Genomic DNA, 64,753 nt, shown 5'->3' on the forward strand with positions numbered 1-64,753 from the left:
CTTTCAAAGCCAGCAATTTAGCCCTGTGCTAAACAGCCCCAGATGAACAATGTTAGAAACATAGACAAAGAGAAACGAGGAACAATCAGGCGAGCGAGATTGAGTAAACGACAATGCACAGGAATCGCAGAGAATATAAAATCAAAGCACTGTGGAAAAAGAAATGAGATAAAGTGAAAAGGAACAAGCATCATGCGTTTAAAGATGAGATCAAGTCATAATTGTAAATCATCCCAAATCAATTTAAATGTTCTCTTCTTTAACACATCTCACATTTCCTTGATAGTTAGACAGTTTAATCCTCTGAAAACGTTCTCTAATAACTGGTCCCTGGATATCGCTGCAGTAAAAGAACTGTTTTCTCGTTGTTCTGCAAAATTCTTTCCGATCACCACCCCCCCCCCCCCCCCACCCCCACCCCCAGCTTGCAGTGATCCCGCGCTCCTCATTATAGCCTGTGAAATGTATTCGTTTTCTACCAACGGTGTCTAAACTAAAAATATACTCTGAACAAATAGACAATGTGCACCGGCTGTGGTCAAAGTGACGCAGAAACGGAGAGAGACGATTAAGAAAGGACTGCACATTAATTCACATAGACAGGGAAGCTCACAACAAGGCTGAATGTGAGTGAACACAACATACTTTGATTTATGAAATTAATTTTCAGCATGGATCCTAGTTAGAAGTAATTAATATAATTATTCTGTGCCTGCACAATTGTTTTTGTTTAGTGTTGTGTTTTGTTATTTTATTAATGGCTCTGAGACCCCCACAGGCTGTCGACTCGTTTCTGTCTATCAGTGCGAGCGCGCCCTCTGCTGATCAGTAACTGGAACTCTCAGTGTGGGTTTTTTGTACGAGACCCCCTCGACCTGCAGCAGTGTGGGCTCCATGGCACAGAAATACACCGCGCTGTCGGATAGACGAGCACTGGCGGTAGTTAAAGTGACCGTTTTGTTTCCGTCGTGCCAAACAGCAGAAAATCTTTCTGGTAAATCTTCAGACGTATCTCCCGTGCTATATATAATGAATAAATAACTGAGTGCTTCTGCGGGAGACTGGCTGTGCCAGAGCAGATTTCGAGAACCAGCTGCCGAGTAACTGCAGTCCAATGTGACGGTCTGTTCTTCCAGAACGGTTAATTCAGGGGGATTCTGGGACATTGCATCTCTGCCATTGGTTCCTGCAACACATTACAGAATCTGTTAAATGTCTGTAAGAAAACCCTGGCGACAGACACTGACTATTAAAATACAGACTCACTGGGTAGCAAGACCAATAGGATAAGTGAAGAACATCGGGAGAACATGGTTCGTGCTTTGGAATTTCACAGAAGTCACAGCAGTTTTAAAGTATATGAACACTTATAGTCTAACATGAGAAAAGTAAATGCAGATCATGGGCAGGCTTCATTTATTGGGAAACTGAGGGGCGGTGTCCAATGGCATGATTGGCGGACTTTGCTCAGATCCAGTACCTCAGTCACAGGTGACAATACCCGCATCAGAAGGGGGTTCAGTGCGCTTCGATTGCGAATATACAGACTCGACTATGTACCACATGCTCTGGCAGCACAGCCGCCGAAATTGATCATCATTAACATATTGGCGATGAAGAAAGAGGAGATCTCAGGGCGATATCTGGCGGCTGCCAACAAGTGTAAATAAAATGGTTATCTCAATATAAACGCGCTCAGTGTGGAGGACGGGGCAGTCTATTGCTGGACATTCAGCACAGTGTCACATAGCAGCTAAACCACGGACAAAAACCTCAGAGTTTTTAAAATTCCACTAATGTTGTGTTCCTGCCCTTGCCCGATTCTCCATGTCCTCGAACTTCTCCTGCCATTTCTCATGCAGCACCTCGTGCGCCTCCACCTTCACCGCCAGGCCCAATATCTCGTCCCCATTCTCCGAGGCCTTCTGCCGCACCTCCCGGATTGCCGCCCCTTGGGCCTTCTGGTTCTCGACCACCTTGTCGATCGAAGCCTTCATCGGTTAAAACAGCTCTGCTTCAAATTCCATTCAGCAGCGCTTGAGAAACTCCTGCTGCTCTTGCACCCACTGCGCTCACACTGCCTGGTCTCCACCCACCGCCATCTTGGCTTTCCTCCCACGCACTTTTCGCTGCACCAAAATTACTTTTTTCACCGCTCCACTCCTGGTCCAATCCATACAGTGCCGGTGAAATCGTACTGTCACCTTCCCACACTGGGAACCGTCGAACAAATGCCGCTGGGGCCCCTCAAAAGAGCCCAAAAGTCCGTTTCTGGCGGGAGCTGCCGAACGTGCGACTTAGCTCAGCATAGCCGCAACCGGAAGTCAACCCGCATATTAGTCAGGTTGATGGTGCTGTCTACCTATGTGACAGGAAGTATTCCTGTATTAGTGTGTGTGTCTGTGGTTCTGTGTATGAGAATGTGGTTGTGTGTCTGCAGAATATCTGTGCTGCTTCTAATCAGCTGCAACACAAACTTCCTCTCTCTGAGCAAATGATGCTGGTTCACTGAGAATCCCATCCAGTGATTTGAAAAGTACCACTCAGAGATTCATAAAATTGTAGGAGGCCATTCGGCCCATCACTTCACCAACAACCCTTTGAAAGATCAACTTAACTAGGCCCAATCCCCTGCCCTATTCCTGCAACCCCACCCTAAGGGGCAATTTAGCATAGCCAATCCACCTAACGTGCACATCATTGGACTATGGACAGAAACCAGAGCACTCTGTTGGAGGAAACTCACGCAGATAGGGTGGGGGGGGGGGGGGAATTCAAGGAGACTGTCACCTCCAGCCACAGAGATCACCATCCCCCTGATGTGGGTCCAGTAAACTGTTCCCACCTGATCCAGGGTCATATGCCTTTTCTGTCTATTTAGCTGATGCATTATATATAAACTGCTGCATCTTAATCAACTGCTTTATATTCACCTTTGATTTCAACCCCCTTTTTAGGATAATCTGTGACTCCCGGACACTTGTCCGTTGAAGTAGCGGATGGTCTGAGAACTGAAATAATGCAGAGTAATGATGAGGTGTGTATTTCTATCACCACTTTTCTTTGAAATCTCCCCCTAAACCAAAAAGAGTCAAAAAGGTTCTTTAAATGGTGTACAAGGAGTTTCACTCCTTAAGACAGACTTAAGTAGGTGCTATTCAGGGTCAAACTAATATTTCAAGTTATTCCTGGTATAACCTATATCTACAAAGAAGTAAAAGATCTTGCTTCTGGAGTGCCATTCGAGTTGATCAGACCTTTGTGACCCCCTTCACAATCTCTCTTCTTATCTGTGGGTGTTCTCAGTAGTTTTGATTCTCTGTTCGGCTCCTCAGTACTGCAGTCCCCATGCACCGAAGTAGCTGTAAAAGCTCATGCTGGTAATTAGCGATTCAGGGTATTTATTACCCTTCTAGCAGCCTTACCGTTTACATGATCTTCTCCTGAAGTAATATCTTCTGCTTATTGATATATATATTTTGTCCATTTCTTAACATATGTTTAATTCTGCTGAAGCGTAAGTACACCTCTTTTTAATGTGGTGTTAACATGACCTTAGCTTGTCAGACATTTACTTAAAGAGTGATACATCTGACCTTAGCTTGTCAGAACACTGGCAGGGAAGCTTCCTGCTAATGATTTTGTTGTATTTCAGTCTTTTAACCCATCATTTTTAAGCATTGCACTTTGTCATATTCCTTTCAAATGTTTCAAATGACATTCTTTCTATTTTACAATTTTACAAAAGTGTTGGTTGCTTTTTGGGAAGAAATTGTACCATAGCAAAGGCAACTGTCATATCCAGATTTCCACTTTTAACTGGTGTCATTAAGTTTCTAACTTTCACAAATAAACATTATTTCAAGTAATTCAAACTTAAGACTCTGGCAATTCCAATCAATTGCTTGCTAAAATAATTACCTTCTATCAAAGGGACTTGTTCCCTTTATGTAACTTAAAACTTAACTTTGCTAGAATGTCTCTAACTTTAAGAAAGATATTGGGTTACAGCACGAGTTGTTGCGAGGTGTTATCTCAAAGCCTGTGTGATAATAACTGTCTGCAGTCTGAAACGTTTTGCTGCTGTTAACCCTTTGAGAGACTTCTGCTTTAACTTCTCTATATTATTTTTAAGCATTGCATTTTCTCATATTCCTTCGGGTTGATCATCAGACCTTCATATTTCAAATGACATTCTTCCTATTTTAATTTACAGGTGTTAGTGTGGCTCAGTGGTTACATTCCTATCTCTAAAGTCAGCAGGTTCTGGGTTCAAATCCACCTCCAGAAACATGAGCATCAAATCCAGGTTGATGATCTGATGCAGTCCTGAGGGAGCACTGCACTGTCAAAGGTCCAGTGTTCCAGATCAAATCTTCAACTCTGGCCCCATCTGCTCTCAGTTGGGTGTAAAAGTTCCCATGATGTTATTCCAAAGAGTAGGGGAGTTCGCCCTGGTTTACTGCTTAATATTCATCCCTCAACAAACATCTGAACCAGAGGGGCACCAATATCCTGGGAGGGAGGTTTGCTAGTACTCTTCGGGAGGGTTTAAACTAATTTGGCAGGGGAATGGGAACCGGATTTGTAGTCCAGCAACTAAGGTAGCCGATATTCAGGACGCCAAAGCATGTAATGAGGCAGTGGGGAAGGGAACACTGACAAAGGAGAGTATTTACAGGCACGGAGATGGGTTGAAGTGTGTATACTTCAACGCAAGAAGCATCAGGAATAAGGTGGGTGAACTTAAGGCATGGATCGGTACTTGGGACTACGATGTGGTGGCCATCACGGAAACTTGGATAGAAGAGGGGCAGAAATGGTTGTTGGAGGTCCCTGGTTATAGATGTTTCAATAAGATTAGGGAGGGTGGTAAAAGAGGTGGGGGGTGGCATTATTAATTAGAGATAGTATAACAGCTGCAGAAAGGCAGTTCGAGGAGTATCACCCTATTGAGGTAGTATGGGTTGAAGTCAGAAATAGGAAAGGAGCAGTCACCTTGTTAGGAGTTTTCTATAGGCCCCCCAGTAGTAGCAGAGATGTGGAGGAACAGATTGGGAAACAGATTTTGGAAAGGTGCAGAAGTCATAGGGTGGTAGTCATGGGCGACTTTAACTTCCCAAATATTGAGTGGAAACTCTTTAGATCAAATAGTTTGGATGGGGTGGTGTTTGTGCAGTGTGTCCAGGAAGCTTTTCTAACACAGTATGTAGATTGTCCAACCAGAGGAGGGGCAATATTGGATTTAGTACTGGGTAATGAACCAGGGCAAGTGATAGATTTGTTAGTGGGGGAGCATTTTGGAGATAGTGACCACAATTCTGTGACTTTCACTTTAGTAATGGAGAGGGATAGGTACGTGCAACAGGGCAAGGTTTACAATTGGGGGAAGGGTAAATACGATGTTGTCAGACAAGAATTGAAGTGCATAAGTTGGGAACATAGGCTGGCAGGGAAGGACACAAGTGAAATGTGGAACTTGTTCAAGGAACAGGTGCTACGTGTCCTTGATATGTATGTCCCTGTCAGGCAGGGAAGAGATGGTCGAGTGAGGGAACCATGGTTGACAAGAGAGGTTGAATGTCTTGTTAAGAGGAAAAAGGTGACTTATGTAAGGCTGAGGAAACAAGGTTCAGACAGGGCATTGGAGGGATACAAGATAGCCAGGAGGGAACTGAAGAAAGGGATTAGGAGAGCTAAGAGAGGGCATGAACAATCTTTGGCGGGTAGGATCAAAGAAAACCCCAAGGCCTTTTACACATATGTGAGAAATATGAGAATGACTAGAGCGAGGGTAGGTCCGATCAAGGACAGTAGCGGGAGATTGTGTATTGAGTCTGAAGAGATAGGAGAGGTCTTGAACGAGTACTTTTCTTCTGTATTTACAAATGAGAGGGGCGATATTGTTGGAGAGGACAGTGTGAAACAGATTGGTAAGCTCGAGGAAATACTTGTTAGGAAGGAAGATGTGTTGGGCATTTTGAAAAACTTGAGGATAGACAAGTCCCCCGGGCCTGACGGGTTATGTCCAAGGATTCTATGGGAAGCAAGAGATGAAATTGCAGAGCCGTTGGCAATTATCTTTTCGTCCTCACTGTCAACAGGGGTGGTACCAGGGGATTGGAGAGTGGCGAATGTCGTGCCCCTGTTCAAAAAAGGAACTAGGGATAACCCTGGGAATTACAGGCCAGTTAGTCTTACTTCGGTGGTAGGCAAAGTAATGGAAAGGGTACTGAAGGATAGGATTTCTGAGCATCTGGAAAGACACTGCTTGATTAGGGATAGTCAGCACGGATTTGTGAGGGGTAGGTCTTGCCTTACAAATCTTATTGAATTCTTTGAGGAGGTGACCAAGCATGTGGATGAAGGTAAAGCAGTGGATGTAGTGTACATGGATTTTAGTAAGGCATTTGATAAAGTTCCCCATGGTAGGCTTATGAAGAAAGTAAGGAGGCATGGGATAGTGGGAAATTTGGCCAGTTGGACAACGAACTGGCTAACCGATAGAAGTCAGAGAGTGGTGGTGGATGGCAAATATTCAGCCTGGATCCCAGTTACCAGTGGCGTACCGCAGGGATCAGTTCTGGGTCCTCTGCTGTTTGTGATTTTCATTAATGACTTGGATGAGGGAGTTGAAGGGTGGGTCAGTAAATTTGCAGACGATACGAAGATTGGTGGAGTTGTGGATAGTAAGGAGGGCTGTTGTCGGCTGCAAAGAGACATAGATAGGATGCAGAGCTGGGCTGAGAAGTGGCAGATGGAGTTTAACCCTGAAAAGTGTGAGGTTGTCCATTTTGGAAGGACAAATATGAATGCGGAATACAGGGTTAACGGTAGAGTTCTTGGCATTGTGGAGGAGCAGAGAGACCTTGGGGTCTATGTTCATACATCTTTGAAAGTTGCCACTCAAGTGGATAGAGCTGTGAAGAAGGCCTATGGTGTGCTCGCGTTCATTAACAGAGGGATTGAATTTAAGAGCCGTGAGGTGATGATGCAGCTGTACAAAACTTTGGTAAGGCCACATTTGGAGTACTGTGTACAGTTCTGGTCGCCTCATTTTAGGAAGGATGTGGAAGCTCTGGAAAAGGTGCAAAGAAGATTTACCAGGATGTTGCCTGGAATGGAGAGTAGGTCTTACGAGGAAAGGTTGAGGGTGCTAGGCCTTTTCTCATTAGAGCGGAGAAGGATGAGGGGCGACTTGATAGAGGTTTATAAGATGATCAGGGGAATAGATAGAGTAGACAGTCAGAGACTTTTTCCCCAGGTGGAACACACCATTACAAGGGGACATAAATTTAAGGTGAAAGGTGGAAGATATAGGAGGGATATCAGAGGTAGGTTCTTTACCCAGAGAGTAGTGGGGGCATGGAATGCACTGCCTGTGGAAGTAGTTGAGTCAGAAACATTAGTGACCTTCAAGCAGCTGTTGGATAGGTACATGGATTACGGGAAAATTATATAGTGTAGATTTATTTGTTCTTAAGGGCAGCACGGTAGCATTGTGGATAGCACAATTGCTTCACAGATCCATGGTCCCAGGTTCGATTTCGGCTTGGGTCATTGTCTGTGTGGAGTCTGCACGTCCTCCCCGTGTCTGCGTGGGTTTCCTCCGGGTGCTCCGGTTTCCTCCCACAGTCCAAAGATGTGCGGGTTAGGTGAATTGGCCAATGATAAATTGCCCTTAATGTCCAAATTGCCCTTGGTGTTGGGTGGAGGTGTTGAGTTTGGGTAGGGTGCTCTTTCCAAGAGCTGGTGCAGACTCAGGGGGCCGAATGGCCTCCTTCTGCACTGTAGATTCAATGATAATCTATGATTAATCTAGGACAAAGGTTCGGCACAACATCGTGGGCCGAAGGGCCTGTTCTGTGCTGTATTTTCTATGTTCTATGTTCTATGTTCTATCACTGAACAGATTCTCTGGTTACCGTCACATTTCTGTTTGTGGGATCTTGGTGGATTGGCTGTGCTAAATTGCCCCTTAGTGTCCAAAGGTGAAGTGGGGTTACAGGGAAAGGGTGGGGGAAGTGCACCTGGGTGGGGTGCTCTTTTGTAGGGTTGGTGCAAACTCGATGGCCAAATAGCCTCCTTCTGCACTGTAGGGATTCTTCGATGCTGCCAGACCTGTTGAGTTAATTTAGCATTTTCTGCTTTTATTCTATATTACACACCCTTTTAATCCACTTATTATATTTATTGAACACTGTACCATCGACTACCAGGAAGTGTGTTGATGTTTCAGCTATTCTGGCCTTGGGTGACTGTGTGGAGTTTGCACATTCTCCCCGTGTCTGTGTGGGTTCCCTCCGGGTGTCCCAGTTTTCACTCTGTCCAAAGATGTGCAGGTTAGGTGGATTGGCTGTGCTAAATTGCCCCTTAGTGTCCAAAAAAAAATTAGGTGGAGTTACTGGGTTACGGGGATAGGGTGGAGGCATGGGTTTAAGTAGGGTGCTCTTTCCAAGGACCAGTGCAGGCTCGATGGGCCGAATGGCCTCCTTCTGCACTGTAAATTCTATGATTCAGTATGATTTTCTCTTTCATCTGATCCAATGGGTCTGTCTGGTAATATTTCCCTGATTGTATTACAGTGGTTAGCACTGTTGCTTCATAACGCCGGGGTCCCGAGTTCAAATCCTGCTTGGTCACTGTCTGTGCGGATTCTCCCCACGTCTGCATGAGTTTCCTCCGGGTGCTCTGGTTTCCTCCAAGTCCTCAAAGACGTATTTGTTAGGTGAATTGGACAGTCTGAATTCTCCCTGTGTACCATAACACGCACCAGAGAGTGGCGACCAGAGGCTTTTCACAGTCACTTCATTGCAAAGTTAATGTAAGCCTATTTGTGACAATAATAATAATCTTTATGTGTCAGGGTGTTTGGTATTTTAGGGAGCAGGTAGAACTTCCTTGGTTCGACCTGTTGTCCCCTCAGATATTCCATCTGTTTTTGGTTAATGTGTCTGGAGTCTTTGAGTTCTTCCAGTCTGTCTCCAATTCTCCTTCCTGTCTCGGGTATATGAGTCAAGGGATCTTGGGACTGTGATTCGTGTTGTTTAGTTGTCTGTCTGTCTCCTGCAGGTATTGTTGTCTCTCAATAATGACTATGATGCTGCCCTTGCTTCTGGTCTGATGAACATATCGGTGTTGGATCCAAGCTCCCGGATTGTCTGTCTTTCTCTCCGGGTAAGATTCTGTTTGTCTCTTGTATTTCACTGTGATAGGGCAGAGACCTGATTGAAGGGATTCAAACATGGAAGTTCTGGGAATGATGGACAAGGATTTGGAAGGTGGTAACATGTTCAAAGAGTTTGGAGAGGAGAGGGAGGTTGAAGATGGGGCAGTAATTTGTAAGGAGGGCAGGGTCAAGGGTTTGTTTTATTGAGGAGGGAGTGAGGATGGCAATTTGAAGGACAGAGTGACAGTACCTGAAGAGAGAGAAATGTTGACAATATCCATAGACACAGGGTAGTTGGCTGATCGGCAGCTCAGTGGGAATAGGGTCGATGGAGCAGCAGCTGGGTCTCATGGACAAGATGAGCACTGAGAGGGCATGAGGGAAGAAGGGGGAGAAACTAGAGAAAAATGTGGGTTCTGGGTTCGGGAAAGGATGTAATTTAGAGACAGTTTGGTCCGGTGGGCTCATGGAAGGGAGGGAAGCAGCAGAGGCAGCTGATCGGATTTACTCAATCTCAGTCACAAAGCAGCTCCACAAGCTCCTCACACATCTTGTTGGAGGTGAGGATGGAAGAGACGGGGGAGAGTGAGAGTACTTCAAAAGGAACTAACTTGTGTCAGAGATATTAAAAAGTTTCAGCACACAGCGTATTTCACACAAATTTAATTTATTTGACTTCTATTTAGAATATTAGCCCCTGTAAATGGGCTGGAGTTTGTTATCAGCAGAAAGAGACCCAAATGAACATGGTTCAGTCCTGAATGTGAGGAACAGCAAAATCCATTCACTGTGGTTACTTGTGGCCTCGTTGATGTGCCTGCAGGTTGGATGATCGAGTGAATCCCTTCCCACACTCGGAGCAGGTGAATGGCCTCTCTCCGGTGTGAACTCGCTGATGTACAGTGAGGTCAGATGATCGTCTGAACCCAGTCCTGCAGTGAGAGCACCTGAACGGTCTCTCGTCAGTGTGAACACGTTGATGGAACATCAGATTCGTAGAACTTTTAAAGCACTTCCCGCAGTCTGGACATTGGAACGGTCTCTCATCAGTGTGAACTCGCTGGTGACTCACCAGGTGGGATGACCGAGTGAATCCCTTCCCACACTCTGAGCAGGTGAATGGTCTCTCCCCAGTGTGGGTTCGCTGATGTGCAGTGAGGTCAGATGATTGCCTGAACCCAGTCCCGCAGTGAGAGCACCTGAACGGTCTCTCGTCAGTGTGAACACGTTGATGGAACATCAGATTCCCAGAATTTTTATAGCACTTCTCGCAGTCTGGACATTGAAACGGTCTCTCATCAGTGTGAACTCGCTGGTGACTCACCAGGTGGGATGACCGAGTGAATCCCTTCCCACACTTGGAGCAGGTGAATGGTCTCTCCCCAGTGTGACTGTGTCGATGAGTTTCCAGCTTTGATGGGAAAGTGAATCCTTTCCCACAGTCTGCACATTTCCACGGTTTCTCCTCAGTGTGACTGTGTTTGTGGCTTCTGAGGCCTGATGATTGACTGAATCCTCGTCCACACACACAACACGTGTACGGTTTCTCCCCACTATGAACAATGCGTTTTCCTTCCATGTTCAAAGTACGATGGTATTCAGGATAAGATAAATTGAGGACTCTGTCAGATCCTGAAGTGATGTTAGGTTAGAGTTTCTGGACTTGAAGCCTCCCTTTCGAACACCCTGTGAAACTGATTTAAAACAGAAAAGAGATAGTGAGAGAGAACCCACAAAATCACAAAGGCAGGTGGTGAAATTGCTGAATGAATCTGGTCATTTGTGGGGCCGGCACTGGGAAAAAGTGACCATGAAAACGGCTGGATTGTTATAAAACCCAACTGGCCTCCTTGGGAGGAGGGGGAAAGAGGTGAAGAGGGATTTTGTATATCTGCAAGGCATATTAAGACAGTATTTGGCAAAGCATATTCGACCTTGAGCTTCATAAATTGAAATATTGATAGTAAAATGATGCTCCTGGTGGAAAAGTGGTTAGCACTGCTGCCTCACAGCTCCAGGGTCCCGGGTTCAATTCGAGTCTTGGATGACGAGGTCTGAAGTTTGCAGTTTCTCCCCGTGTCTGCGTGGGTTTCCTCCCACAGTCCAAAGATGTGCAGGTTAGGTGGATTGGCCACAATAAATTGCCCCTTCGTGTCCGAAGGTTAGTTGGAGTCACTGGGTTCCGGGGACAGGGTGGAGGCGTGGGTGTAAGCTCAAGTAGGGTGCTCTTTCCAAAGGCCAGTGCAGACCTGATGGGCTGAAATGCCTCCTTCTGCACTGTACATTCTATGATTCTGCACTGTAGGAATTCTATGAACCTCGGGTCACCACGCTTCAGGAAAGATGTGAAGAGGGCAGCACGGTGGCGCAGAACGTTAGCCCTGCTGCCTCACGGCGCCGAGGTCCCAGGTTCAATCCCAGCTCTGGGTCACTGTCCGTTTGGAGTTTGCACATTCTCCCCGTGTTTGCGCGGGTTTCGCACCCACAACCCAAAGGTGTGCAGGCTAGGTGGATTGGCCACGCTAATTTGCATTCACATTCATTTAATTGGAAAAAATGAATTGGATACTCTGAAATTTTTTAAAAAGGAAGGATATGAAGGTTCTTGGAGAAGGTGCAGAGGAGATTTACCAGAATGGTTCCAGCAAAGGACATTGAGGGGAGATGTGATTCAGGTCCACAAGATTATGCCAGATTTCCATCAGGTGGACAAAGAAACGGTTTCCATTCACTGATCGTGCATGCAGTCGGGACACAGATTTAAAGTTTGGGGTAAAACCTGGATTGAACAATATAAGATCCTGAGGGGTCTTGACAGGGTAGATGTGGAGAGGATGTTTCCTCTTGTGGGAGAATCGAGAACGAGGGCATCGCTGTTGCAAAATAAGGAGTCACCCATTTAAGATGGAGATGAGGATTTTTCTTTCTCTTGTGGATTGTAAAACTTTGGAACTCACTTCCTTAAAAGGCAGTGGAAGCAGAGTTCTTGAATATTTTTAAGGCAGAACGGGATAGATTCTTGATGAGCAAGGAGGTGAAAGGTTATCAGGGGTAGGCAGGAATGTGGAGTTAACGTTAGAATGAGATCAGCCGCAATCTTATTGAATGCTGAGCAGGCTCGAGGGGCCGAGTGGCCTGTTCCGAGTTTGTATGTAAAAGGTACAGGAGATATGAGGTGATATGAGATATACACAGCGAGCGGCAATGACCTGAAGCTTGCTGCCTATGAGGGAGTTTGAAAATAGACACAATGAATGATTTGATTTCAAAAGGAAATTGGATAGACATCTGAGGGAAATAAACCTGCGAGGATACAGGGAGCAGGAGAATGGGACTAACTGGATTGCTCCAGAGAGCTAGCATGGACTCAATGGGCCGAATTTTCTTCTTTGTGCCATCATGGCTCTGACTCTTTTGTGTAATCTAGTTTTGTAATTTAACCCCGGGGGGTTCAAATATCACCCAGGTAAATCTGTGCTACACTCTCTCCGAGGCCATTCTATCCTTCCTCAGGTTTGTTGCCCAGAACTGAACACAGTTCTCCAGGTTTGGTCTCACCAGGGTTTGTGAATCTCGGGGCTTTTCCAGTCACACTGAGACCTGAAATCTTCACTCACAGACAGAACAGACAAACCTTTTACCTTCCACACCCAGATGCTGCTGATATTCAGGTTCTGATGAATCGAGTGACTCTGTCAGATCGCAATGTGACGTTTGGTTTGCTTTTCCCGTCTGTTAAACCTCCACTTCCAGTATCCTGTAAATTTACAGAAACCTCACTGTCAGTTTAGGATAGAAATTCACAACATTCTCTCCTCACCAACTTTGATTAAATGTATTCCTGGAGGTTTGATCACATGACCTGGCCCCCATCCACCAGCCATTAATCGGTCAACACATCCATCCCTGTGACACACTGCCTTCCTCGGCCAATTGGGAAGCAAAAGGACTCATTACCTTACAGGACAGTGTTTGACCGTCAGCCAAACAACCTTTATCCCATTTTCAATATTTTTATATCTGCTGAAGAGAAATGTTCAAAGAAAATTACAAAAAAATCTTCTTTACTGTCCCAATGATTTTCCAGACACCCAGACATGAATCTCACCAAGGCAGAAAGTAAAATTTGAATTTATTGAAAGTCTAGTGGTGGCCATGAAACCATTGTTGGTTGTTGCAAAGACCCATCTGGTTCAAGGAAATCTTCTATCCTTACATAGCCTGACCCACAAGTGACTCCAGATCCACAGTCAGCTGGTTGACTCTTAAAATGCTCTCTGAGATGCACTCAGTTCAAGGGCAATTAGTTCTGGGCAGTGAATGCTGGCCCAGCCAACGACACCCACATCCCGTGAAGGAATAGAAAAGAAAATCTGCCGTCCTTACCTGGTCTGGCCGACACGATTCCAAACCACAGTAATGTGGTTGACTCTTTAAATGCCCTCCGAGATGGCCGAGCAAACCGCTCGGTTCCAGGGAAATTAGGGATGGGCAATAAATGTTGGCCCAGCCAGTGACTCCCACAAATGATTAAAACAAAATCCTGGAGACTCCAGTCAGTCAATCCAGGAGAGTTGTCATCCGGCCCAGGCTCGCAGCGCATGCGCCCTGCGGCACCTTGTCCTCTGTAAAGATGGCGGCCGGTAACCCGGGCCTGTCACCGCTCAGCTCTCACTCTGTTCGGTGCTGTTTAAGTCGGGCCCATTAATATTTTACTCGGAGGGCAGCACGGTTGCGCAGTGGGTTAGCCCTGCTGCCTCACGGCGCCGCGGTCCCAGGTTCGATCCCGGCTCGGGGTCACTGTCCGTGTGGAGTTTGCACATTCTCCCAGTGTTTGCGTGGGTTTCACCCCCCACAACCCAAAGATATGCAGCGTAGGTGGATTGGCCACATGAAATTGCCCCTTAAATTGCAGCTTCTATCGCTCCCCGGCCACCCACCGGCTCCATTCCTGAAAGTCACTCGATTGTCTCTTTCCCTCTCGCTCCGCCAGCGACAACCTGCACTACGCATGTGCTGGGCACAGCCCCAATGGTCACAATGCCCGGGAGGTAATTGGCGGCGGCTCCGGACCAATAGGAATACAGGGGGAGGGTCTGGAGGACTGGACGTGAGCAACAGGTCCTCCAACCAATCAGAGTGAATGGGGGCGGGGCTGGACTGTGAGTGAAGCATGCGCAGTGCGGGTGATGGGCAGACGGGTCCACAATGTGTAAAGGAGGGATGGTGGGGCGGAGGTCTGGTGGGTGGATGGAGAAGCTCCGGAAACCCCGGGAACAAACTGAGTGGATCCGCCCTCCCCCCGTTTACACCGACCAGGGCCGCAGCTCCCAGATCAATGAAGAGCCGCTTTGTATCAGGTTGGCCATTGGTTCCAGAGGTTGATCCCTGGTCTCCAGCGTTGCTTTTTTTATCAGTGGAATCATTGAATGGTTACAATACAGACTGAGGCCATTCAGCCCATCCTGTCATGTGCTGGCTTTCTCTGCCAAAGCAAATCAGCTCCTCCCACCTCCCTGTCCTTTCACTAACGAGACCAGCAGCAAATATTCCCCATCCCCAATTACCTGTGCAGAAGATGATGTTTGACCTTCTTGAACCGCTGCAGTCTGTGTGGTGAAGGTGCTCCCACAATGCTGGAGTTACAGGTTATTCACCCAGTGATGATGAATGAACAGTGATACATGTCCAAATCAATAAAACTCTATTTATAAAGCACCTTTCAAGTAATGGACCATTCTGAGGTGCTCCGTAGGTGTGTTAAAAAGCAATATTTGACACACAGTCATGTAAGGAGATAAGAGGGCAGGGCAGATGGTCAGAGGTAGGATAAAGCGAGTATCTTAAAGGAGGATAGGAAGATAGAGAAGTCACGAGGTTTGCGGAGGAAATTCTAGAGTTTGTGGCCTTTGCTCGAGGCATGGATACCAAACATGGAGTGATTAAAATCAGGAATGGTCAGGAAGCCAGACTGAGAGGAGTGCAGAGACCTTGGCAGTTGGGAGGCTGGAGGAGATTGCAGAGACTGGGAGAGATCAGAGCATGGAGGAGATTACAGTGAGAAAAAATACCATGGAGGAGATTGCAGAGACATAGAGAAGGGCATGGAGATTACAGAGAGTGGAAAAAGAGCATGGAGAAATTTGAAAACAAGGATGAGAATTTTTTTTTTTTAAATTTAGAGTACCCAATTCATTTTTTCCAATTAAGGGACAATTTAGCGTGGCCAATCCACCTTCCTTGCACATCTTTGAGTTGTGGGGGCGAAACCCACACAAACACTGGGAGAATGTGCAAACTCCACACGGACAGTGACCCAGAGCCGGGATTTAACCTGGGACTTCAGCACCGTGAGACTGCAGTGCTACCACTGCGCCACCGTGCGCAGATGAGAATTTTTAAATGTATATACTTCTTCACTGGGACTTTTGTAGGTCTGTGAGCATGAATGAAACTTGGTGTGATTAAGCAATAAAGTTTATGATCTCTGGTTTGTAGTGAGATTTAATGTGGGAGATCAGCCGGGAGTGCATTAGAACAAGTAAGTCTACAGGGAACAAAGGAATGGGTGAAAGTTTAATTTGGGAATAAGGAAAACTCAAGCTAAAATACAAAAACATTTTTATTAGCCTGGACGACATAAAGATGTTGTTAAATTTTGTCAATCATGTCACATATGTGAAGCGATAGGGAAACCTCAAGCAGTGATAAAACCGCACTTAATACCCATTCTAGCATTTGAGGACTCTTTTACAAGGGTCTTAATTGATTGCGTAGGACCACTTCCGAAAACTAAAAGTGGGAATCAATATCTTTTGACTATAATGGATGTGTCTACTAGATTTCCAGAGGCCATTCCAGTACGTAATATTACAGCTAAAAAGATTGTGGAGGAGTTACTTAAATTCTTTACTAAATATGGACTACCCACAGAAATACAATCGGATCAAGGATCGAATTTTGCCTCAAGGTTATTTAAAGAAGTTATGGATAGCTTAGGAATAAAACAATTTAAATCAACTGCGTACCATCCAGAATCACAGGGAGCATTAGAAAGGTGACGTCCGACATTAAAGACAATGTTGAGGACTTATGTTCAAGATTACCCAGAGGATTTGGAGAAAGGAATTCCATTCGTACTGTTTGCAATTAGGGATGCACCTAATGAGTCAACCAAATTTAGACTTTTGAACTAACTTTAGGTCATGAGGTAAGGGGACCACTTAAATTGATTAAAGAAAAATTGGTGAGTGAGAAATCGAAAATTACATGATTGGATTACATGTCAAATTTTAGAGAACGATTAAATAGAGCATGTGAATTGGTTAGACAGCATTTAAAAGGTGCACAACATGGAATGACATGGATAGCGGACAAGAAATCCAAAGTTCCTAGTTTTGCCTGTGGAGATAAAGTTTTTGTATTGTTACCAGTGGTAGGTGAACCTTTAGAAGCAAGGTTTTGTGGACCTTATCAGATTGAAAGGATATTAAGTGAGGTGAATTATGTGGTAAGAATGCCTGATAGAAGGAAAACTTCATGTGAACATGCTTAAAAGGTACGTTGAAAGGGAAGGAGAGAAACAGGAGGAGGTTTTAATGATTCTAACTCAAAGTGACGAACCAAATCCAGATGACTATGAATTTGACATACTTCAAATTAAATTGGAAAACGAGGATGTTCTTAAAAATTGGATAAATTGTTGAGTTACCTTCCAGAGGAACAATGAACTGACCTGAAAGAGTTATTGATATCGCATGGACAAGTTTGTAGAGATAAATTGGGAAGTACTAAAATGGCTGTACTTGATGTAGATGTGGGAAATGTGGTTCCAATCAAACAACATCCATAGAGACTTAACCCTTTAAAATTGGCACAGGTTAACAAAAGGATTGAGAGTATGCTTAAAAATGGCATAATTGAAGTGGGTTGCAGCCAATGGAGCTCATCCATAGTTATGGTACCTAAACAAGACATATCCAACAGTTGTGTGTGAACTATAGAAAGGTTAATGCAGTTATAAGAACATACTCTTATTCTGTCTCACGTCTGGAGGATTGCATTGTGAAAGTGGGACAATCAGCTTTTATTTCCAAACTGGATTTACTTAAAGGTATCTTTATCCGAAAAGGCGAAGGTGATTTCAGCTTTTGTGACTCCAGATGGTATATACCAGTTCAAAGTTATGCCATTTGGCATGAAAAATGCCCCAGTCACATTTCAACGGTTAACTAACAAAGTTGTTTCAGGATTACCTAATTGTGCGGTATACATTGAAGATCTGGTCATTTTCAGCCAGACAGGGAAAGAACAGTTGAAACACCTGATGAAGTTATTCGATCGACTTCAGGAGACAGGTTTGGTGATAAACCTAACCAAAAGTGAATTTGGAAAAGCCCAAGTCACTTTCCTTGGCCATAAAATCAGACAGGGGCGAATGGTCACATGGGATGTGAACCCAACAGTTATTGAGGAGTTTCCAATACCGTCAAGACAAAGGGAAATAATGCGATTTCTTGACATGAGTGGATTTGATCGAACATTTGTGAAAAGTTTTTGCAGCGTGATTACTCCACTGATGGACTTGCTGAAGAAACGTCAAAAATTTCTATGGACAGCAGAGTTTCAACAGGCATTTGACTGCCTGAAAGTTGTGATAATCAATGCTCCTCTATTGGAGAATTACAAGGGTCAATCGAGAAGGAGTTTCAGTTGGAGGAAGAAGAACAAAAAGAAATGGACTATATTATTGCACCTGTTTGCGTGTTGTTTTTTGAAACGAAAAAGTATATTCACTGTGTGCATTTCTTTTTTAAATAATTTTTATTAAAGGTTTTCATAAAATATCAATAACAAAATGAGAAAGAAAAAAGAACTCAACAGGGTTAAGCATAAAACACAATCTAAAAAAGCAACCCCCCAAACCCCTCCCCCCCTGTACATAAATAATAAATTAACATTAACACCCCTACTTAAGACAACAGGTGTATACACCCCCTCAGACCCTCCAGTGTAAATAACATAAACAAAAATAAAGTAAACCCCCCCCAACCCCCGAGCTGCTGCCGCCAATGACCAATGCCAGAAAGTCCAAGAATGGTTGCCACCGCCTAAAGAACCCTTGAACCGACCCTCTCAAGGCGATTTCACCCTCTCCAAATGAATGAACCCTGCCATATCGCTGATCCAGGATTCCACCCTTGGGGTCTCGCATCTTTCCATTGAAGGAGAATCCTTCGCCGGGCTACCAGGAACGCAAAGGCCAGAATTCCGGCCTCTTTCGCCTACTGCACTCCCGGCTCCTCTGCCACCCCAAATACTGCGAGCCCCCAGCCTGGTTTGACCCTGGATCCTACCACCCTCGACACCGTCCTCGCTACGCCCTTCCAAAATTCATGCAGCGCTGGGCATGCGCAGAACATATGGGTGTGATATGCTGGGCTCCCTGAGCACCTAACACACCTGTCCTCACCCCCAAAGAACCGGCTCATCCTTGTCCCTGTCATGTGTGCCCTGTGCAGCACCTTAAACTGTATGAGGCTGAGCCTCACGCATGAAGCGGACGAATTCACCCTCCCTAGGGCATCTGCCCACGTCCCCTCTTCGATCTCCTCTCCCAACCCCTCCTCCCATTTACCTTTCAACTCCACCACCGAGACCTCCTCCTCCTCCTGCATCACCTGGCAAGTTTTTGAAATCTTCCCCACTCCCTCCCAACCCCCTGAGAGCACCGTGTCCTGTACTGTGTGTGGCAGTAGCCGCGGGAATTCCACCACCTGCCATCTGGCAAATGCCCTTACCTGTAAGTACCTCAAGTTGTTCCCCGGGGGGGAGCCTGTACTTCTCCTCCAGCTCACCCAAGCTCGCAAACTTCCCATCCACAAACAGGTCCCCCAACGTTCGTATCCCTGCCCTGTGCCACCCCGAAAACCCCCCACATGTTCTTCCTGGGGTGAACCGGTGGTTCCCCCATAATGGGGTTCATGCCGAGACCCCAGCTTCCCCCCTATGCCACCTCCACTGCCCCCAAATGTTGAGGGCCGCCTGTGTGCATTTCTTAAACATTAGTGGAAAGTTGAAAAATGAAACCATCTTGAAGTTGATGGTGTATTTTTTTTTCTTGGGGGGAGGTGTCATGTGGGAGTACCTTTAAGAAATGGGTGTTTAAGAAATGTATCTTTAAGAAATGGGTGCTTATCAGTGATGTCAGAGTGTGGGTGGAGCTGGGCTGTCAGTCAGCTTTTTACTTTTGGTTTACGCTATTTGCTGCAGGGTGTGTTTTAGTTTCGTTTTCAGAGCTGGATAGCTGCAGTCACAGCCAGAAGGGGGCATTAGTCTCTCACTCTGTAATCTAAAGACTGTAAATCGATCCTTTGGTGAGTTAAAACTAATAACTGCTCTCAGTAATGACTTTAACCTGATGTGCTTCTGTTTAAAGGTTCCTTTTAAGTCTTATGGATGTTAAAAGGACATCTTAAAGATTACTTAGTGTTGTATTCTTTGGGGGTTGTATTTGAATTAATGGATGCTAAGATGTTCACTGTATGTTTTAAAAAGGTTAACTTGAGTCTATAGCATAAACATTGTTTTGCTTTAAAAAATACTTTTCCATTTCTGCTGTACCACACTTGTAGGGTGGGCCGTGTGCTCCCCATATCACAATCTAGTAACAGTCTTGGGTCAGGTGAACTCCATGATACACTTTGGGGTTCTCTAAACCCTGGCCCATAACAGAAGGCTTAGTTCAGGATTCTCTAGGTTAACATGCAGATTTACTCAGCAGTTAGGAAGGCAAATGCAATTGACGAATGTGATATAAAATAGTTACTTTAGAGATACTAGTTAATGTAATGTAGAAATAAGCCACTTTGATTCTGGCAGTTAGGGACAAAGGGGTTTGAGACCGCATGGAAAAAGCAGGAAGAGGTGTGTCTATGAGAGTGATGCTGCATTGATAGGGGCCAGAGAAAGGGATTGGAAGTGAGCCAATCAGAATAGATCGAACAGGTCAGGAGGGACATAGGCTGACCTATGTCCATCGAGTATGTGAAACTTGATACCATTTGAATTGATTTGCAGAGATCCCTTTGTTTCTTTGTTCATTCGCTTTCTGGGATATAGGAAACTGGATGTCTCTTATATTTCTATGAAATGAATCAAGCTTGCAAGCTAAATAAATAACTTCTTTTTACGTGCGAATCCATCTCAACTTTTATTGAGGCCAGAGTGACAGAGAAAGAAATTTGGGGATCAACATTTGGTGCCGAAAACCGGGATTTCTCAGGGCGATCCTGATCCAACTGCGAAATCAGAATTAGACTGATTATGAACAGGAGGATGGGGAACAAAGGGCTCTCAATGTAGAACTGGAAAACGACCGCGCATTGATTGTTCCCCTCTTCTTATCGTCTGATTAGTCTGGTCACTCGCGGTTGGCACAGAAAGACCGCCTCGACGAAATCACAGGTCAGTCTGGGGATTAGCACTTTAATTGATGGGATTTCATATTGTTGTTTCGGCTTGGGTTAGGGTTTTGGGCTGATGGGACTTTAGTAATGAAGGTTCAGTATATTATATGGGTTCAGAGGCTGATGTGACTTCATTAATGAAGGTTCAGTCTATTATATGGGTTCAGAGGCTGATGTGACTTCATTAATGAAGGTTCAGTCTATTATAAGGGTTCAGAGGCTGATGTGACTTCATTAATGAAGGTTCAGTCTATTATATCGGTTCAGGGGCTGATGGGACTTCAATAGATGAAGGTTCAGTCCAGTATAACTGTTTTTAAATCTGAAGATGGTTCAACTCTATGTGTGAGTGTTTTAAATATATAGTTGATTAAGCTAAAATTGTCTCCTTGGACTGTAAAGTTCCGAGGTCTAGTTGAGATTGTGAGGAATGCTGCATATTGGTTGAAGCAGAAGTCTCTCAAAGGGTTAACAGCAGCAGGCGGTGTTGAAAACAGACAGTGCTTCTCACTCAGGCTTTGAGATAACAGCAGCAGCCGTAGTGTAATCGGATACCTTTCCTTTGAGTCAGTGAACACCAGCAAAGTTACGTTTTGAATTAATTAAAGGAAACCAGTGGGTTTCTCCACCTCTTTGATAAAAGTTATTATTTTCGAAAGCAATTGATTGAAATTGCCAGAATCTTAAGTTTTACTTACTTGAAATAAGGTTTATCTCATTTTATCTGGAGATTAATAGAAACTTAAAGAAGATCATGGACACCATTTTAAAAAGTGTCAATCTGGAGATGATAGTTGATTTTGCTAATACTTATGTGTATGTAAAAGAAAAAAAAAACTTGTTAAAAGAAAAATTGTTAAGATAAAGAAATAATTAAGTTGCAAATGTTATACAAGTTTGTGTTAAGCAAATTGTAAATTTAGTTCTGAGTTGAGATCAGAGCTAAGCTTGCAAGTTGCAGTAATTCAATTTGAATTTTCAAACATTTTTAAGTTTTAAAAAAAAAGAGAGCAAATAGAGAAAAGAAGTACACAGATCTTGAATGCGTTGAATAGCACATTTCAAAGGCCCATAAATCTTTCTGTTATCTTAGACCTAGAACCTAGGAAGATTGAAGAGCCAGAGGAATTTCTGGAGCATTTTAATGAAATCCACCGGGGGCAGTCAGGCGATTTGCTGTATCAAAATGGTCAGAATTCCCCTCAATACTGTGCTATGTTAATGCATTGCCTACCACCTTCTGTGGTTACTGCTGTGAAATGTAATAACATGAATTGGACAGAGAACGACCCTTCCCAGATGGCAAGGGCAGTCAGATTTTACTGGAAGGAGGGTGTAGGCCAAGAAGGAGGCTCAGTTACAAAGGTTAAGACTGAGCATGTAATGAAAAAGGATGATCTGCGACCCCAACAAGCGGCAGAAATGGTAGTTTACCAGCAGGAGCCCCAATATGGTGACTTTGGGTGGGTGGATCAGCGAAGAGGAGGATGAGACAACAGTGCTATATTTCTATCACCCCCCAGTGGTGGACGTTAGACGTTGAACAGTCACTGCATCACGTTACCCTGGCCTATGACAGAACTGGACGAAACAGGGAGTTGGAGGACAAATACCGGCCATTACTTGAGACCGAATGGCCAGTCAAGGTTACAGCCACAGTCACGGGAAAAGAAGGTACAGCCGATTTTGTTACAATATCACCACATTTATGGCCACAGTCAGCTTCGGTAAGGCCTCATATTACACGTCAGGTCCATGACCAGTACCATGCCAGGGATATGGGGCGAATGGTCAGCATCTTACCGCAGCTCGTCAGAATAGGTATGAGATATACCTTTTGAACAATCCACGTCTGACATTTAAATACTGTACCACTATCAATCCAGCCTGTTTTCTTAGTGGTCCCCCTGTCCATGAAGACGCACCTGGCCACGACTGTTTAGCCTTGATTCAGGAAACTACCACAATAAGGGGCGATTTGAGTGACATTTCGTCAGCACAAGCTGACATGATTGTGTGTGGTCAAATATCCCACCGGGGTTTAGTTAATGACCTACTGCAGGCCCTCCTTCTGCCAGCGCAGATTTCCGTTATTAAATGCGCTGCCCACACGAATGGTACAACCCCAGTTGACGTTGGTAATGAACGAGCAGATCGTGCAGCGCGCACAGCCGCACAAATTCAGCAAGTGATGGTGCCTAAAATGTTAAGTCAGACTAAACGATCTACTATGAATATGTCTGCTTCTGACAAGCCAATGCCAACCATCCAAGACGTCATAAGGTTACAGGAGGACGCTCCTGAGAGTGATAAACAAATGTGGAAACGGTTAGGTTGTACATATGATTCTGTTTCCTCTTTATGGACCACGCCTGCACATCAGACTTGTATGTCTGATGTGCTGGCTTTATGGGTCATTGAATGTGTACACTTTGCAACTCATTGTGGGGCTCGAGGGACTAGTGATTTGTTGCTGGACACTTGGTGGCACCCTAAAATGCAGGGGTTGGCCCAAAGTATCAGTAATCGGTGTTTGATTTGTCAGCAATATAACACCGGAAAAGGTATCCCTTGTGGGAAGGGGCAAACCCCGTTGCCCAGTGGTCCCTTTGAGACGCTCCAAATGGATTACATTGAGTTGGAAAGGTGTCAATGTTACAAATATGTTTTGGTCATTGTGGATGTGTTCAGCAGATGGGTCGAGGCGTATCCGACTATCTATAGTAAAGCTGCTACTGTGGTTAAAGTCTTGATGAGGGAAATCATTCCCCGGTACGGTATACCAGCTCAGTTAAGTTCTGATAATGGGCCTCATTTTATTGGACAAATTAACAAGGAGTTTTGCTCCCAGTTGGGCATACGCCAGCAGTTACACTGTGATTACAGACCGCAGGCGGCCGGGTTGGTTGAGAGACACAATCAGACCCTCAAAACTAAATTGGCTAAATTAAGAGCAGACACGGGACTGACATGGCTTAAGTTGCTCCCCGTTGCCCTCTTCCAGCTGCGGGTTACACCTGCGGGACCAGCCCGGCTCTCTCCCGCCAAGATTCTTTATGGCAGGCCGCTTAGAACTCCTTGGAGCCTGCAGGTTCCCAGACGGGTTCAGTTTCATCAGATGACTGAAGAAATGACCGCCTATGTTCTAGCCCTTACGCAAGTGCTCAAGGAACTCCATGGCCAAGTCCGCGCGGCTAACGAGCCATTGCCCCCAGTACCTAGCTCACTTTCAGTCCAGCCCGGTAGTTATGTCATGGTCAAAAATTGGACTAGGAAGGGGTCGGAGCCGCGATGGGACGGGCCCTTCCAAGGTCTCCTTACCACCCCCACAGCAGTTAAAGTGGAGGGGCGAAGTGCTTGGTTCCACCTACATCACTGTAAATTGAGTACATCTCCACTACTGTAAAAGGTCGGATACTAACCTGCCTCCCTTCTCCAGTGCTATTTTACAGGTGTGGAGCATGATGGAGTGGCTACGCATCGTCTGTCTGATATTTGGCCTCACTTCGCTTGGCGTGTTATTGGCGATGGACATGGAAAAGGGGAATATTATGTATCTGTGTAGCCCCAACCAATCTACAAGGATACATCACCTATGCAAAGGTGATGTTCTTCGCTGCCCCCATATACGAGGACATGGTATCGACTCATGGAAGGTCATCAAAGTTAAGGCGAATGCAGGAGTCATGAAGCAGCTGCACTGGTCCCGGCGATGGGAAGGGAACATTATATGGACATTGCCTTGTTTTTGGAATACATGTAAATTTGATTTTGGATGTGTTAAGAGTGGTACAATAAAGGTAAAATCAGGCTGTCAGAAGAGTGTAGGAAGAGACCATGAGAAAGAGAAAGGGACTAGAGAGAGGACGGGGCGTGTGAGAAGGGAAGTACAGCTAGAACGTAGGTTACCGGGAGATACACTTAAGTTAATTAAAGGCCAAACTGAGGAAAACCCGGGTAGTATGAATCTCTTCTACCAGATTCACCACCGCTTGTATGGCCAGGGATGGGTTGTCTGCTACCCAAACCCCGCAACGGTGTCTAGGTTATTTTCTGTTTCACCGCTTTGGGGCATTCCCCAAACGGTGGTTCATTGTCAGCATTCCGAGCCATTGCCCGAGCAAGTCACTCTTCCTTACGATCCGGATTCAGCACCACCGGCTATTTGCCTTCCCCTTCCTCGGGATAATTCCCATTCACAGTACGATAGGCTGCGACGGTGGAGGGCGTACATACCTAGCCACTTCACTCCCAATAGGGATTCCCGGTCGTACGAGAATTGCTTCAGCAGTGAAGGATATGGCTGTTTGCTGGTAGAGGTGGACACAAATATAACATGTCTGTTTCCCACCTGTACGGACAGGAGGTGCCATATCACCCAGGCGTCTGGCCAATGCGTTTGTTACAACACCACTTGCGTTCCATTGAACGCCGGCCTCCAGCTCCTCTGTGGCTGGGCGAATGTCTCTCATATCACTGTTGGGACGAGGGCTTTCCGCATTGCTGGGCGGCCCGAATGGCATTTCAAAGTTGGATAAACTGGGAGGTGTGGGGGGTCCCTTGGCTGTCAGTGATCGGAATTATTTTATTTGCGGCCTTACCATCTTGGGAAATGAAACCTTGGGAGCCCTCGGGGCAATAACTAAGGAGTTGTCTCAGCTACGGTTGTTTGCAATGCAGAACCGGTATGCTCTTGACTATCTTCTGGCCCGTGAGGGTGGGGTATGCGCCATAGTACAGGGCAAGTGTATCATGGGTGTTCAGGACTTGACCGCTAACATTACTAAATTTATGGATCGCATACGGGATCACTTGGACGGGATGCAGGATCCTGGCTCTTGGGGTAACTGGGGATTTGGAGGATGGAAGGACTGGTTGATAAATATGGCCATGTATCTAGTGGTAGCTATCGGCTGCATCTTTGTGGGCCTGGCCATCCTTAAATGTGTGATGGGTAGAATGCGGGGTGCACTAGATCAGATCACCGCCCCAATCACCGTAAAAAAAATTTTAACTGTTAAAATCCATGAGGGTGAGGCAGATGAAGGGGGGCTAAGACAGGAATTGGAAATGCAGCGACGGATCTTTTTAGATGAGGAACCGTAGCTATGGATTGCATAGTTTGGTTATCATGGAATGATAAAAGGAGGGAATGACGAATGTGATATAAAATAGTTACTTTAGAGATACTAGTTAATGTAATGTAGAAATAAGCCACTTTGATTCTGGCAGTTAGGGACAAAGGGGTTTGAGACCGCATGGAAAAAGCAGGAAGAGGTGTGTCTATGAGAGTGATGCTGCATTGATAGGGGCCAGAGAAAGGGATTGGAAGTGAGCCAATCAGAATAGATCGAACAGGTCAGGAGGGACATAGGCTGACCTATGTCCGTCGAGTATGTGAAACTTGATACCATTTGAATTGATTTGCAGAGATCCCTTTGTTTCTTTGTTCATTCGCTTTCTGGGATATAGGAAACTGGATGTCTCTTATATTTCTATGAAATGAATCAAGCTTGCAAGCTAAATAAATAACTTATTTTTACGTGCGAATCCATCTCAACTTTTATTGAGGCCAGACTGACAGAGAAAGAAATTTGGGGATCAACACAATATTAGCACTCATGTTGAGAGGGCTCGAATACAAGAGCAGGGATGTAACGGTGAGGATTTTTAAGGCTCTGTTCAGACCACATTTGAAATATTGTGAGCAGTTCGGGCCCCATAACTAAGGAAGGATGTGATGGCCTTCGAAAGGGTCCAGAGGAGGTTCACAAGAATGATCCTGAACAAATACAGGACACCCTGAAGGGGGAGGGTGAACAGCCAGAGGTCGTAGTACGCATAGGAACTAACAACAGCGGCAGAAAGAGTGATGAGGTCCTGCAGAAGGAATTCAGTAAGCTAGGCAGCAAGCTAAAAAGCAAGACCTCCAGGGTTGTAATCTCAGGATTACTCCCTGTGCAGTGTGCCAGTGAGGCTAGAAATAGGAGGGCAGTGCAGCTAAACACGTGGTGAAACCAGTGGGGTAGGAGGGAGGGTTTCAGATTTCTGGACCATTGGGATCGCTTCTGGGGCAGGAGGGACCTGTACAAGAAGGACGGGTTGCATCTCAACTTGAGGGACACCAATATCCTGGCTGGGAGGTTTGCTAGTCACTCAGGGGGATTTAAAATAGTATGGCAGGGGGTTGGGAACCAGAGAGTTAGCTTAGAAGGTGTAATAACTCGAGGGGAAATAAAGAACAAAAATAAGAGAACTACATCACCCCCAGGCAGAGCAAAAAATATGACAAGTGTGAGAAGGGAGGTGATCAATGCAGGAATGAGGGTGTTGTACCTTAATGCGTGCAGTATACGGAAAAGGATAAATGAGCTTGTAGCGCACGTTGAAATTGGCTGGTACATAAGAAGAGCATAAGAACATAAGAACTAGGAGCAGGAGTAGGCCATCTGGCCCCTCGAGCCTGCTCCACCATTCAATGAGATCATGGCTGATCTTTTGTGGACTCAGCTCCACTTTCCGGCCCGAACACCATAACCCTTAATCCCTTTATTCTTCAAAAAACTATCTATCTTTATCTTAAAAACATTTAATGAATGAGCCTCTACTGCTTCACTGGGCAAGGAATTCCATAGATTCACAACCCTTTGGGTGAAGAAGTTCCTCCTAAACTCAGTCCTAAATCTACTTCCCCTTATTTTGAGGCGATGCCCCCTAGTTCTGCTTTCACCCGCCAGTGGAAACAACCTGCCCGCATCTATCCTATCGATTCCCTTCATAATCTTATATGTTTCTATACGATCCCCCCTCATCCTTCTAAATTCCAACGAGTACAGTCCCAGTCTACTCAACCTCTCCTCGTAATCCAACCCCTTCAGCTCTGGGATTAACCTAGTACGATGTTGTGGGCATCACAGAGACGTGGCTACAAGGGACTCAGGGCTCGGATCTAAATATACAAGGCTATGTGTCCTATCGAAAGGACAGGCAGATGGGCAAATGGTGCGGGGTTGCATTGTTAGTAAGGAATTAAATAAATCGATCACAAGAAGAGATATAGGATCAGAAGGCATAGAATCTCTGTGGGTATGGTTGAGGAATCGCAATGGTAAATAGACCCTGCTGGGATTTAAATACAGATCTCCTAGCAGCAGTCAGGACATGGGGCAGAAAACAGGAGATAGAACATAGAAAATTACGGCACAGAACAGGCCCTTCGGCCCACGATGTTGTGCCAAACTTTTGTCCCAGATTAAGGACAAATTAATCTACACCTCATCATTCTACCGTAATCCATGTACCGGTCCAATAGCCGCTTGAAGGTCCCTAATGTTTCCGACTCAACTACTTCCACAGGCGGTGCATTCCATGCCCCCACTACTCTCTGGGTAAAGAACTTACGTCTGACATCCCCCCTATATCTTCCATCATTCACCTTAAATTTATGTCCCCTTGTAATGGTTTGTTCCACCCGGGGACAAAGTCTCTGACTGCCTACTCTATATATTCCCCTGATCTTCTTATGAACCTCTATCAAGTCGCCGCTCATCCTTCTCCGTCCTAATGAATAAAGGCCTAGCACCCTCAATCTTTCCTCGTAAGATCTACTCTCCATTCCAGGCAACATCCTGGTAAATCTCCTTTACACCTTTTCCAAAGCTTCCGCATCCTTCCTAAAATGAGGTGACCAGAACTGCACACAGTACTTCAAATGTGGCCTGACCAAGGTTTTGTATAGATGCATCATCACCTCACGGCTCTTAAATTCAATCCCTCTGCTAATGAACGCTAGCACACCATTGGCCTTCTTCACAGCTCTACCCACTTGAGTGGCAACTTTCAAAGATCTATGAACATAGACCCCAAGATCTCTCTGCTCCTCCACAATGCCAAGAACCTACCGTTAACTCTGTATTCCGCATTCATATTTGTCCTTCTAAAATGGTTTCAGGGTTAAACTCCATCTGCCACTTCTCAGCCCAGCTCTACATCCTATCTATGTCTCTTTGCAGCCGGCAACAGCCCTCCTTACTATCCACAACTCCACCAATCTCCGTATTGTCTGCAAATTTACTGACCCACCCTTCAACTCCCTCATAGAATCATAGAATTTATAGTGTAGGAGGCCATTCCACCCATCGAGTCTGCACCAGCCCTTACAAAGAGCACCCTACTCAAGCCCACATATCTACCCTATCCCCATAACACAGTAACCCCCACTTAACCATTTTGGACACTCAGGGAAATTTAGCATGGCCAATCCACCTAACCCGCACATCTTTGGACTGTGGGAGGAAACCGGAGCACCCGGAGGAAACCCACGCAGACACAGGGAGAACGTGCTGACCCCACACAGACAGTGACCCAGCTGGAAATCGAACCTGGGATCCTGGAGCTGTGAAGCAATTGTGCTAACCACTATGCTACCATGTTGCCTCATCCAAGTCATTCATGAAAATCACAAACAGCAGAGGACCCAGAACTGATCCCTGCAGTACACCACTGGTAACTGGGATCCAGGCTGAATATTTGCCATCCACCACCACTCTCTGACTTCTATCGGTTAGCCAGTCTGTTATCCAACTGGCCAAATTTCCCACTATCCCATGCCTCCTTACTTTCTGCATAAGCCTACCATGGGGAACCTTATCAAATGCCTTACTAAAATCCAAGTACACCACATCCACTGTTTTACCTTCATCCACGTGCTTGGTCACCTCCTCAAAGAATTCAATAAGACTTGTGATGCAAGACTTACCCCTCACAAATCCGTGCTGACTATCCCTAATCAAGCAGTATCTTTCCAGATGCTCAGAAATCCTATCCTTCAGTACCCTTTCCATTACTTTGCCTACCACCGAAGTAAGACTAACTGGCCTGTAATTCCCAGGGTTACCCTATTCCCTTTTTTGAACAGGGGCACGACATTCGCCACTCTCCAATCCTCTGGTACCACCCCTGTTGACAGTGAGGACGAAAAGATCATTGCCAACGGCTCTGCAATTTCATCTCTTGCTTCCCATAGAATACTTGGATATATCCCGTCAGGCCCGGGGGACTTGTCTATCCTCATTTTTTTCAAAATGCCCAACACATCTTCCTTCCTAACAAATATTTCCGCGAGCTTACCAGTCTGTTTCACACTGTCCTCTCCAACAATATGGCCCCTCTCATTCATAAATACTGAAGAAAAGTACTCGTTCAAGACCTCTCCTATCTCTTCAGACTCAATACACAATCTCCCGCTACTGTGCTTGATCGGATCCACCCTCACTCTAGTCATTCTCATATTTATCACAGATGTGTAAAAGGCCTTGGGGTTTTCCTTGATCCTACCTGTCAAAGATTTTTCATGCCCTCTCTTAGCTCTCCTAATCCCTTTCTTCAGTTTCCTCCTGGCTATCTTGTATCCCTCCAGCTCCCTGTCTGAACCTTGTTTCCTCAGCCTTACATAAGTATCCTTCTTTCTCTTAACAAGACATTCAACCTCTCTTGTCAACCATGGTTCCCTCACTCGACCATCTCTTCCCTGCCTGACAGGGACATACATATCAATGATACGTAGTATCTGTTCCTTGAACAAGCTCCACATTTCAATTATGTCCTTCCTGACAGCCTATGTTCCCAACTTATGCACTTCAGTTCTTGTCTGACAGCATCGTATTTACCCTTCCCCCAATTGCGAACTTGCCCTGTTGCACGCACCTATCCCTCTCCATTACTGAAGTGAAAGTCACAGAATTGTGGTCACTATCTCCAAAATGCTCCCCCACTAACAAATCTGTCACTTGCCCTGGTTCATGACCAAGTCCCAAATGCAATATGGCCTCCCCTCTGGTCGGACGATCTACATACTGTGTCAGAAAAGCTTCCTGGACACATAAGAACCTAAGAACTAAGAGCAGGAGTAGGGCATCTGGCCCCTCAAGCCTGCTCCACCATTCAATGAAATCATGGCTGATCTTTTGTGGACTCAGCTCCACTTTCCGGCCCGAACACCATAACCCTTAATCCCTTTATTCTTCAAAAAACTATCTATCTTTATCCTAAAAACATTTAATGAAGGAGCCTCTACTGCTTCACTGGGCAAGGAATTCCATAGATTCACAACCCTTTGGGTGAAGAAGTTCCTCCTAATCTCAGTCCTAAATCTACTTCCCCTTATTCTGAGGCTATGCCCCCTAGTTCTGCTTTCACCCGCTAGTGGAAATAACCTGCCCGCAACTATCCTATCTATTCCCTTCATAATCTTATATGTTTGTATAAGATCCCCCCTCATCCTTCTAAATTCCAACGTGTACAGTCCCAGTCTACTCAACCTCTCCTCGTAATCCAACCCCTTCAGCTCTGGGATTAACATAGTGAATCTCCTCTGCACACCCTCCAGCACCAGTACGTCCTTTCTCAAGTAAGGAGACCAAAACTGAACACAGTACTCCAGATGTGGCCTCACTAACACCTTATACAATTGCAGCATAACCTCCCTAGTCTTAAACTCCATCCCTCTAGCAATGAAGGACAAAATTCCATTTGCCTTCTTAATCACCTGTTGCACCTGTAAACCAACTTTGTGCGACTCATGCACTAGCACACCCAGGTCTCTCTGCACAGCAGCATGTTTTAATATTTTATCATTTAAATAATAATGCCTTTTGCTGTTATTCCTACCAAAATGGATAACCTCACATTTGTCAACATTGTATTCCATCTGCCGGTCTGGGAATGTGTCTTTAGCCCATTCACTTAGCCTATCCAAATCCCTCTGCAGACTTCCAGTATCCTCTGCACTTTTTGCTTTACCACTTATCTTAGTGTCGTCTGCAAACTTGGACACATTGCCCTTGGCCCCCAACTATCCATGACGTCCTCAGCATCGCGGACACTCCAAAGTGAGTCCATCCGCAGCTCCTGAGCTGTCAAACGATCTAACAGGAGCTGCAACTGGACACACTTCTTGCACGTGAAGGAGCCAGGGACAGTGGACGTGTCCCTGAGCTCCCACATCGCACATGAGGAGCATGACACGGGTCTGAGATCTCCAGCCATGTCTTAAACCTTCGGTTAACTTCAACAACTACAATTTCAACAAAAAAAACAACAAAGAAAAAATAAATAAATATGCCAATGAAAAGAAACAGGAAAACAGAAACAGTACTTACCAGTCACTTACCAGGGATAAAAAGCACTTCCTCCCCACCCAGCTTCGAATTCCCACCTAGATTCAAATTCTCAAACTCACTCTTAGCTGTGTCTCACTCCTGGCTCTGTCTTCTCTGGCTCACTGGGAGAACTCACTGCCCAAACACCACCCGATCCAAACTATTGATCTAAAGAGTTTCCCCTCAATATTTGGGAAGTTGAAGTCACCCATGACTACTACCCTGTGACTTCTGCACCTTTCCAAAATCCGTTTCCCAATCTGTTTCTCCACATCTCTGCTGCTATTGGGGGGCTTATGGAAAACTCCCAACAAGGTGACGGCTCCTTTCCTATTTCTGACTTCAACCCAGACTACCTCAGTGGGCAGATCCTCCTCAAACTGCCTTTCTGCAGCTGTTATATTATCTCTAATTAACAATGCAACCCCCCCCCCCCCCCGCCCCCACACCACCTCTTTTACCACCCTCCCTAATCTTATTGAAACATCTATAACCAGGAACCTCCAACAATCATTTCTGCCCATCTTCTATCCAAGTTTCCGTGATGGCCACCACATCGTAGTCCCAAGTACCGATCCATGCCTGAAGATCACCCACCTTATTCCTGATGCTTCTTGCATTGACGTATACACACTCCAACCCATCTCCGTGCCTGTAAGTACTCTCCTTTGTCAGAGTTACCTTCCCCACTACACGCTTTGATGTCCTGAACATTGGCGACCTTAGTTGCTGGAGTACAGGTCCAGTTCCCATTCCCCTGCCAAATTAGTTTAAACCATGTCGAAGAGTACGAGAAAACTTCCCTCCTAGGATATTGGGGCCCCTCTGGTTCGGATCCAACCCGTCCTGCTTGTACAAGTCCCACCTTCCCCACAATGCACTCCAATTATCCAAATACCTGAAGCCCTCCCTCTTAGACCATTCCTGCAGCCATGTGTTCAACTGCACTCTCTCCCTATTCCTAGCCTCGCTATCACGTGGCACTGGCAATAAACCAGAGATGACAACTCTGTCTGTCCTGGCTTCTAACTTCCAGCCCAACTCCCGAAACGGGTTTATTACATCCACCTCTCTTTTCCTACCTACGTCGTTGGTACCAATGTGTACCACGACTTCTGGCTGCTCAACCTCACCCTTAAGGATCCTGAAGACACGATCCAAGACATCCCTGGCCCTGGCACCCGGGAGGCAACATACCTTCTGGGAGTCTCGCTCGTGCCCACAAAATCCCCTATCTATTCCCCTAACCATTGAGTCTCCTATCACTATTGCTTTTCTATTCTCCCCCCGCTTCCCTTCTGAGTCCCAGAGCCAGACTCGGTGCCAGAGACCTGACCACTAGGGCCTTTCCCCGGTAGGTCATACCCCCCAACAGCATCCAAAATGGTATACTTGTTTTGAAGGGAAACGGCCATGAGGGAGCCCTGCACTGTCTGCCTGTTCGTTTCTTTCCACTAACTGTAACCCAGCTACTCTTGTCCTGTACCTTGGGTGTGGCTACCTCCCTGTAACTCTTCTCTATTACCCCCTCTGCCTCCCGGTTAATCCAAAGTTCATCCAACTCCAGTTCCCTAACACGGTCTCTGAGGAGCTGGAGTTGGGTGCACTTCCCGCAGGTATAGTCAGCGGGGACACCGGTGGTATCCCTCACCACCCACATCCTGCAGGAGGAGCATGCAACTGCCCTAGCCTCCATCCCATCTTACCATACGGAATATAACACTGTGGAGCAACTGGAGCTCCGCCCTCTGACTCTGCTCCCAGTCAGCTGCTCTCTCTGTAAACTCCCGGCCCCTTTCACGCTCTTTGAGAAAATGTAGGAAATTAAATGAAAGGAGCACTTTACTCCCTCCTCACCCAACTACCTCAGTCACCAAACTCTCACTTTAGCACTCAAACGCACCCAAATTCAGCACTCAGATAGAGAAAGCACGTAAAAACGGCAATATTACAATAATGATGGGGGACTTCAATATGCAGGTGGACTGGGAAAATCAGGTTGGTAGTGGATCCCCAGAAAAGTAATTTGTGAAATATCAAAGGGAGATGTTTTTGGGGGAGCAGCTTTTTTGTAAAAAATATTTTTTATATTCCTCCTTTTTCACGTTTTCTCCCAGATTTAATTCCAACAATAAATGATAATCAGTAATGAATGTAATGTCAATCCCCATAACAATAACAACAATCCCATCCTCCCACCAAACCCCAAACATTAGCCCACATGGTAACATAAACAAATAGAACATAGGACATAGAACAATACAGCGCAGTACAGGCCCTTCGGCCCACGATGTTGCACTGAAACTAAAGCCGTCTAACCTACACTATACCATATGTTTATCCAATAAACTTTTAAATGCCCTCAATGTTGGCGAGTTCACTACTGTAGCAGGTAGGGCATTCCACGGCCTCACTACTCTTTGCGTAAAGAACCTACCTCTGACCTCTGTCCTATATCTATTACCCCTCAGTTTAAAGCTATGTCCCCTCGTGCCAGCCATTTCCATCCGCGGGAGAAGGCTCTCACTGTCCACCCTATCCAACCCCCTGATCATTTTGTATGCCTCTATTAAGTCTCCTCTTAACCTTCTTCTCTCCAACGAAAACAACCTCAAGTCCATCAGCCTTTCCTCATAAGATTTTCCCTCCATACCAGGCAACATCCTGGTAAATCTCCTCTGCATCCGCTCCAAAGCCTCCACGTCCTTCCTATAATGCGGTGACCAGAACTGTACGCAATACTCCAAATGCAGCCGTACCAGAGTTCTGTACAGCTGCAACATGACCTCCTGACTCCGGAACTCAATCCCTCTACCAATAAAGGCCAACACTCTATAGGCCTTCTTCACAACCTTATCAACCTGGGTGGCAACTTTCAGGGATCTATGTACATGGACACCTAGATCCCTCTGCTCATCCACACTTTCAAGAACTTTACCATTAGCCAAATATTCCACATTCCTGTTATTCCTTCGAAAGTGAATCACCTCACACTTCTCTACATTAAACTCCATTTGCCACCTCTCAGCCCAGCTCTGCAGCTTATCTATATCCCTCTGTAACCTGCTACATCCTTCCACACTATCGACAACACCACCGACTTTAGTATCGTCTGCAAATTTACTCACCCACCCTTCTGCGCCTTCCTCTAGGTCATTGATAAAAATTACAACAGCAACGGCCCCAGAACAGATCCTTGTGGTACTCCACTTGTGACTGAACTCCATTCTGAACATTTCCCACCAACCACCACCCTCTGTCTTCTTTCAGCTAGCCAATTTCTGATCCACATCTCTAAGTCACCCTCAATCCCCAGCCTCCGTATTTTCTGCAATAGCCTACCGTGGGGAACCTTATCAAACGCTTTGCTGAAATCCATATACACCACATCAACTGCTCTACCCTCGTCTACCTGTTCAGTCACCTTCTCAAGAATTCGATAACGTTTGTGAGGCATGACCTACCCTTCACAAAGCCATGCTGACTATCCCTGATCATATTATTCCTATCTAGATGATTATAAATCTTGTCTCTTATAATCCCCTCCAAGACTTTACCCACTACAGACGTGAGGCTCACTGGTCTATAGTTGCCGGGGTTGTCTCTGCTCCCCTTTTTGAACAAAGGGACCACATTTGCTATCCTCCAGTCCTCTGGCACTATTCCTGTAGCCAATGATGACATCAAAATCAAAGATGTGGAGATGCCGGCGTTGGACTGGGGTGAGCACAGTACGAAGTCTTACAACACCAGGTTAAAGTCCAACAGGTTTGTTTCGATGTCACTAGCTTTCGGAGCGCTGCTCCTTCCTCAGGTGAATGAAGAGGTCTGTTCCAGAAACACATATATAGACAAATTCAAAGATGCCAAACAATGCTAGGAATGCGAGCATTAGCAGGTGATTAAATCTTTACAGATCCAGAGATGGGGTAACCCCAGGTTAAAGAGGTGTGAATTGTACCAAGCTAGGACAGTTGGTAGGATTTCGCAGGCCAGATGGTGGGGGATGAATGTAATGCGACATGACTCCCAGGTCCCGGTTGAGGCCGCACTCATGTGTGCGGAACTTCGCTATAAGTTTCTGCTCGGCGATTCTGCGTTGTCACGGGTCCTGAAGGCCGCCTTGGAGAACGCTTACCCGGAGATCAGAGGCTCAATGCCCTTGACTGCTGAAGTGTTCCCCAACTGGAAGGGAACATTCCTGCCTGGTGATTGTTGCGCGATGTCCGTTCATTCGTTGTCACAGCGTCTGCATGGTCTCGCCAATGTACCACGCTTCGGGACATCCTTTCCTGCAGCGTATGAGGTAGACAACGTTGGCCGAGTCGCACGAGTATGTACCGCGTACCTGGTGGGTGGTGTTCTCACGTGTAATAGTGGTATCCATGTCAATGATCTGGCACGTCTTGCAGAGATTGCCATGGCAGTGTTGTGTGGTGTTGTGGTCACTGTTCTGAAGACTGGGTAGTTTGCTGCAAACAATGGTTCGTTTGAGGTTGCGCGGTTGTTTGAAGGCAAGTAGTGGGGGTGTGGGGATGACCTTGGCAAGATGTTCATCGTCATCAATGACGTGTTGAAGGCTGTGAAGAAGATGACGTAGTTTCTCCGCTCCGGGGAAGTACTGGACGACGAAGGGTATTCTGTCGGTTGTGTCCCATGTTTGTCTTCTGAGGAGGTCGGTCCGGTTTTTCGCTGTGGCGCATTGGAACTGTCGATCGATGAGTCGAGTGTCATATCCCGCTGGGTTGTTTGCAGCAAACTACCCAGTCTTCAGAACAGTGACCACGACACCACACAACCCTGTCATGGCAATCACTGCAAGACGTGCCAGATCATTGACATGGATACCACTATTACACGTGAGAACACCACCCAGGATGTCCCGAAGCGTGGTACTTTGGCGAGACCATGCAGACGCTGCAGTCGGGGAACACTTCAGCAGTCAAGGGCATTCAACCTCTGATCTCCGGGTAAGCGTTCTCCAAGGCGGCCTTCAGGACCCGCGACAACGCAGAATCGCTGAGCAGAAACTTATAGCCAAGTTCCGCACACATGAGTGCGGCCTCAACCGGGACCTGGGATTCATGTCGCACTACATTCATCCCCCACCATCTGGCCTGCAAAATCCTACCAACTGTCCTGGCTTGATACAATTTACACCTCTTTAACCTGGGGTTACCCCATCTCTGGATCTGTAAAGATTTAATCACCTGCTAATGCTCGCATTCCTAGCATTGTTTGGCATCTTTGAATTTGTCTATATATGTGTTTCTGGAACAGACCTCTGCATTCACCTGAGGAAGGAGCAGCGCTCCGAAAGCTAGTGACATCGAAACAAACCTGTTGGACTTTAACCTGGTGTTGTAAGACTTCGTACTATAAAAATCAAAGCCAATGGTCCAGCAATCTCTTCCCTGGCCTCCCAGAGAATCCTAGGATAAATCCCATCAGGTCCCAGGGACTTATCTATTTTCAGCCTGTCCAGAATTGCCAACACCTCTTCCCTACGTACCTCAATGCCATCTAATCTATTTACCTGGAGCTCAGCATTCTCCTCCACAACATTTTCTTTTTCCTGAGTGAATACTGACGAAAAATATTCATTTAGTATCTCGCCTATCTCTTCAGACTCTACACACAACTTCCCATCCCTGTCCTTGACTGGTCCTACTCTTTCCCTAGTCATTCGCTTATTCCTGACATACCTATAGAAAGCTTTTGGGTTTTCCCTGATCCTTCCTGCCAAATACTTCTCATGTCCCCTCCTTGCTCATCTTAGCTCTCTCTTTAGATCCTTCCTCGCTACCTTGTAACTATCCATTGCCCCAACTGAAACTTCACACCTCATCTTCACATAGGCCTCCTTCTTCCTCTTAACAAGAGATTCCACTTCTTTGGTAAACCACGGTTCCCTCGCTCGGCACCTTCCTCCCTGCCTGACGGGTACATACTTATCAAGAACACGCAGTAGCTGATCCTTGAACAAGCTCCACTTATCCAGTGTGTCCAACACTTGCAGCCTACTTCTCCACCTTATCCCCCCCAAGTCACGTCTAATGGCATCATAATTTCCCTTCCCCCAGCTATAACTCTTGCCCTGTGGTGTATACTTATCCCTTTCCATCCTTAACGTAAACGTCACCGAATTGTGGTCACTGTCCCCAAAGTGCTCACCTACCTCCAAATCCAACACCTGGCCTGGTTCATTACCCAAAACCAAATCCAATGTGGCCTCGCCTCTTGTTGGCCTGTCAACAAACTGTGTCAGGAAACCCTCCTGCACATACTGTACAAAAAACGACCCATCTAATGTACTCGAACTATATCTTTTCCAGTCAATATTTGGAAAGTTAAAGTCTCCCATAATAACTACCCTGTTACTTTCGCTCTTATCCAGGATCATCCTCGCCATCCTTTCCTCTACATCCCCATAACTATTTGGAGGCCTATAGAAGACTCCCAACAGTGTGACCTCTCCTTTCATGTTTCTAACCTCAGCCCATACTACCTCGGAAGATGAGTCCCCATCTAGCATCCTCTCCGCCACCGTAATACTGCTCTTGACTAGCAGCGCCACACCTCCCCCTCTTTTGCCTCCTTCTCTGAGCTTACTAAAACACCTAAACCCCGGAACCTGCAACATCCATTCCTGTCCCTGCTCTATCCATGTCTCCGAAATGGCCACAACATCGAAGTCCCAGGTACCAACCCATGCTGCCAGTTCCCCTACCTTATTTCGTATACTCCTGGCATTGAAGTAGACACACTTCAAACCACCTACCTGAACACTGGCCCCCTCCTGCGACGTCAAATCTGAGCTCCTGACCTCTATACTCTCATTCTCCCTTACCCTAAAACTACAATCCAGGTTCCCATGCCCCTGCTGCATTAGTTTAAACCCCCCCAAAGAGCACTAACAAATCTCCCCCCCCCAGGATATTTGTGCCCCTCAGGTTCAGATGTAGACCATCCTGTCTGTAGAGGTCCCACCTTCCCCAGAAAGAGCCCCAGTTATCCAGAAATCTGAATCCCTCCCGCCTGCACCATCCCTGTAGCCACGTGTTTAATTGCTCTCTCTCCCTATTCCTCATCTCACTATCACGTGGCACGGGCAACAACCCAGAGATAACAACTCTGTTTGTTCTAGTTCTGAGCTTCCATCCTAGCTCCCTGAAAGCCTGTCTGACATCCTTATCCCCTTTCCTACCTATGTCGTTTGTGCCAATGTGGACCACGACTTGGGGCTGCTCCCCCTCCCCCTTAAGGACCCGGAAAACACGATCCGAGACATCACGTACCCTTGCACCTGGGAGGCAACATACCAAACGTGAGTCTCTCACGCTCCCACAAAATCTCCTATCTGTGCCCCTGACTATCGAGTCCCCAATTAGTAATGCTCTGCTCCTCTCCCCCCTTCCCTTCTGAGCAACAGGGACAGACTCCGTGCCAGAGGTCTGTACCCCATGGCTTACCCCTGGTAAGTCGTCCCCCCCACAAGTATCCAAAGCGGTATACTTGTTTCTCAGGGGAACGACCGCAGGGGATCCCTGCACTGACTGTTTTTTCCCCGTCCCTCTTACAGTTACCCATCTATCTCCAATCTTTGGTGTAACTAATTCCCTGAAGCTGCTATCTATGACCCCCTCTGCCTCCCGAATGATCCGAAGTTCTTCCAACTCCAGCTCCAGTTCCCTAACTCGGTCTTGGAGGAGCTGGAGATGGCAGCACTTCCTGCAGGTAAAATCAGCAGGGACACTAACGGCATCCCTCACCTCAAACATCCTGCAGGAGGAACATTGCACTCCCTTCCCTGCCATCCCTCTAACATATGACAAAAAAGAATCAGGAATCACCTATAGTCACCATTAACGCACATAGTCCCTCTGCCCCAAACCCACTAATGTTCGATGTAATCCAATTCTCAAAAGTGCACAATGAATAACGGCCATGAATTGTAGAACCCTTCAGTTCAAATTTGACCTTTTCAAGAGTCACAAATTCCTGCAGGTACCACCCCCACCCCCGGCAGTGCCAGGGCACAAGGTGGAGAGGTTGGTCTCCACCCTAACAGGATCCGTCTTTGGGTGATCAAAAAGGCAAAGGCTACAACATCTGCCTCCGCGCCCGTTTCCAATGCTGGCTGGTTCGACACCCCGAATATGGCCTCCCGAGGACCCGGGTCCAGATTCACGTGCACCACTTTAGAGATTACCCTAAAAACCTCCTTCCAGTACTCCCCTAGCTTTGGACAGGACCAAAACATATGAACGTGGTTTGCGGGGCCTCCCCCTCAATGTTCACACACATCTTCTACCCCCTCAAAGAGCCGGCTCATCCTCACCCTTGTAAGGTATGCTCTATACACCACTTTCAGCTGTGTCAGCCCCAACCTCGCACACGAGGTGGAGGCGTTCACCCTCTACAGCATCTCATACCAGAACCCATCTCCATACCCACTCCCAACTCTTCCTCCCACTTTGCCTTGATCCCTTCTAGTGCAGCCTTATCCTCCTCCAAAATAGCCCCGTAAAACATCGATACTACCCTCTTTCTCCAGCCCCCCTGTCATCAGCACCTCCTCCAGCAATGTGGAAGCTGGCTCTACTCGGAAGCTCTGTATCTCCTTTCTGGCAAAGTCTCGAACCTGCATGTATCTAAATATTTCCCCCTGCTCCAGCCCATACTTCACTCCCAGCTCCTTCAATTTTGGAGCAGCTTTTAACAGAGCATACGAGGGACCAGACAATTCTAGATTTGGTGATGTGTAATTAGGCAGACTTGATTTAGGCACTACAGAAATCCATCCCAAGGAGGAGAAAACACGCTGAAGGGAGAACAAGGCATCCATGGTTGACGAGGGAAGTCAAGGACAGCATAAAAGCAAACGAAAAAGCTTACAAAGTGGTGAGGATTAGTGGGAAGCCAGAGGATTGGGAATCCTTTAAAAGCGAGCAGAGGACAACTAAAAAAGCAATAAGTGGAGAGAAGATGAAATATGAGTGCAAGCTAGCAAGTAATATAAAAGAAGATAGGAAGAGTATTTTTCAATATATAAAAGGTATATATATGCCTTTCAATATGTAAAAGTTAAGAGGGAGGCAAAAATAGACATTCGACCACTGGACAATGTGGCAGGAGAAGTAATAATAGGAAACAAAAAAAATGACAGAGTAACTGAATAGTTACTTTCCATCAGTCTTCATGGTGGGATACACCTGTGAAATGCCAGAGCTCCAGGAGAATCAGGGGGCAGAGGTGAGTGCAGTGGCCATCACTAAGGAGAAGGTTCACGATAAACTGAAAGGTCTGAAGGTGGATAAATCACCTGGACCAGATGGATTACATCCCAGGGTCCTAAAAGAGATAGCTGAGGAGATTGTGGAGGCATTGGTGGTGATCTTTCAGAAATCACTGGAGGCAGGAAGTGTCCCAGAGGACTGGAAAGTGGCTAATGTAACACCGCTGTTTAAGAAATGAGGGAGGCAGAAGATGGGAAATTATAGGCCGGTTAGCCTGACTTTGGTCATATAGAGTCCATTATTAAAGATGAGATTGCACGTACCTGGAAGTGCATGATAAAATAGGACTGAGTCAACACGGCTTTGTCAAAGGGAGGTCATGTCTGACAAATCTGTTAAGAGTTCTTTGAGGAGGTAACAAAGAAGTTAGATTTCTAGAAGGCCTTTGACAAGGTGCCGCATAGGAGACCGTTAACTATGTTAAGAGCCCATGGTGTTAAGGGTAAGATCCTGACATGGATAGAGTGGCTGACAGGCAGAAAATGGGCATAAAGAGGTCTTTTTCAGGATGGCAGCCGGTGACTAGTGGTGTGCCTCAGGGGTCTGTGCTGGGACCACAACTTTTCACAATATACATTAATGATCTGGAGGCACTGTAAGTTTGCAGATGATACAAAGATCTGTAGAGGGACAAGTAGTATTGAGGAAGTAGTATTTGAAAGGTGTGAGGTTATGCACTTTGGAAGGAGGAATGGAGGCATAGACTATTTTCTAAATGGGGAAATGCTTAGGAAATCAGAAGCACAAATGCACTTGTGAGTCCTTGTTCATGATTCTCTTAAGGTTAACGCGCAGGTTCAGTGGGCAGTTAGGAAGACAAATGCAATGTTAGCATTCATGTCAAGAGAGCTGGAATACAAGAGCAGGGATGTACTTCGGAGGCTATATAATGCTCTTGTCAGACCCCATTTGGAGTATTGTGACCAGTTTTGGGCCCTGCATCTAAGGAAGGATGTGCTGGCCTTGGAAAGGGTCTAAAGGAGGTTTACAAGAATGATCCCTGGAATGAAGAGCTTGTCGTATGAGGAATGGGTGAGGACTCTGGATCTGCACTCGTTAGAGTTTAGAAGGATGAGGGGGGATCTTTGTTTTTAAAATTTAGAGTGCCAATTCATTTTTTCCAATTAAGGGCCAATTTAACATGGCCAATCCACCTGTGCTGCACATCTTTGGGTTGTGGGGGTGAAACCCATGCAGAGACAGGAAAAATGCACAAACAGGGCTGATATTTTTCTAATCCCCATTCTCCGCCTTCTCCCTGTAATGCCTGATCCCCTTATTAATCAACAACCTATCTATCTCGGTCTTAAATACATGGCTAACAGTAAGATAAAAGCAACTTACTGCGGATGCTTCATTCTGAAACAAAAACAGAAAATACTGGACAATCTCAGCAGGTCTGACAGCCTCGGTGGAGCGAGATGGCAGCTGTTGTTCCGGGTCTGGGTGACTCTTTGTCAAAGCTGCAGAACTGGAGATTGGGTCAGATTTATACTGAAGAGAAAGAGAAAATGCTGGACAATCTCAGCAGGTCTGGCAGCATCTGTAGGAAGTCCAATGTCTTTGTCAAAGGCAAAGAGCCATTGGGCTCGAAACGTTAGCTCTTTTCTCTCCCTATAGATAGAACATGGAACATACAGTGCAGAAGGAGGCCATTCGTCCCATCGTGTCTGCACCGACTCACTTAAGGCCTCACTTCCACCCTATCCCCGTAACCCGATAACCCCTCCTATCCTTTTTGGTCACGGAAGGTCATTTTATCATAGAATCATCAAATCAATCATGGCCAATTCACCTAACCTGCACATCTTTGGACTGTGGGAGGAAACCGGAGCACCCGGAGGAAACCCACGCAGACATGGGGAGAACGTGCAGGCTCCACGCAGACAGTGACCCAGCGGGGAATCCAACCTGGGGCCCTGGCTCTGTGAAGCCACAGTGTTAATCACTTGTGCTACTGTGCCCACGTCTGCCTACAGATGTCGCCAGAGCTCCTGAGATTTTCCTGCATTTTCTCTTTCGTTTCAGATTCCAGCATCCGCAGTAATTTCCTTTGATTCAGATTTAAACTGTTGGGGGTGGAGGGGGGGGGGGCAGGGGAGTGGATAATTGGGGCTGGATAGATGGCCGGACAAAGATGTTTAGATGGAAAGACAAAGGGAATGTAAATTTCGGTGATCAAGGCTAAAAAGGCTGCGAATAGTGGCGCATTCCGATATTAGAATGTGTTCATGGCAGAACAAAGGTAAGCAATGTGTCAAAGGACAGTAGGAACAGGGAGCTGATTGCTCAGGAGCTGGGGGCAATGTTATGGGGAAAACAGATCAGTGGAAGGTGGTGAAGGGGGAGGAGAGGGTTCACAGTCTGAAGTTGTTGAACAGACGGTAAGCCCGCAAGGCTGTAACATGTCTAATCGGAAGATGAGGGGCTGTTCCTCGGCTTTGGGCTGGACTTCAGGGGGACATTGCAGCAGGCCAAGATCGGACATGAGAGCAGGACAGTGAGTTGAAATAACAAGTGACAGGAGGGTCTGCCTCCAGCTTGTGGATGGAGCGACGGTGTTCTGCAAAGCGGTTACCCAGTCGGCATTTAATCTCTCCAATGTAGAGTAAATCGCATTGGGAGCAGCAAATGCAACAGGCCTGATTGAAGGATGTCTTATAATATTGTGTACTCAAAAGGACAGACAAAAACGATACTGTAACTGAATTAGAGGAAAAGCCAGAGACTTAACTGAACCATCTTTTTGAACAATTCGGCCTTAATGATGGAGAAACCGGAAAAGCCACTCAGGGAGATGAGGAAATCCAGGCTCAGTGCGGATTTGCTGTCACCCCTCCTTTCTTATACATGAACGGGATTTAGGCTGCAGAATGTTTCACACCCAGAACAAAGAGGGTCAAATAAAGTTTTAAAAATATTTTTTTAGAGTACCCAATTAATTTTTTTCCAATTTTAGGGGCAATTTAGTGTGGCCAATCCACCTACTCTGCATATCGTGGGGGTGAGACCCACGCAAACACAGGTAGAATGTGTAAACTCCACACGGACAGTGACCCAGGGCAGGATCGAACCTGGGACCTCGACGCTGTGAGGCAGCAATGCTAACCACTGTGCTGCCTAAGGAGGGTCAAATATAATAAACATATCATTCTCAAATCTCTGACGTGTGATGGTATTTCATTGTGTTTAAAAGCTGTCTGAGTTTAATCTCAAATGAACACAAGGCAACTTGTAGTACCCAGTGATTCGATTTATTTTCTCTGTCATTCCTGTTTGCAATTCAATGTTCTATATTTCAGAGTCTGGATTTCAAATCAGGGCATTACTTTCAAATAGTATTAAGTTTGGAGTAATAAAACATTTTTTAAAAAATGTTGTGTACCCAATTCATTTTCCCAATTAAGGGGCAATTTGTCAGTTGAGACATTTACTGGGGTTCGATCCTGGCCCCGGGTCACTGTCCGTGTGGAGTTTGCACATTCTCCCCGTGTCTGCGTGGGTTTCGCTCCCACGACCCAAAAATGTGCGGGTTAGGTGGATTGGCCACGCTAAATTGCCCCTTAATTGGAAAAAAATTAATTCGGTATTCCTAAATTTTTTTTTTTTTTAAGTTGTGACATCTGTCTCATTTATTGTGAGGAAAGTTTGCACAAACTAATTTCGAAACTGAATATTACCTGAATGTTCAGGACGCAATGAGAAGAAAAAAGATGTTCCCATTTTGACACAGTTCACATATTAGCAGTTTGTTCATGCACAACAGAATTTAATGGGTTTACAGATGCAGATGAACATTTTAAATCACCATTTCAAATATGTCTAAATGTACAATAAAAGCAACTTACTGCGGATGCTGGAATCTGAATCAGAAACGCAAATACTGGACACTCTCAGAAGGTCTGGCAGCCTCTGTGCAGAGAGATGGCAGCTGTCGTTTCCAGTCTGGATGAATCTTTGTCAAAGCTGGAGAACTGGAAATGGGTCAGATTTAGACTGTGGCGTGTGGAGGGGGGCGGGGGGGGGGGGACATAGGAGCTGGATAGAGGGCCAGCGATAGGTGGAGGATGACTGTGATGTCTTGGAAGGAAAGACAAAGGGAATGCAAAAAGCGGTGATCAAGGCTAAGAAAGGTGCTGATAGTGGCGCATTAAGAGATTAGAATGTGTTAATGGCAGAACATAGGTAAGCAGGGAGCCAAAGGACAGTAGAAACAGGGAGCAGATTGCTCAGGTGGGGGGAAGGGGACAATGGTGACGGGAATGTCCCTTGTTCGACACATTATTGACGTTACTCGTCTAAATTTGCAGATGAGTTGTATCCTTGCTATTTGTTGTTCAATCAATTTGGCTAGCATCTTTGAATCTGTCTATATATATGTTTCTGGAACATACCTCTTCATTCACCTGAGGAAGGAGCAGCGCTCCGAAAGCTAGTGACATTGAAACAAACCTGTTTGACTTTAACCTGGTGTTGTAAGACTTCTTACGTTGTTCAATAGTTAAGCGAATACATTACCTTACACCCGCAAAGTTTCAAATGATACCCTGCGATGGAGACTGGCAGAAATCAGCCAGAGTTCACACGTGTTAATTCTGAATGGTTTTCTAATTTGCGGCAATTTTACGATTCTAATATCAGATCAACTTCTCCGCCACTTTTCTAAGTTTTCAGTCGAATAGTACTCTGACAATAGAAGGTTCTTCAGTGCAATAAGGACGCACAGTTTACTATTCTCGGTCAGTGCGCTGAGCGCTGTTCCCTGTTTCTGCAGTGTAGTGATGATCATGTTAGCTTCACACATAAAGGCCCTCGGTTTAAACCCGCACAGAAACATTATCAAACCCCATTCATTTCCGTGTGTGGAAAAGTTACATGATTGACATTTTCATTATTCATTTACACTCATCCCGAATTGCCCTTGAATTGAGTCGCTGAGTTAATCTGCCGCGTGTCCCCAGAGCTCCAGCCTGGTTCTCTGCTTCACTGGTCTGGAGCCAATTACACTATTCAACCACCAACCACTCCCCCAGTGAATCCACTGTCCAATATTACCTGAATATAATAACTTTCAAGCATGTGTCACTTGCTCTGACATGTACCTCAAAATGCATTCAGGAGAAGCAGAAGTGCTGAAAATTCCCGGCACACTGAGCAGGGGCACAGATGCTCCTATTTTGACTCACCACAAATTCGTTCAATGGCGACAAATGCAGGTCAGAGGCTGGGCTCGTGCAGCGAGTAACTCACCTCCTAACCCCACAAAACCTGTCCACCATCTACAAGGCACAAGTCAGGAGCGTGGTGGAATACTCTCCACTTGCCTGGATGGGTGCAGGAACTCACCAAAGGCATTTTAGACAGCGCCTTCCAAACCGAAGACCCCGACACCCTGAAAGTTCCCTTCCCAGCCACTCCCCATCCTGACCATTTTCACAGTAACTTCATTGCATTGTTAATGTAAGATTACTTGTGACAATAATTAAGATTATTGTTACTTGGAAATATATCGGCTGTGCCTTCACTGTCACTGGGAAATAATCCTGGAACTCCCTCCCTAACAGCACTGTGGGTGTACCTACACCAATGGACTGCAGCGGTTCAAGAAGCAGCTCACCACCACCTTCTCAATAGCGAATAATTCTGGGTAATAAATGCTGGAGCAGCCAGCGAGGTCCACATCCCCGAATGAATCAAATTAAACAGACAGACGCCTGAATCCACCACCATGGAGTCACCTGGATTAGTGAATGGAGATAAGTGAATGTCCACTCACATAGTCAAGCTTTTCGAAAATGTGTTGGTTTTCTCGGGAACGTATTGGTTCCCTGCAGCGTGAGCTCAGCTTCTCAAAGCAAACCCAATGTGAATGAATCCCGCCGTCTGCGCCGAAAGAAATGGAGAAAACGTGTTGCTTGGACAATAAGAAACAACGTCAAAGGGCTCGTCTGGGATTTGAACCCGGGACCTCTCACATTTTCATGCAGCACAAACCCCGAAGCGAGAATCTTACCCGTAGACCAACGAGCCGGTAATAAGGAGTTGATTGAACCAAAAGATACTCTCATTGCCATCAGATATCTGCGGAAAATGCTGGGAAAACTCAGGAAGTCAGGCAGCATTTGTGGACAGGGAAACAAAATTCATTTTTCACCTCCATGACCTTCCATTAAAACCGGGACAGGTTAGAAATGTGGAAAATTAGAAGCAAGTGAAATCCCGGAGGGAGCAAACAGAACAACAGGAAAGGGCTCTGATAGGGGGAAAGTCAGGAGAGATTAAATGAGAAAAGGCCAAGGGTTCCCTGGCCACAGAGTGAGGTTAGCATCGAATCAGAGAATAATTACACCACAGAATGAGGCCATTCGGGCTGCCGTGTCTGTGCCAGCTCTCTGTCAGAGCAATGGAAGAAACAAAGAAACAAAAGATGTGTCTGGAGGAGCTGTCAATGGCAGATTGATCAACAACTGCCGCCCGGACACAAAGAACAAGTGGAAACAAGATTCAAACCCAAATCTGCGATGTAAGGACACACAGAATGGGGGCAGCATTTACAGTGTTGCACACACTCTGAGTGTGAAAGCTGTATTGAGCCCAGTGGAAAGATGCGCTGCTGTTCCTCGAGTGTTTGTTGAGCTTCTTTCGAACTCTGCACATGCGCTGCATCACTCTAGAAAACAGAATATTCAGTATCACAGAATCTTATTTCGTATGTTTGCATGATGGGAATGTGGAATTCGAAACACAAACAGGTCAGACAGCTTATTGAATAGTAAGAAACTTACAACACCAGGTTAAAGTCCAACAGGTTTGTTTCAAATCACTAGCTTTCGGAGCACTGCTCCTTCCTCAGGTGAATGGAGGAAGGAGCCTGAGGAAGGAGCTGTGCTCCGAAAGCTAGTATTTGAAACAAACATGTTGGACTTTAACCTGGTGTTGTAAGACTTCTTTCCATAAAAATGGTTTTGGAACCCACCTCTTTACACACCCGATGAAGGAGCAGTGCTCCGAAAGCTAGTGATTCGAAACAAACCTGTTGGTCTTTAACCTGGTGTTGTAAGACTTCTTACTGTGCCCACCCCAATCCAACGCCGGCATCTCCACATCTTATTGAATGGCAGAGCAGCCTGAAGGGGCCGAATCGCCAACTTCTGCTTCTATTTTATCTGTTCCTATATTTGAAAACAGAGAGGGAGCATTGACTGAGTCAGAACCTGAAGGTGAATATTGTGGCGGGTATTTGATAAGGAGGAAACGTGTGACCATGTCGCCCTCTGGTGGACATCATCACAACTTTACACCGTACGGACATTTGATGAAAACAGAAAATTAGAGTATCAGTTCTGGGGGAATAAATGCAGCGGGGGAAACATACTCAGAGCCTGCAGTTTGTCCATAAACATCGCCGCCACCGACACCAGTTGAACGGACAGGAAATAAAAGTTAGTTTAATCCGTGTGGTTTGTTGCGCATTGTGCAGCTCAGAGCGGGAAATACCTGCAGACAGAAAGGAGCTGGGAATTTCCAAACTTAAATCTTATTGTTTTATGTCCTGTTGGTCTTTAACCTGGTGTTGTAAGAGCACAGCTCCTTCATCGGGTGTGTAAAGAGGTGGGTTCCACAACCATTTTTAAGGAAAGAAGGCTTACAACACCAGGTTAAAGTCCAACATGTTTGTGTCAAATACTAGCTTTCGGAGCACTGCTCCTTCCTCAGGCTCCTTCCTCCATTCACCTGAGGAAGGAGCAGTGCTCCGAAAGCTAGTGATTTGAAACAAACCTGTTGGACTTTAACCTGGTGTTGTAAGATTTCTTACTATTCAATAAGCTGGCTGACCTGTTTATTGTCCAAGCCTGGCCATTCACCAACTGTATTTCCCCACAAACAGATGCTAGACGCGATTCCAGAACTGGCAGCTCATACTTTCGGTTTTTCGGGAATGACCTCGCACGCTGGTAACAGCATTGGTGTGTTTTACATTGCCGCCAAGTTTAACCCTGACTCCGATCCAACCCGGCGGCGGGATCCTATAGCGCAATGGATAACGCGTCGGACTTTGGATCAGAAAATTACAGGTTCGACTCCTGGCTGGGTTCTGGTAAACTTTTTGACATCAGTTTGCAAAGTCCATGAAAAAATGCTTACTCAATAACTTTAACCCAATTCAGTTGATCGTTTATTTTATTAGATTTACTTTTAGTAGCCTTTTTGACAAATCCCAGTGTATTCTAAAGGGGGGCAGGAGGTGAATTACTCTCCGCAGGATTCCCAGCCGGCCTTTTAGTGTTAATCAATTTAATATATTAACAGAGACATTCCGAGCCTCTGACCTGCATTCATCGCCATTGAATGAACTGTTAATATTTGTGCCGAGTCAAAACAGGAGCATCTCTGTTCCTGCTCAGTGTGCCGGCAATTTTCAGCACTTCTGCTTCTCCTGAATACATTTCCGGCATATATGAGAGCAAATGACATTTGCTTTGTAAGATATTATATTCAGGTAATAATCGATAGCGGATTCACTGGGGGAGTGGTTGGTGTTGAGTTGTGTTATTGCGGATTCACTGGGGGAGTGGTTGGTGTTGAGTTGTGTTATTGCGGATTCACTGGGGGAGTGGTTGGTGTTGAGTTGTGTTATTGCGGATTCACTGGGGGAGTGGTTGGTGTTGAGTTGTGTTATTGCGGATTCACTGGGGGAGTGGTTGGTGTTGAGTTGTGTTATTGCGGATTCCTGGGGGAGTGGTTGGTGTTGAGTTGTGTTATTGCGGATTCACTGGGGGAGTGGTTGGTGTTGAGTTGTGTTATTGGCACTAAACTGGCAATGCAGAGAATCAGGCTGAAGCTCTGGGGACCGGGGTTCCACGCGGCAGATTTACTCAGTTCAAGGGTTATTCGGGATGAGTAACAATGAAAATGTCAATGATGCAACTTTTCCTACACACTTAAACGAATGGGCCTCGACAATGTTTTTACGCGGTTTCCAATCCAGGGTTTTTTGAGTGTAAAGTAAACATGACAACCACCACACCACAGAAACAGGCACCGAGTTTGACCCTCTGACCGAGAACAGGAAACCTGCATTCTTGTTACACTGAAGAACCTTCTTTTGAGGGAGTCCAATTCGGCTCAAAACTTAGACAAGCGGCAGAGAAATTGATTTAAGATTATTATTAGAATCAGAAAATGTCGCAGCACATTAGAAAACCATTCACACTTAACACGTGTGAACTCTCTGACCGATTCCTCCCAGTCCCCATAATGGTGGATTTTGCAGGATATCATTTGAAACGGGTGCAAGGCAACGGATTCCCTTAATGAGTAAACAGAAAACAACAAGAATACAACTCATCACCAAATGAGGAACGTTCATAATGTTTCTGCCCGGTTTCGAACCGGGGACCTTTCGCGTGCGAGGCGAACGTGATAACCACTACGCTACAGAAACAACTGGCTGATACTCGCTCCAATGGGCCTGTGTAGAAAACGGACACTGTTCTGTCACTCAGTTACACTTTGGAGCCAGTGTTTTTTAGAATTCGGCTGTTCTCATTAGGAATGGTACAGAGAGACTAATAAATCAATGTAACCATAAACTGGCAAACCGCAATAAGTGGCACTTCTAGCACCTCGACCAGCTTTTCAAATGAACAATCTTTTGATTAGTCTCAATGTTTTTCTCTGTTTCAATGATCTTGAGTTTTCTTCATTTCAGCTGAGCGTCCAATTCGCTTTTGAAAAAGGAATTTCTGTCGAATCCATGCCCAGTTTAACTTAATGATCAACGTTTCACTGGTCCAGAAGATGTGAACACGGAAATTATGTAGTTTACGATATAAACAATATATAATCATGCAATTGATTTTATACCGAATTATGAAGGTGTTTTTTCCTGATCAAGCATCTCTTCATTATTTCTGAGTTGATATACAGAATTTAATTTTATTTGATCTACAGCCTGTTCACACAGTCTGTCTATTAGAGAGGGAATGGTTTATAGAACTTCACAAAGCCCTGTTGAGATCACTTTGCTTAAGTAGTCCACTTTATTTGGTTTCAAATACATTTTCAAGTGGAGAAACGTTCTCAGGGTGGAATGATTTCTGCTCATTCAGTAATAACATCATTCTCATGTTGCTTCCAGAAATGTCAATCAATTTACTCAGCATCTGTTCCGTTACTCAAAACTTAATCTTATCTGACATTTATGTCCTCATTTGAAAGTGAGACTCTGAAATGTACAACATTGATTTGCAAACATGACTGGACAAAGAAAATATTTCGAGTCACTGGGAAATACAAACCACATTGTGCTCATGTGAGATTGAGCACAGTCAGCATTGAAATGAAATGGGATAGTTTTACAGGTGGAGATTTGAGAATGATATTTTCATTATATTTGATTCCTTTTTGTTCTGTGTGTGAAACGTTCTGACACCTTCATCCCGTTCGTGTTGAAGAAAGAGGGACGCCACAGGATCTGTACTGAGCCTCGTTTTTCTCATCTCCCCGAGTGGCTTTTCCTATTTTGCTATCATGAAGACAGATTTTTTTTAATGTGATTCTATTAAAATCTCTGCCAATTACTCCAATTCAGTCACAGAATCGCTTGTGTCTGTCTTTATGTGCATGTTTCAGATGGTGATTAAACCTGCATCTGTCAACCCATTAAATTCTGTTGTGGATTGAACGAACCGCTAATATGTGAACTTTGTCAAAATGCGGAGTTTTATTGGAGCAATTCTATACAGGTTATACCATCATGATAGATTGAGCAGGCTAGACGTTTCCTTTGGAAAAATGAATGATTGAGGAACAGAATTGTGTTTTACAGGGTAGACAATTGGAAGATGTTGTCACTTGTGACAAATTAAAACCACTTATTGTCACAAGTAGGCTTCGAATGAAGTTACTGTGAAAAGCCCCAAGTCGCCTGTTCGGGGAGGCTGTTACGGTAATTGAACCGTGCTGTTGGCCTGCCTTGGTCTGCTTGCAAAGCCAGCGATTTAGCCCTGTGCTAAACAGCCCCTATAATCTTATTGTCACAAGTAGGCTTCAATTAAGTTACTGTGAAAAACCCCTAGTTGCCACATTCCGGTGCCTGTTCGGGGAGGCCGGTACGGGAATTGAACCCACTGCTGGCTTTGTTCTGCATTACAATCTAGCTGTTTAGCCCACTATGCTAAACTGCCACTGGACGAAAATAAATATAACTTAGTAATACGTCTAATGAACAATTCTCTTTAACTAGGCGTTAAAATAGAAAATCCTGGAAATACCCAGCATATCTGGCAACATCTGGGGATTGAGAAACAGTCGATTTTTCAGATCTGTGCTGATGCAGTGTAGTTCTGATGAAAGATCTTGGACATGAAATGTAAACCATGTCTCCCTCTCCACAGACACTACAGATCGGCTGAGTATTTCGATTCTGGCTTGGGTCACTGTCTGTGCGGAGTCTGCACGTTCTCCCCGTGTCTGCATGGCTGTCCTCCGAGTGCTCCGGTTTCCTCCCACAAATCCTGAAAGACGTGCTTGTTAGGTGAATTGGACATTCTAAATTCTCCCCCAGTGTATCCAAACAGGCTACGTAGGGTGGCGACTAGGGGATTTTCACAGTAACTTCATTGCAGTGTTAATGTAAGCCTACTTGTGACACTAATAAATATTATTATGAGATTATTATTTTTGTTGTTAATTCAGATTTCCATCATCTGTAGTTTTTTTGCTTTTCTTTAACTGAACAGTGCTAAGAATGTGGAACTCATTAGTAGAAGGGTTTAAAATCACTGACTGAGCTTCAATCTCAGGTGTAAAATCCCACCACAAAATTCTTTGGATTTGGATTTGTTTATTGTCACGTGTACTGAGGTACAGTGAGAAGTATTTTTCTATGAGCAGCTGAAACAGATCATTTAGTACATTAAAGAAAATAAAATAAAAAGAAAATACATAAAAGGGCAACACAAGGTCCACAATGTAAATATATAGACACTGGCATCGGGTGAAGCATACAGGAGTAAAGGTTAGTGGTAATGTTAGTGTTCAATTAGTTTTAAAAGATTAGTACGATTATAAGAGATGTAAAAAGAGGATGTGTTTGGTAGAGCTCACAGAGACTCCGGCGACATCTTGGGTCCAAGGTGAATGTGCCTCCAGGCAAATGTGGAAATGAATTCACTCGGTCATCCTATTTGCTGACATAACAGCTCAGTCACACTGGAGGAAGAATCATAGAACCTACAGTGCAGCAGGAGGCTATTCTAGTCTGCACCAGCCCTTGGAAAGAGCACCCCAGTTAATCCCACACCTTCACCCTATCCCGGTGACCCACCTAATCTTTTGGACACCAATTTATCACGGCCAATCCACCTAAGCTGCACATCTTTGGACTGTGGGAGGAAACCGGAGCACCCGGAGGAAACAGACACAGGGAGAAACTGCAATCTTCCCACAGTTATCCGAGGCCGGAATTGAACCCGGGTCTCAGAAGCAGCAGTGCTAGCCACTATGCCACCGTGCCGCCCATTTAGTATCATTCAGATACTTCACATGCACTTTGGTTGCTGTATCAATTAATTTAATAATGTGACATCTTGGCATGTGGCTCCAATCGAAATCGGATCACAAAGCAACAAATTCGATTGATCAATATTGCGTTTCAATGGTTGGATAAAGACCCAGCATTCTCCGCGTGGAAGACTGTGTCCTATTCAACCTGCAGGAGCTTCTTGCGCAGGCGCACCACCAAGCTGTAAGTGGATAATGTGCAGTGCGGTCTCTGACTAGAGCATGCGCAGTGCGGTCTCTGATTGGTGCATGCGCAGTGCGGTCTCTGACTAGAGCATGCGCAGTGCGGTACGTGCCTGGCCTTGGGCAGCGAGGGGAAAAATGATCGGGTGAATTGAGTAACGGGGCCGCGAGGTGTGGGGGAAGAGACAGCGGAGTGCCGGGGGGGGGGGCTTCATAAACACAGCATGAATGCCTCAGACCCCGAATAAGAAGCTCCTGATCCTGTGTTTGCAAAGGACGTTGTTGGGCTGCTCTGCATCACAGACCCAGAATAACGGCAGCCATATTGCAGCAGGGCGCATGCGCAGTGCTCCCTGGCCTGTCAGCAGGAGGAGAGAATGTTGTGACTGACAGTGATGGATTCTGGAAACTCCTTTTACAGGGGGTTAGAAGGGGAGGATTTACACACAGCAAACTCAAACCAAGACAATTTTTATGTCTCCTCAATTTATATCTTCGACTAACAGTTGAAGGTTTTTGTAACTTTCTTTTTCAGGAAGTTAAAAGTGGAGCATTGATCGATGGAAAACTCAAACCAAGCAGCACATTGTGATCTGACAGAGTCAGCGATACATCAGAACCTGAATATTAGCAGCATCTGAGTGTGCAAGGTAAAATATTTGTCTGTTCAGTCTGTGAGGGAAGATTTCAGGTCCCAGTGTGACTGGAAAAACCCCGAGATTCAGAAACCCTGGTTCGACCACACCTTGAAAACTCAACTCTGGGCAACAAACCTTGGGAGAATAGTCTGGCCTCAGAGGGAGTGCAGAGTACAGATTTCCTTGAGTGATCGTAGGATCATAGAATCCCTACAGTGCAGGGGGGGGGGGGGGCATCTAGCACCAACCCTTCAAAATAAGCACTCTACCCATTTATGCTTCCTCCATCCACCCCACCCTATACGCATAACCCAGACCTTGAACTGCACATCCTTGGACATAAAGAGACAATTTAGCACAGCCAATCCAGTAACCTGCACATCTTTGGACGGTGAGGAAACCGGAGCACTATGCAGACAAGGGGAGAATGTACAAACTCCAACAAAGGCTGGAATTGAACCCGGGTCCCTGACGCTTTGAGGCAGCAGTGCTAACCACTGTGCCGCTGCTGAATCCCAAAGTTAAATTATACAATGAGATTACAGAAAACAGTCATTGTGGCACAGCTGAGGCTATTCGGCCCATTGAGTCGATGCTAGTGCGCAAGAGCAGTCCAATCAGCCCCATTCCCCTGTTCCATCCCTCAATCTTCGCAGGTCTATTTCCATTAAATATTTATCCAATTGCCTTTTGAAAATATTCATCGTGTCCATTTCTGCCCTCCCCTCAGCCCAACTTAAGGGTCATTACCGTTGACTGCAAAATCGGTCCCCTTCACATCTCCCATATCTTTTACAAAGCCTGAATATGTCCCCGAGGTCTTGTGCAACCAGTGAATGGGAACGGATTTTCTTTGTCTATTTTACCTAAACCGATCAGAATCTTCTACATCTGAATTAAATCGCCCCTCAACCCTCTCTGCCGGAACCATTCTGTAAAATCTCTTCTGCACCTTCTCAAGGACCTTCACATTCTTCCTGAAGAGTGGTGACCAAAAATGCACGCAATACTCAAATTGTGGCTTTATCAGAGCTTTATAAAGCAGTAAAACTTCTATTTTGTGCTCATTAACACCATTAATCAGCTCAAGAGTTAATTTAATAAAAGCAAAATACTGCGGGTTCTTGAAATCTGAGATAAAAACAGAAAATTCTGGATAAACTCAGCAGATCTGGCAGCATCTGTGAAGAGAGAATCAGAGTTTTTTAAACATATTTCTTTATTCTCCTTTTTCGCATTTTCTCCCAAATTTACACCCATCAAAAATAAACAATAATCAGTAACAAATATGTCAATCCCCATATCAATAACAACAATCCCATCCTCCCACCAAACCCAAAACATTCGCCCACATGTTCACATAAACAACTGACAAAAAGGAATCAGGAATCCCCCATTAACACCCATCGCCCCCTCCCCACCAGCCCTCCCACCCCCCCAACTAATGTTCAATGTTATCCAGTTCTTGGAAGTGCATAATAAATAATGTCCATAAATTGTCAAACCTCTCTGTCCTTCCCCTCAGTTCAAACTTAACCTTCTCAAGAGTCAAAAATTCCAACAGATCCCCCCCGCCACGGCAGGGTGGAGAGGCGCCGGAATGTGGCGACTAGGGGCTATTCACAGTAACTTCATTTGAAGCCTACTTGTGACAATAAGGGATTTTAATTTCATTTTCATTTCAGCCGTATCAGCTGCAACATCATGCACAAGGTGGAGGTATTCACTCTCCGGAGCACCTCACACCAGAACCCCTCCTCCATATCCTCTCCCAACTCTTCCTCTCACTTTCCTTTGATCCCTTCTAGTGGTGCCTTCTCCTCTTCCAAAAGAGCTCCGTAGACCGCTGACACTACCCCCTTCTCCAGTCCCCCTTTCATCAGCACTTCCTCCAGTAATGTCGAGGAGAGAGAATCAGAGTTAATTTTCGGATCTCAATGATCTTTCCACAGAACTGCTTTGCTAACTACTCTCTGAATATATCCTGTCACTTCAGAGATAAAAGCACTTAGAAACCCCAGTCCCCTGTGTCCCTGTACAATCTTTAGCACTATGCCATTAATTATATCTTTCCCCTCCCTAACCCCTTTGCCACCTGATTATGAGGGTTGTAATCCTTGGAATTTAGAAGATTAAAAAGGAATTGATCAAAATTTTCAGGCTGTTAATTGGAATTGTCAAAGTTCTGCTCATGTTGAAGATATATTAAATACTTGTTTCAATCATTCAGCCTCTACTACTCCCTTTCTCTCTCCTTCTCGCAGAGTGTCAGAGTCTAGTGTAAATCCAGACCAATTGGCAGGTTCCCTTCCCTGAAGGACATTAATGATCCAGTTGTGTATTCACAACAATCCAGCAGTTTTCATGGTCACATTTTCCTGGTGCCAGCCCCACAAATGACCCAATTCATTCAACTCAATTTCACAACCTGTTTTTGTGGGTTCTGTCTCACTCCCTATTTTCCGTTTTAAATCCGGTTCACAGGTCATTGGAAGAGGAGGATTTGCAGTCGGGAAACTTCATCACATCAGGATCAGCACCAGTTGCTCCATTTACCGGAACGTGAATATCATCATACTTTGAACATGGAAGGAAACAGCACCATTCACAGTGGGGAGAAACTGTACACGTGTTCTGTGTGTGGACGAGGCTTCAGCCAAACATCAGGCCTGTCGAGACACAAGCAAAGTCACTCTGGGGAGAAACCGTGGAAATGTGGGGACTGTGGGAGGGGATTTATTTCCCCATCAGACCTGGAAACACATTGACGCAGTCACACTGGAGAAAAACCGTTCTCCTGCTCCAAGTGTGGGAAGAGTTTTACTATTTCAGCCAACCTGCTGAGACACCAGCGGGTTCACACTGATGAGAGACCGTTTCAATGCTCAGACGTGGGAAATGCTATAAAAGTTCCCAGGAACTGATGCTCCATCAACGTGTTCACACTGACGAGAGACCGTTCAGGTGCTCTCACTGTGGGACTGGCTTCAGGCGATCATCCCAACTCACTGTACACCAGAGGATTCACAGCGGGGAGAGGCCATTTATCTGCTCCGAGTGTGGAAGGGGATTCACTCAGTCATCTGACCTGCTGACGCACAAGAGAATTCACACTGGGGAGAAACCCTTCACCTGCTCCGAGTGTGGGAAGGGATTCACTCAGTTGTCACAGCTGTTGACACACCAGCGAGTTCACACTGGGGAGAAGCCTTTCACCTGCTCCGAGTGTGGGAAGGGATTCACTACCTCATCCACCCTGCTGAGACACCACCGAGTTCACACAGACAAGAGACCTTTTAAATGTTCAGACTGTGGGAAGGGCTTTAAAAGTTCCTGGGAACTGATGTACCATCAACGTGTTCACACTGACGAGAAGCCATTCAGATGCTCTCGCTGTGGGACTGGGTTCAGACGATCATCACAACTCACCGACCACCGCCGAATTCACACTGGCACAAAACCTTTCACCTGCTCCGAGTGTGGGAAGGGATTCACTCAGTCATCCAACCTGCTGACCCACCAGCGAGTTCACACTGGGGAGAGGCCGTTCACCTGCTCCCAGTGTGGGAACGCTTTCACAACCTCATCCAGCCTGCTGAGACAGCAGCGAGTTCATAAATAACTACAGTGATTGGAATTTTCCGTTAATCACACCCAGGACTGAACCGTGTTCATTGGGGTCTGATTCTGCTGATGGAAATAAACTGCAGCCCAGTTACAGGGACTCATATTCACGCTAAAAGTCAAATAAATTAGATTTGTGTTAAATATGCAGTGCTGTGGAACTTTTTAATATCTCTGACACAAGTTAGTTCCTTTTGAAGTCCTCTCGCTGTCCCCTGTCTCTTCCATCCTCACCTCCAACAAGAAGTGTGAGGAGCTTGTGGAGTTTCTTTGTGACTGAGATTGAGTAAATCCGATCAGCTGCCTCTGCTGCTTCCCTCCCTTCCACGAGCCCACCGGACCAAACTGTCTCTAAATTTCATCCTTTCCCGAGCCCTGAACCCACATCTTTCTCTAGTTTCTCTCCCATCCCCTCATGCCCTCTCAGAGCTCATCTTGTCCATGAGATTGAGCTCCTGCTCCATCGACCATATTCCCACAAAACTGATCACCCAACTTCCCCATGTTCACTGACTTTGTTGAATCTTTTCTCTATCAGGTACTGTCCCTCTCCTTCTGCCATCATTCTACCCTTGTTAAAAAGCAAGCCCTTGACACCACCATCCTTACAAATTACTGCCCCATCGCCAGCACCCCTGACCTCTCCCAAATCCCTGTCTATTTTTCCCAGAATGCCATGTTTGAATCCCTCCAATCAGGTTTCTGCTCTGTCACCGTGCTGAAACAACTCTTATCAAAGTTACAAGTGACATCCTCTGTGACTGTGACAAATATAAACCTCCCCTCTGTCCTCAGCCTGTCTGCAGCCTTTGACAAGGTCGACTACACCATTCTGCTCCGTCACCTCTCCACTGTCACCCAGCTGGGTGCGGCTGCTATCTCCTGGTTCCATTCTTCTCCATCAGAGTCAGAGAATCACTTGTAATGTCTTCCCTTCCCACTCGCACAGTTACCTCTGGTGTTCCCAAAGGATCCAGACTTGTCTCTTCTTTCTCGTCCACATGTTCCCACAATAACACCATCTGGACAAAGTGTCAGTTGTCAAATTTACACCGACAGCTCCCAGCTCTACTTCACCACCACCTCTCTGCACGTCTCCACTTCTGTTAAATTCGCAGCCTGTTTGTCTGATATCCAGTGGTGGATGTGCAGACATTTCCTCCAATTAAATATTGGGAAAGCCAAAGTCATTGTTTTCATTCCCGAGCTACAGCTCCTTTTCTCTCCCTGGTAATGTCTGACATTAAATCAGACCTGTTTGCACACCTCATGTTTGAATCCGAGATGCACTGCTGGCCCTTGTATCTGTGTGTCCCAGGCTTTCTCAGTCAAAATTATTTCAAAACTTACCCCACAGAGAGATCAATCATTCTCCTTTCATAATCAGATACGTGGAATAAGTCATTCTGAAAGATCTTGTTGAGATTGTGACGTTGAATTTTCTGCCTCTGCAAATCCTCTCCCTCTAACTCCCAGTAAAAGGAGTTTACAGAGGTTTTCGGTGTAAATGCAGGATAGAAATTCAGGACAGACCATTCTAGTTTCTATGGTACATTCCCCCAAATCTATGAATCTCAGTCCCACACACACCCCTCCCTCTCTGCTCATTGTTCCCGATTCAGTCTCCAGTCTCCTCCTGATACTTGAAATGAATGTAAACCGCTTATTGTCACAAGTAGGCTTCAAATGAAGTTACTGTGAAAAGCCCCTAGTCGCCACATTCCGGCGCCTGTTCGGGGAGGCTGGTACGGGAATTGAACCGTACCAGCCTCCGGGAATGATGCTCCATGTATGTGGGCCTCATAGCCCAGGCTCAAGTCCCATATCTGAACTTTGGGATAGAGTTTGACCATCCCTGGTCTCAGAGAAAACCCCCCGATAAACATCTTGTAAGATCCTGGTTTATTTATAACATAAAAAATTCAGACCAGTTGACTGTGTACTCAATGGGGATTGACTTTAACGGATTTAAAATCCTCTGGATCTCAGGGTTACAACAAGAATATGTTTCAGTCGAGATTTAAATATATAAATATTGAAAAACTGAACAGAAATGGGGAAAGACCATTCAAAGTGAGAAATGAATGGACTCTGTTTCAGGTGGGACTCCTTCAGAATGAACACTTCCCACCATCAGCACCAACTCCCCTCCCCCTCCCTGTTGACTGAACATTCCTTCACCCACTCATCCTCCCATTGCACATCCACCCAATGGCTCCCAGCCTGGATTCACATTCAGCATGGAGTCAGTGAAAGGCTGAGCTGGCCCCGGGATGTAAGAACGAACAAGAGCTGGAAGTGGTTCCAGTCAATACAGTTTGTGCATCATTGTTAAATAAAGAAACTTCTATTCTTGTCAAACCCCCATTTCAGACACTTGGTGAATTACAATTTGGAGCCCAGACCCTTCATGTTGCTTCTGCTTGGTGGATCATAGAATTTGCAGTGCAGAAGGAGGCCATTTGGACCATCCAGTCTGCACCGGCTCTTGGAAAGAGCACCTCCACACCTCCACCCTATCCCCATTACCCAGTAACCCCACCCAACACTAAGGGCAATTTTGGACACTAAGGGCAATTTAGCATGGCCAATCCACCTAACCTGCACATCTTTGGACTGTGGGAGGAAACCGGAGCACCCGGAGAAAACCCACGTGCACACGGAGAGAATGTGCAGACTCCGCACAGACAGTGATCCAAGCCGGAATCGAACCTGGGACCCTGGAGCTGTGAAGCAATTGTGCTAATCACTGTACTACTGTGCCCTATGAAAATCGCTTATTGGCACAAGTAGGCTTCAATGAAGATACTGTGAAAAGACCCTAGTCGCCACATTCCGGCGCCTGTTCGGGGAGGCTGGTACAGGAATTGAACCGTGCTGCTGGCCTGCGTTAAAAGCCAGCGATTTAGCCCAGTGAGCTAAACCAGCCCGTGTGGTTTCAGCAGAGGTAGAGACAGGCTGCCCACATCCCTGCTCTCACTGCTCAGAGGCTTGTCACAGAATCATAGAATTTACAGTGCAGAAGGAGGCCATTCAGCCCATTGAGTCTGCACCGGCCCTTGGAAACAGCACCCTGCTCAAGCCCCACACCTGCACCCTATCCCCATTATCCCCATAACCCAACCTAACCTTTTTGGACACTAAGGGCAATTTAGAATGACCAATCCACTTGACCTGCACATCATTGGAGGGTCTCCACCCTCTGGGTTTCAGAGCTCCAGAGGGTCCTGGGACAGACTGACCCATCTGTACCTGTGCCGGGCAGATTCAGCTGGAGACGGGGCGGCGTGTTGGATACTGCCTGTGGGTTTGGGGGGAACGGGTCTAAGGTGGGAGCTCTTTACTAGAGATCAGTGACATGTTGACAGTATCTGTCATCCTGTTCAAGGCAGCAGACATCTCCTGCATGGCCGAGGTCATGACCTACACCGACCCATTTCAGAGCCGTGCTTGAAGCTCCATGGAGGCAGCCACTCTCTCCATGACAGACAGTCTCTGGAACCTCCTCCAGCCCTACAACTCTCCAAGCTCCCTCACTCCTCCAATTAGGGGAGAAGGTGGCATTGTGGTAATGTCACTGGATTAGTGATCCAGAGGCCCAGGCTAATGCTCTGGAGACACGGATTCAAATCCCAAATCCAATTAACAAACGTGGAATTCTAAAGTTAGTCTCAGCGGCCGTGACAACTATCATCGATTGTTGGAAAAACCCATCTGGTTCACTAATGTCCTTCAGTGAAGTAAATCTGCCCTCCTTACCTGGTCTGGCCTACATGTGACTCCAGACCCAAAGCAATGTGATTGACTCTAGTGCCGAGCTGGCCACTCAGTTGAAGGGCAATTAGGGATGGGTAACAAATCCCGGCCTTTCCAGTGACGTCCACATCCCATAAAACAATCCAAAAAAAAATCCTCACCCCCTTCAGCTCCTCGACTTGCTTCACTCCACCATTGGCAGAGGCACTTTCACCTACCGAGGTCCTAAGGGCTGGAAACCCCTCACTAAACCTGTCTCCTTACCTTTTCCACCCAGCTTCTGACCCTCTGTGAAGGGTCTCTGACATTTTAACCTGTTGATGGGTAAATGCCAGTTGTTGTTGTCGCTGCCTCACATTGGAAAACTCAGGAATGTCTCGGAAACTTCAGACCGAAGATTCTCAGCTGGAAACTTCACTTTCAGTCAGGAACAGATCACAGCTTTACACCAATCTCTGATTGGATAGCACAGTTTGTAAAAAGATTCACCATCTAATAATGTTTATAAAATGTCAGAAATTCATTGCATGTGAATAGAATGAGCTCTCTCTGGCTCTCAGTAACAAAGCTTCCACAGCAGCTTGCTGGGTGACACACACAGCACAGGCCTGTTCTCTCTGTCACAAACCCTGGAACCAGATTTCTAAACTGGAGAAGGTTGGATCTGACGACCCGAATATAAACCAACTGTCGGAGTAAAGGTTAAAACGGTTCGACAGGAAAATCACTTTGGACAGGAAAGATTTTCAAAGTGATCGGTGCTGGATTCAGACTAACACCAAACACTCTGACTGGATCCAGAGGAAGGAGAACACAAGAGACTCCAGCCCCGGAGATCAGCTCCATCTGTCCGAGTGTCTGATCCGGGATCAGTAAACCATTCCGAGGAGACTGTCAGCTCCAGCCCCAGAGATCAGCTCCATCTGTCCGAGTGATTGATCCGGGATCGGTCAACTATTCCGAGGAGACTGTCACCTCCGCCCGGAGATCAGCATCTCCCTGATCCGGGACCAATAAACCATTCCGAGGAGACTGTCACCTCCAGCCCCGGGGATCAGCTCCATCTGTCCGAGTGTCTGATCCGGGATCAGTAAACCATTCCGAGGAGACTGTCACCTCCAGCCTTGGAGATCAGCATCCCCCTGATCCGGGACCAGTAAACCATTCTCACATGTTGTGGGTCACATGTATTTCCTGCCGATTTAGCTGGTGTACCAAATCTACACTGTCGCTTTTTCACAAATTGCTTTAAAATCACCAATGACTCGGATCCCCTTTTTGGGTAAACTCTTGACTCCTGGAGTAAAATCTTGTAGTTTTCAGCATTCATCACGAAATGAAATGAAAATCGCATATTGTCACAAGTAGGCTTCAATGAAGTTATTGTGAAAAGCCCCTAGTCGCCACATTCCGGCGCCTCTTCGGGGAGGCTGGTACGGGAATTAATCTTGTTGACTCTAAACACAGTTGTAAAGGAGCCTTCTGTATCTCGGAGCTCTGAACCATGGAAGAGAGTGACTGGGGCATGTTTCTTACACACCTCAGGGTTAACCCACACATTCAGTCCTAGATCAGATTGACAGCAGCGAAAACAGCTGAATCCAATCCCTGGAGACACTCATGAAGTCGCTGGTGTTTCAGCATAAGTTGTAAGTCATTGAATCCATTCCCGCACTCGGGGCAGGTGAACAATTTCTCTCCAGTGTGAACTCACTGGTGAATCATCAGCCCGCTGCTGCTTCTAAAGCTCTGCTCACAGGCAAAACATATAAAAGGTTTTATATCAGAGTGAATTTGTTGGTGTTTCAGCAGGTTGGATGACTGAGTGAATCCCTTCCCACACACACAGCAGGTGAACGGTCTCTCCCCAGTGTGAACTTGCTGATGCATCACTAGACCATTGCTGCTTCGAAAGCTCTGCTCACAGTCAAAACATTTAAAAGGTTTTATATCAGAGTGAATTTGTTGGTGTTTCAGTAGGTGATAAGACTGAATGAATCCCTTCCCACACACAGAGCAGGTAAACGGTCTCTCCCCAGTGTGAATTCTCTGATGTACAGTAAGTTCAGATGATCGCCTGAAGCCAGTCCCGCAGTGAGAGCATCTGAATGGTCTCTCGTCAGTGTGAACACGTTGACGACAGGTCACTTCCCCTGAAGTTTTAAAGCACTTCCCACAGTCTGGACATTTAAAAGGTCTTTTGTCGGTGTGAACTCGCTGATGTTTCTGCAGGTTAGATGTAGCAGTGAATCCCTTTCCACACAAGGAGCAGGTGAATAGCTTCTCCTCACTGTGAATGAGTTGGTGTCTCAACAGATACTTTTTACTTTTAAATTTCTTCTCACAGTCAGAACATTTGAAAGGTGTCTGATCAGTGTGAACATACTGGTGTGTCAGCAGGCTGGATGACTGAGTGAATCCCTTCCCACAGGTGGAGCAGGTGAATGGCCTCTCCCCAGTGTGACTGCGTCAATGCATTTCCAGTTCAGAAGGGTAACTGAATCCCTTCCAACAGTCCCCACATTTCCACGGTTTCTCCATGGTGTCGGTGTCCTTGTGTCTCTCCAGGTTGAATGACAAGTTGAACTCTCGTCCACACACAGAACAAATGTACGGTTTCTCCCCACTGTGAATGGTGTGATGGTTTTTCTGTCTACGTAATTGGTTAAAGCTCTTTCCAGTCAGTTCACTGGAACACTCACTGTCTGTGTGGGTCTCGGTGCTTTTCCAATCACATGGATGTTTGACATCTTTTCCCACAAACTGAACAGACAAACATTACTCCTTCCACATTCAAAGACTGTGATAGTCAGGTTCTAAAGAATTGAGTGACTCTGTCAGATCTTGACGTTTGGTTTGAGTTTTCTGTCGGCCAATCTTCCGCTTCTAA

General features: G+C 45.8%; 1 protein-coding gene, 1 long non-coding RNA gene and 1 other non-coding gene across 3 annotated transcripts; 1 reads left to right on the forward strand and 2 right to left on the reverse strand.

Moving 5' to 3' along the window:
* Nucleotides 1-10,131: 10,131 nt before the first annotated feature.
* Nucleotides 10,132-45,037, reverse strand: LOC140421586 (uncharacterized). The gene is made up of 3 exons (XR_011946922.1): nt 44,944-45,037; nt 12,811-12,926; nt 10,132-10,863 (listed from the first exon to the last, which is right to left on the reverse strand). It is a non-coding gene; the product is annotated as an uncharacterized lncRNA (long non-coding RNA).
* A 5,430-nt stretch (nt 45,038-50,467) lies between these two features.
* trnaa-cgc (transfer RNA alanine (anticodon CGC)) lies at nt 50,468-50,540 on the reverse strand. The gene has a single exon. It is a non-coding gene; the product is annotated as a tRNA-Ala (tRNA).
* Nucleotides 50,541-54,083: 3,543 nt separating this feature from the next.
* LOC140421569 (uncharacterized) lies at nt 54,084-58,251 on the forward strand. The gene is made up of 2 exons (XM_072506364.1): nt 54,084-54,495; nt 56,968-58,251. Exon 2 carries the CDS (start codon nt 57,365-57,367, stop codon nt 58,103-58,105), a length of 741 nt encoding a protein of 246 aa, XP_072362465.1. The 5' UTR covers nt 54,084-54,495; nt 56,968-57,364; the 3' UTR covers nt 58,106-58,251.
* The last annotated feature ends 6,502 nt before the right edge of the window (nt 58,252-64,753 follow it).

Source organism: Scyliorhinus torazame, chromosome 5 (genome assembly GCF_047496885.1).
Source record: "Scyliorhinus torazame isolate Kashiwa2021f chromosome 5, sScyTor2.1, whole genome shotgun sequence".
Taxonomy (NCBI): Eukaryota; Metazoa; Chordata; class Chondrichthyes; order Carcharhiniformes; family Scyliorhinidae; genus Scyliorhinus; species Scyliorhinus torazame.

Bases quoted from the DNA above. Each gene is read 5' to 3' on its own strand.
- LOC140421569 (XM_072506364.1), top strand. From the start codon at position 57,365: ATGCTCAGACGTGGGAAATGCTATAAAAGTTCCCAGGAACTGATGCTC.